The sequence below is a fragment of the Alosa alosa genome, chromosome 2 (assembly GCF_017589495.1).
Source record: "Alosa alosa isolate M-15738 ecotype Scorff River chromosome 2, AALO_Geno_1.1, whole genome shotgun sequence".
Classification (NCBI taxonomy): Eukaryota; Metazoa; Chordata; class Actinopteri; order Clupeiformes; family Clupeidae; genus Alosa; species Alosa alosa.
Window position 1 is genome coordinate 22,982,318 of NC_063190.1, and position 71,547 is coordinate 23,053,864.

The 71,547-nt window shown below is 42.1% G+C and overlaps 2 protein-coding genes across 3 annotated transcripts in view; one reads left to right on the plus strand and one right to left on the minus strand.

The window, feature by feature from the left end:
* Positions 1-30,077: 30,077 nt before the first annotated feature.
* Positions 30,078-57,285, plus strand: ar (androgen receptor). 2 transcript variants are annotated; one of them, XM_048237514.1, is made up of 8 exons: positions 30,079-32,008; positions 42,825-42,976; positions 44,017-44,133; positions 50,964-51,248; positions 51,935-52,079; positions 53,563-53,693; positions 54,416-54,567; positions 56,546-57,285. In XM_048237514.1, the coding sequence occupies exons 1-8, from the start codon at positions 30,615-30,617 to the stop codon at positions 56,744-56,746; spliced, it is 2,577 nt and encodes an 858-aa protein (XP_048093471.1). In that variant the 5' UTR covers positions 30,079-30,614; the 3' UTR covers positions 56,747-57,285. The 2 variants fall into 2 exon arrangements, with proteins under 2 accessions (XP_048093472.1, XP_048093471.1); XM_048237515.1 differs by lacking the exon at positions 54,416-54,567 and having other exon boundaries at positions 30,078-32,008; positions 56,546-56,682.
* Positions 57,286-66,011: 8,726 nt separating this feature from the next.
* ophn1 (oligophrenin 1) overlaps positions 66,012-71,547 on the minus strand; it is a 27,591-nt gene continuing 22,055 nt past the window's right edge. The window contains exons 17-21 of the mRNA XM_048237516.1: positions 71,442-71,547; positions 70,553-70,712; positions 70,103-70,226; positions 66,668-67,032; positions 66,012-66,147 (exon numbers count right to left, since the gene is read on the minus strand). Of these exons, the coding sequence (XP_048093473.1) occupies positions 66,737-67,032; positions 70,103-70,226; positions 70,553-70,712; positions 71,442-71,547 (686 nt within the window). The 3' untranslated portion in view covers positions 66,012-66,147; positions 66,668-66,736. The remainder of the gene's footprint in view (positions 66,148-66,667; positions 67,033-70,102; positions 70,227-70,552; positions 70,713-71,441) is intronic.

The window sequence follows — 71,547 nt, forward strand, 5'->3', positions numbered from 1 at the left end:
AAGTGTAGGATCATTATGACACCCTCTGAATGCATGCCAAGTTTCGTGGAATTCTGTTCATGGGGGACCATACAATAAATGAATATATGTGTACATTGCACACACACACACGCACGCACATATGCACGCACACACACAATAAACGCAAACACACACATAAAGATACATGTACACACATGCAGACACACACAGACACACACACACTCGCACACATGCACACACACACATAAACACACAGGCATGCACACCCACACCATTACCCCTCACACACACTCACAAGTGAAAACTCACACATAGAGAAGCACGTATACACAAAAGCAAACGCACACATTACACACTCATTTACATACACAAAGTTGCAAGAGTAGGGGACGGATTAGGAGACGAAGACAAATTGACAAGCTTGATTTATTTTTGCGCAGAGAATGTGCAGGACTGAGCGGCGGTCATATTGTGTACCGCTTTGCGGTGTTTCCAGTTTAGTAAATAATAGATTGCGCCTGACTCCATGCAATCTGCCAGAGACAGCTGGGAGGAGGTTGAAAAGACGACTGGACACACCAGCTGACGTGACTCACGGGAGATGTCTCGGAATTTTGTTTAGGTTTAACTTTCCTTCTGTTCATTAAAATAAGCATGATGACTGATGAAATAAATGACTGTAATGTTGTTTTAATAAACCATTGTTGGCATACATTTAAGCATGCCAGCATTATAGCCCATCAATTCAGTATTAAGTGTTTTCTGTAGGCTATGTGTGTCATCGGTCTACCCTACAGCATAAAACAACAGAATAGGGATGTAACGGTATAATGGTAAACCGCGATAAAAATGTTGACAATTGAATAACAATTACCGTTTTCATTTCAATTATCATAATTATCACGGTTGATTACTACGGTGTGGAAACCGTGTGTTTAATCCTTCCCAGCTTCATCCGGGCCTGCTTTTGACAGTAGGCCTGATACAATGAAACAAAACTGGTACCCTACTGATTCTATTGTGTAATTGATAGATTTAACACTTACCTTGGTCTCACTCATTGGATCCAAATAACAGAAATAGCAAACTCCAAGCCATGTAGGGTAAGTTAAGCTATAAGCACATGGCCAATTAAATCTAACCAAGGAAAAAGTGAACAGGACACTTTTTGAAACTTTTTCGGCTTGTGTAGGTGCTTTCTGAACATATTGAAGACACTTTTAAAAATACCGCGATAATACCGAAAACCGTGATGATTTTGATCATTATAACTGTTAGGTTAAATTTTCATACCATTACATCCCTACAACAGAATATCAAAAAGTTTTCAGTACCACTTATGTTTTGATTTGTTAAAAATTTGAAGGTGCATGCGAAAAATTAACTCACCATTTTTTTAACAATACCATCAAGCTTTATCGTTGTTATGAATGAATCTATTTATTTATTAATTTATCTGAGGTGCCAGAACATAGTTCTGTTCCGGCCCACTTTAACCCATGGGTATAGTTATCAACTGACTCAAATTTCAAATTCTGACTCAAATTTACTTGCTCTGTCACCAAATGACTATGGTCATCTTGAATCTCATTGTCAGTGTATTGACCAAATCAACAACTGGATGTCCCAAAATTTTCTTCAGTTGAACACAGATGGTAAAAAGGAAAAAAGACTCTCCTTGACACAAAAGGGTTCAAAACAAAGGATACTGTTAAAAATCTCGGTCACATGAAAGCAATAACTAAATCAGAAAAGATACACACAATTTGAATGGTGTAAACTGAAAGTTTTACATTCCCTAGCCTATAAAGCTTTAAATCATCTGAACCTAAGCTGGACATTTTTTTTGCATTTAAATTCTAGCATTATGCTATTTCAATGATGATGGTGGGACACTAGGCTATTATATGGTTTAGCAATTTGCAAAGTAGTCTAATGTACTGATAAACATTTTATACATTTTCATATTTATTCATTATGTATCAAGAAGAATGGGTGTAAATAGCAGACAGAGCTGTAACACATTTTCCTAATTTCTCTCCTTGGTTTTGAAAATTCAATAGGAGTGCATGTACTGTAGGGCTACTGTAGCCAGGGCACAGACAGATAGGTCTTTTCAGTTTTCATTAGGCTATTGTCTACACAGAGATCATAGGCTATAAGGCTACATCTTATTGATTAAATTCAAAGCTAATTTTAATAGCCTAGAAATCTAGACGCACCCTAGCGGCAGCAAATATGTTATTGCCTAGTCTGGCTTGTCAGGCTATAATTTTAATGTTTATCACAGTGAACTACCACCATTAGCAAGCTGGTGTCTTGCAGATTCACGTGCTGTGCGTGTGGCCACTGAGTGAAATGACGCGTAATGTAGCCTACTGTTAGCCTGGCTAGCGCCACCACTTCTCAATGAGACGTGGTCTGGGAACCAAACGTTCATTTTCTCGTATAGAGTGGTGATCTTTAAAAAAATTATGAACGGGAGTTAATGGAGAGATATTTATTTCAATTATAAATATTGAACAATTTAGAACAATTATTTTTTGGTCCAGTTTGAATTGTGCCACAAATTTCACATATGATGTGTGTGAATTTAAAAGATAATTTTTCACGTCAAGAAAGTACGATAGACTTCAAAAGTTATGTTGGTTTTGTGCGAATCCACTCAGTGGACTACATCTCTCGTCTCGAACGATGTACGTCACCAACGTAATGAAACGATAAGAGCTGTTATCAGAGAGGGTTAAAGGAGAATTCCGGTGTGATTTTGACCTAAAGTGTTTTGAAACATGACGCCGAGTGTGAACCTATGTCTCATAGCCCATCTCGGCTTGTCCCCTGCACTCCGAAATCTGGCGCTAGTTAGCCGATGCTACCAACAAGGCGGCTAATGCTGGTGCCTCGGGCATCGGTCAAGCCATGCAAATAAATCACTGTTTTACACCATTTACGAGGCTCAACGTATCTCCACACTTCATTGGTATACTTCCCAGGGCCCTGACATTTAAAACGAGACATTGAGAACTTTGAAAAAGCACTGGTAGTTTACTTACAAGACGATTTATACAGACAGTGTCTTCACAAAGTTTAGCGTTTGCAGCCATCTTGAATTTAGTCAATGATAAGTCGAGTGACGAGCAGGAGCCAAACTACAGCTGATAAGTCACGTGAATACTTCGCTTTAGTTGTGGACTGGAGTTAGTGCAAACAGTTGGCAACTAGGCTATTGCAAGGATGTCGGATGATGAAGCTACAGAGTTTTATGAAGACGAGGAGGAAACATTTGAGTTTGATGGGCGTCCTTATTTATTTGAGCCTGAATATACGGAGGAAAGAGCTGCGCGAGCGCCGTGGAAAGGAGAGAGATTGAGAGACAGCGTGCAGAGCAAGCAGCTGCAAGCACAGCCACAACACAGCCTCGTATCACGGGAAATGGTGGTGTTCCTGCCGGTGCTGTGAGATAATGCCTACCGATATGGAGTGTTTTTGTTGCAAAGAGTGGGACCTTTTGCACCATCGCACTCAAGACGCACGCTGCGTGACATTAGCGCAAGGCTTTTCTTCCCTTCTGGACTTGTGGGTATTGGAAGCCTTTTTCCATGTCCCAAAATTAAACTGGACACGAAGACCCACGCCGGAGGGGCAAGATGGACATTTATCTACTGAGTAAGTACTCTGCACACTTGGGTTTTATTGCTTTTGATCAATCCAATAGTTGTCCAAAATGTGCACTACATACACGGTAATCCTTCTGTTTTAGTATATGGATAGGTGTCTCGACATCGACTTGCAAAACAACAAGCCACTGCTTCCAAGTTGACTCGTGTAGAGGTAGCCTGTGAAAACTTTCTGGAACATAGCTTCTCATCTCCTTGCCGCAACCTGGAAAAGCACAAGCGCGAACCATTCTGTCTTCTCTTCCTTTTCTCTTATCCTTCGTAATGCCATCTGAAGCTGCAGTCAGTAGGCTATGTAGTATGTATGCACACATGGCCACTCCTTCTTCACGTGTAGCCTACAGCACGTCTTCCGTCAACAACATTAGGCTATGCAAGATTCACGTCACTGAGTAGTAAAACATTTATGCCATTTGTTGTAAGGTGCTCTTCGTTGTCATGTACATCGTCAATACATATGTTAAGCAGCAACTGGAATCCATGCATTTCCACGGGATTATTTTTGCAATCTGATCCCTTATCCTGTTCATTCGTGCTCGTCGCTCGACTTATCGTGACTAAATTCAAGATGGCTGCAAACGCTAAACTTCGCGGAAGACACTGTCTGTATAAATCGTTTTGTAAGTAAACTACCAGTGCTTTTTTCAAAGTTCTCAATGTCTCGTTTTAAATGTCAGGGCCCTGGGAAGTATACCAATGAAGTGTGGAGATACGTTGAGCCTCGTAAATGGTGTAAAACAGTGATTTATTTGCATGGCTAGACCGATGCCCGAGGCACCAGCATTAGCCGCCTTGTTGGTAGCATCGGCTAACTAGCGCCAGATTTCGGAGTGCAGGGGACAAGCCGAGATGGGCTATGAGACATAGGTTCACACTCGGCGTCATGTTTCAAAACACTTTAGGTCAAAATCACACCGGAATTCTCCTTTAAAGCGGTACACAATATGACTGCTGTTATGCTAGTTAACGGTTGCATCTTGCTGCCTGCTATGTCACTTAACAGTATGTAATGTACAGTCTATGGACGAATACAACTTACCTGATGTGTTTAATCCTCTGACTCATGGTATTTTCTTCGTCAAGGAAAGCCCAATTAAGACCTGTTGCTGGTATGCTTGTACAATAGGGAGGGAAAGTGAAAACCAGCGCCCCAAGTGGTTGCGTTCCTATCGAAGAGCAGCTCCAATGTTAGTCTAAGTCCCATTGACCTATTTTTTTAAAAAATACTGTGAAGCCAAATCAGCGATCTTATCCACCAAAAATATTTTTCAGTGTCTATACAGTAATAATCTTCTAACTGTGAAAATGTCAGACCATATTTTGCCTTATTTAAAAAAAATCGAAATTGCTCCTTTTGTTTTATAAACGAACTACAAAAAAGCCATACTTTACCCTTCGACGTTACTCACGGTAGCATGGTTTGTTTATTAGCCTGGTTAGCATTGCCACTTAACACTTACTGCCAGCTCTTCATGTGAGTAGAAGCACAACACCAGTTATCCAGACATAAAGGTTATCACCACGCGGTTTACATCACCTTCCGTTATTACAAAAATATGTAAGCCAGTTAAGCAAATTGCTGTATTGATCAGTTAGAGATTAAGCGCCCAAACCTGTGACGTCACATGCAACTGTAGTTTGTTATCACCATGTTACGACAAAAACTCAAAACAATTCAACTGATCCTAAAAATAAGGTATGACCACTTGAAGCAATAGAGGTGACCCCAGTGCCTAACATATGGAAGGCATTCAATTAAGATCCCAATGTGCACCGAGATATATTTTTCCTAAAAAAAAATCCCATCCCCTCCGCTAAACTCTAGGAACGCAACCACTAGATGGCGATGAGATTACTTTCCCTCCCTATCTAGAGTGGCTGTGAATGAGCTAACGTCACTAGCGCGACTGATGGGTTTGTAGTCGTTGATATTACGATCTTTCACAATGTTGTAATTCAATAGTTACGAAACAAACTGCAAATGTCTTTACATGAAAAATTGTCTTTAAAATTGACAAACATCAAATGGGTAATTCAAGGCTCAAGTCAACCGGGACCAGAAAATAATTTCTTTTTCGCCATAGACTGCCGTTCAAATTTTTTTTAAAGATAGGTCCTATGGAGGCAAACGGAAGGGGCGGGACTTCACCACTCTATTTGAAAAAAAAAAATGCCCAGATCCGTTTATTGGGTGCCACGGATGTCTATCAAATGCGTCTGTGCATAGCTCATCATCGTCTTGTTCATAGACATAATATACATAGACGCCGCATTGGCTGCTGGAAACAAGAAATGCGGCCGCCATCTTGGACCGGTCATACTCCTCGTTGCGTTGCAGCAGAAGACACAAGATGACAGCACTGTACAGCACTGTGCAGCATGTTCCTTCTCAAATCGGCGGACCATACTCGGGGATTTACTTTTCACAAGTAAGATTTAACATAACCGTACTATTGGTTGTATTTTGTGAATAGAATATTACCAGAGAGCTGAGAAGGAGCAATCTTTGATATTACTGTATGAAAATTGTAGCCATCTAGCTAGGCTCTGTTTACTCGGTGTTCACCCGGCTATGAACTGAGACTTGATAAGACATATTCCATAACACTGACTTAGATTACAACTGACACAAGAAGGCTATTGTTGAAATAAATCATACTAGATTTGGCCGGCGAATTTTACACCTATTGGGCAATCGCTAGCTGCTACTTGTAGCATAAGTGTGTTGGTGGTAGCCTCACTATTTCCTGAATAAAGTAACTTTTCAATAGCTCAACTTCTTTATTTATCAAGTAGCTTAGCCAGACAAGCTACACTTTTCTTGTCATGTGAAATTAGCACAATTTAAAGTAGCTTCCTATGTAGTGAACTAGCCTACTGCTGTGTTTGTGTTAGGCTACTAATACATTTGACTGGGTGGTAGTTTTGTGTAGTGTTTTTATTCATGGCAGAGTAACTGATAGTTTAGCTCACTAAAATTTCGAAGTAGCTTGCCCAACACTGTATTATTCACATGTCATTTACCCTAACAAGAATAAGATGCCTCTCAAATTCCTTTTCATTCATTTATTTATTATTTTGTATCTCTCCAGAACAACTGCCTTGTTCAAGAAGACTGTGAATGAACTGAACGGTCTCCTCACACCCCTGGAACTGAGGAAGGTGCAGCTCTTCATTGCAGTACTGCAGGGCATCTGCTACACTGTGACTGAATGTTTGATTTATGAGCTCCACCTTCATTCGCCACTCTGTGTCCCATTTTCCCATCGTCTGGTTGATTCAGTCCTCTTTTATGGAGTACCCAGTTTACTATGCCATCTTATTTGCCCACCTGCTGTCTGAAGCACTTTTGTTCTCAGCCAAAGTGTACCCAAGCAATTTTAGCAAGGTGGGAACATACAAAATGACATGTACCAGTTGTCGAAATCATAGAACCAACTGCATGACGGTAACTCTGTCTCACTGAGCCTGTGAAGACACTCCCTGATTCTTTACTGATTGCAATGAACGGGTTGATCTTAGCAGTTTCTAAAATGTTTCTTAATTCCTTTTTATTTAATCTCTTCATTGGGGCTGGAACCTTTCTGTGAACTGTAAATAACAGATGCTGTTGATGAACCCATTGACACTGTTCAAGTGACAAGTCACCTTTTTGTCTTGAATTGATGAACTGTTACACTTACTATGCCAAACCAATGTCTGTTTTTAAGGATCAGAAACAAACCTACAAACTTGCACTTTACAATATTTATGGAACTTGTCTAACAAATGCTGTTGATTTTGAACCCAGTTACTCCATTTCCTTTATGCCACACCAATGTCTGTTCATCACTTTATTTTTGATGGCACTGAACTGAAAATGTTAATGGATTTTTTTCTGTAAATTTAACTCATTAAAACTTGTATCAAACCAGTTTTTTTCTATGCTGTCAAACGTGGATTAGTTATGTTCCCAGTTTTTATATTGGATGTCATCACTTTATAATATATCATATATCAGAATATTCTATTACTGTTAAGCCCACTATGAATATTAAAATATACACAACCATGTTTCCTGTATCATACAGCTTTTCTACTGGGAGGTTTACAACTTATTCTGAGTCAATTTACCCAAGTTTGTCACTAAACCACATAGGCCTACTTGGAATACCCCTCAGATGTCTGAATGGCACTGATCTCACTTAAATGTTTATGGAACCTTTCTGTGGACTGTGAATAATGCTGTTGATGGAACTTTTCTGTCAACTGTGAACTATTTAACTCATTAAACTTGTATCAAACTAGTTTTGTCTATGCTGTCAAACATGGATTATGTTCCCAGTTTTGATATCGGACGTCAGGTCACTTTATATCATATATCAGAATATTCTATTACTGTTAAACCCACTATGCATATTAAAATACGCTAAATCATGTGTCCTGTATCATAGCTACATGTATGACCTTTGCAGCAAAAAAAACCGCGTGAGAATCTGTTCGGTATTCAGTGAGATATGATTAATTAAGTGTGCTGACAGCTCATCTCACCGGCCAAACAGATTACACTGAGTGGAGTGGATGACCGGTCCAAGATGGCGGCTCCAAATCTCGTCAGCGCTAGTAAGGAGTAGCGGTCGATGCGGCGTCTATGTATATTATGTCTATGGTCTTGCTTTCCCCCCTGTTCTGTGATTGGTTCCCTACCTCAGGCGAAAATTTGCTCCATGGTCTCCAGGCTGCCTTAGCAGCGTGAATCAAATCGCGCGCAAGGCAGCATGGGAACACCCAGGCTAGCCTACTGTAAACAGAGAACGACGTGTGGAGTTGGGTTAGTTAAACAACTACAGTAGCCTATGTCGTCGGCTTATGACGATTTAGAAAAGGTTTGCCTACTCTGTTTTATGAACTAAGTCTACTAACCTAAGCTACTATAACATAGTAACCTAAACAGAATATGTTATGAACGTTCAGCCTTAGATTTTCGAAGCTGCCAGGTTATTGAAATGGATGGACCATGACATGGTTAAAACGGGTTTGATAGCCTACTTCATTAAACATGAAACAACTTTAAACATTTTATTCTCTATCTCTAAGCTGAATACTATTGCATGTTCAGATAGGCTAACTGCCAAGTGATCTTACCGTGCTCCCAGACGTCTCCTGCAGCACTGTGCCTGCGTGCACCTTCTGAGAGTTCACTGAATGTATGACGTCACGGATTGGTGGCCGCAAGGCATTTCAATTAACACAGAACATTTTTATTTTTGTACATTTCTAATTTCACAAACTATTAATGTGACATTTTAGCGAATATTCACGTTGGAACTAGCGGAAGTATTACAATTTTTAAAAAGTAAAAAACGGGTCTTGTCAAAAGGGCACTTGGACATCAAAGGGGTAAAAGGGCAGGTGCTAGAGCCCCTGTAGCCCCCCTTCTTTGCACGTGCCTGTTGATTACTTCAATGGGCTTTTCACAGGCCTTCCTTAAAATACTATCAAACAACTTCAGGTGATACAAAACACAGCAGCTAGGGTTCAACTTTTCACTAAAACTAAAAGAACTGACCACATTACTCCAATTCTTAAGTCCCTGCACTGGCTTCCAGTAAGACACATAATTGACTTTGAATCACTACTGCTTGTTTATAGATCAATAAATGGAGCAGGACCTGAATACCTGTCAGACATGCTTCAGCAGTGCACACCTTCTCAACTTCACAGGTCTGAAGGTTCAGCTCTGGAACCAACTTTCGGATGACATCAAAAAGGCCCCAACTGTAGCCAGTTTTAAATCTAGAGACCAAACTGTTCTCAGATGCCTTCTGGTAACTGCACTGAGTTACACATTTTGAATCTGTCTTTTAATTATTCTACCTTGTGTCTTTTATGTTGTCTTTTTTTTATTTTTATTATGATCTTTACTTTTGATCTATTACTATTCTTTGACTATTGCCCTTCTATGCTTTTATTTGCTATTACTGTTTGCTTTTGTTTATGTAAAGCACATTGAATGACCTCTGTGTATGAAATGCACTATATAACTAAACCTGACTTGACTTGACTCTCCCTCTCTCTCTTGCTCTCTCTCTCTCTCTCTCTTTCTCTCTCTTGTATGTGTGTGTTGGTGGTGGGGGAGGGGCACAATAACTGTGATTGTTATTGTGGAGAATGAGACACAATAACATCCACTCCATTTCATGTCTGAATTCAGATAGGCTGCAGGCATGATGTTGTAAGCTATTAATATCCTATTTTATTTAAACGGCAACTGCAGAAAGCACCTGGAAAAGTCTTTTGTAACCTATAATGTTATTGTTGTCTGTAATACAGTGACCAAAAACTGAATATTTATCAGACACAGGAAACAACTAGTTTAGAATTGTCATGTTAATACTGTCCTGGCTGAAGTTCTATTGTAATGCCAGGGCAGACCATTGTGTGTCAGTATCCTCTTAGAAGAGATTACAGATAGACACATGTCTGAGGACAGGTGCAGGGATGATAAAAAGAGATGTTTAAGACTTGATAGTAGAGGTCCAGTGTTAATTTGGTTTGGTGTAGCTATTTTTAGTGGCAGCATACATTGCACTAACAAATATTTACGGGGAAGCCTGGCTGATTCCTCAGGGAGACCCCTCACTGCTCCCCGAGCGCCGCCGTTGAAGCAGGCAGCTCACTGCGCCGGGATTAGTGTGTGCTTCACCTCACTGTGTGTTCACTGTGTGCTGTTTGTGTTTCACTAATTCACCGATTGGGTTAAATGCAGAGACCAAATTTCCCTCACGGGATCAAAAAAGTATATATACTTATACTAACACAAACAACGCTGCCAAACACACACACACACACACTTCCTATGGAGTTTTTACGTTTAGGCATTTCACAGTGTTGTCAGCCTATAAGTAGTCATTGTGTAAGACCAGAGTAATGGCATGAAAAGTTTGCCTTGATCAGGCCTGGAGACATGTTTTGTGATGACTGTGACTGATGACTGTGCAATGACTGATGTTGATTCACCATAAACTGCTAACCTTCACGCTGTCGATGCAATGCCTTTACTTTTCACATATCGGTAAACATAAATTGTGCATTCAATCAACACTAAATAAGTATCTATTTTGTCTTTTTCAACAAGAACACTGAAAGGATTGAAAACACATATCAATTTATATATCTTTATGGTATTTGGCAGTCGCTTTTGGTTGATGGATCACAGATTTGGTTGAGCAGTGGTAGCGTTGACCATTGGTTGATCAGTGATTTCATAGTTGTGTATATATATATATATATATATATATATATATATATATATATCTATGGGTGATTTTAAAAAACTTTAAACATGAAAAAAAAATTGTCTTTGATTCAAGATCAACTGGACTTGACACTTGCACTGGACATTTCACACCATTTGCCATCTTGACTACTACTATCACAAACCTCTTTTTCAACATTTGTTAGAGATACTGTTTGTTGATTTTGCAATCATCATTTTTTTTAAGAGCACAACTGTAATATTCAATTAGAGACAACACTCAGCTACTGAAATTCCCATACAATAACCGTGAGTACATTGTGCAGTACCTGCATAATGCGTGCTAATTTCAGTTGGAAAATTGCCATGAGATGGAAAATGGTAGTGTATCTCTTTTCAGTAGAATGAGTGCTTTCATTAAGGGTATGTCAATGGCGGGCAATCTCTGCCTGGAGCAGATGGGATCTAGTTACCTGGCAACAGGTTCAGTATGTGTGCTTCTTGAGTCCTAGCTGTAATCTCCCTTTAATCAGGATATTGTGCTGTCTTAAAAAGTGATCTGGTCAACAAACTCCCACATCTGCCTGGCACAACATGATTTCCTATTTGACAAGGATGGACGAACCAAGCAATTTCTAACTGCATTGAAAGCATGGGGTGGTGATAGTGTTGTGGTTAAGGAGCTGGGCTAGCATGCAGTAGCCTGAAAGTTGTGGGTTCAATTTCTGAGCAAGGCACTTCTCCCCAAGTTGCTCTGGGGACAATGTAATCCCTAGTAATATAGTTGACTTAAGTCACTTTGCACAACAGTGTCTGCTAAATGAGGCAGCCGTGGCCTACTACACTTAACACTTCGGACTTGTAACCGGAGGGTTGCTGGTTCGAACCCCGACCAGTAGGCACGGCTGAAGTGCCCTTGAGCAAGGCACCTAAGCCCTCACTGCTCCCCGAGCACCGCTGTTGTTGCAGGCAGCTCACTGTGCCGGGATTAGTGTGTGCTTCACCTCACTGTGTGTTCACTGTGTGCTGATTGTGTTTCACTAATTCACAGATTGGGATAAATGCAGAGACCAAATTTCCCTCACGGTATCAAAAGAGTATATATACTTATACTTACATGAATAAGTTTAAAGGTAAATGCATTCCACCGTCAAAAGCAGAGCTGCTCACTTACTCCATGTCAGGGGAACACAACAGGACTTAGGTCTCCATAAACGCCTTATAAATGTCAGGAGAAGTCCCCCATACCCCTCTGGGATATGTTGTGTTTGTAACTCTGGCTTCACAGAAAGAAATCTCCCCAGGCACTTGCGGCGACCAAAGTTTCAAGCTTAAGTCTCCAGTCCAGGGCAGAAGATTTAAGTCCAGGGCAGATCAGATTTAAAAGTCAGTGGGGGCTGAGGGAAGGTTTTTTGCCTGATGTTGGGTATCCAAATGATAACATGCACGTAGAATTATCAAGAACCACATTGGCAAATATTCAAATATTCAATTGAAGACACCTGGTCCCCATTTTTGACATTTCTAAATTCCACAAAAACATAACTACAGCCGTGTATGTAACGGAGTAAAAAGAGTTGCTAGTTAAATTATATTAAAATTGATGCAATTACGCCATCTAGAGGCAGGTTGATTTAGTGTGACAGTGGGATTCGCGTTGCATTTACCCAGACTGGAGATTACGAGATACTGGGTAAGTCACGCAATTTGGGAGGTCTGGGATAAACAATGTTTTCTTGTAATTCTAAGTACATATGTCTCGTATTTTGTCATGTAATGTACTTATAATGATTTCAGTTAACTATTTTGAGTTCAGTTGATGATTTATGTGTCTTGTAAAGTCATGTTTAAGAGACTTGCAACAAAGCATATTTTCATGTGAATTAGCGTGCTAATTGTCACTTGCTTTACATGTTATTTAGATTGTTGTCCCGAGATCTATTTGCTGAACCCACAATTCCACACTGTCATACTTTGTTCCAGGTAACTATTCTTATGTTGTGTAAATGGTTTCATCGTCATGTTATTCTCATTGTGCAAGCTGCCTTATACATTAGCTTTATATGGATAAGCAGCTTGGCGCTTAGCTTAGCTATATTGTAGACCAGCGTGGTAGTTTGGAGATTAGCCACATGTGCTCGAAAGTGCTGCGTTTGCAATGATAAACATGTTCCTTATTTTGTTATTTCAATATAATGTAAAATGGATCAAGTAGTTTCACTATTGTAATGTTGAAATGTACTGTATGTATGTTGGGTAATTCAAGGCTTATATCAGATATTCTAAAACTTAGCCACTATACGATCACACACAGTTTTATTTTGTTTCATAGATATATCATTTACATTTGCAACTAGCACAAATATATTCAGGTATTTGTAGGCTATAGTATTTACCCAGACTGGAGATTACGAGATACTGGATTGTTGTCCCGAGATCTATTTGCTGAACCCACAATTCCACACTGTCATACTTTGTTCCAGCAATAAAGAAACCTGATCCAAGTGGTTGTCCGTGGTGATGTGTAGAAGCAACAGTAGAATGGAGTGACCGTCCACATTGGTGCCGTGACTCATCGATTTGAAGTTGGATCTTCACCTCGACCCGGGACCATTCTACTGGACGGCTTCGTCACACTGTCAGGTGGACAGCGTATCGCTTCACACATTAGTGTAGGCCTCAATTGTTTTTATTTACTTTTCTTTGCTAGCCCTTTTCTGACTATATTTCATGCAGTTGTTACTGATTGACTGATACTGTGTTACTGATTGTTTGATATTGCATGATACTCCAATATGAGCTACAGGCGAGGGTATATCAGTACGCCTTTTGGTGAAAGCATTGGTAGAGGGAGGGGGATTCCAATAGTTTTGGATTTTGATAGTCCTGTTCAGGGAGGTGACGTTCATGTGGTGGGGGATAGTCAGATTGCCGCAGCGGCCCCTATAGCTAGTGGGGTCGGGTTTTCTTCCCAGAATCACCACACTGAGCATGCACCAAACACACAGGTTGTTGATACGTCCACCCCAATCACTACTCCCCTGTTACCTGACATAGTGAGTCAAATGAGTGACATAATTAGGAATGTTGGTCAGCAGCTGGCGGATAAGCGTTATTAGCGGCCTCAGCCCAACACAAGCAGTGCCCACGCCTAGCACAGCACACATGCTCAGCACACCCACTAACACATCCACACAGAGTCTGGACCTGTCTCAAGTTCAACTGGTGCCTCACAGGAAGGTGAAGGAGCCTCCAACCTTCAGAGGGGATAGCACAGACACGGTGAATGTTCGTGAGTGGGAAGACTTAATGAGGAGTTACGTAAAGAAAACAAATATCAAAGCAGAGCAACAAGCAGAAGAAATACTCACGATCTCAGAGGCAAAGCAAAAAGATGTTGTAAAGTTTGGGATTCGAACAGTGGCATTAAAGTAATTGAGAACCCGGAAGCCATCTATGGTCTTCTCGTAAACATTTTGCTGCCGTCCCCTGTTCACCCCTCCCCTAGCAGACTTTTTTACACTACACTGCCAAAGAGTGATGAGGGTGCATATGACTACTGGCTGAGGCTCCATCAGGCTGCAGATGTTGCCACTGTCCGGGCTTAAAGAACAAGGTAAAACACTAGACTGCCCCGCTCTTGAAGTGACGCCATGTTTATCAAGAATTGTCCATCTAGAGAGCTTGCCATGACGTTCAGGTCAAAGACAATAGATAAGTGGTCTGTTGAAGAGGTCCAAGATGTGCTAGATGAATATCACAATGAGATTCGCTCTAAGGGTACTGTATCTGTGAATAGGAAACTCAATGAGAATGTGCACGTGAACAAGGTTGAAATGCAGTGCGCTGGTGCGTCTTTACCTGACAGACAGGACCTTCATGCAGCCAAGTCGACTGAGTCCCCTGCTCTTAACCGTGTCATCACGATGTTAGAAAAAATTCTACTTCAGAGAGCTACTCCTGCTCAGGCCATGTCAAACAGGGCGTCTACGCCTAGACTTCCCAGGATTGAGGGTCTGAATAGCATGCCATGTGCTGTATGTAGTGATGCTAAACACTCTGCCTTGACTCACTGTCGTGACAAGAAACTCTGCTTTCTGTGCCATTCACCTGACCACTCCAGACGAGCTGCCCGGCACAAGAGAAATCCGCTCAGTCGGAAACTGATGGGTCTGCATCAAGAGGAGGACAGTGCAGACCCTGTTTGTGAGCCTCCCACTGATCGGTACAGAGGATTTTGAGTCACTATACAAGTCATTCAGTTCCAAAGTACCCTCAAACAAAACCGTTGTATTTCAAGGCCTACATAAAATACAGAAGTCTGATAGTTTGTTCTATACCACTATCTCGGGCGGCAAACATTACTCTGAAAGCAATGATAGATAGTGGTTCCATGGCATGCACACTGAGCGAAGCAGCAGAAGCACGCCTCTTGCAGCATAACTCAGGCCTGAGAAAATATTCTGCTGATGGGGTCATCATTGTTGGTTGTGGCGGTCATCAAGTCACACCTAAGGCTATATATGATGTGGATGTGGTGGTGTATGATTGCAAGATGGTCATTCCAATGCTTGTGGTGCCTGGCCAGACTGATGAAGTGATATTGGGTAGCAATGCTATTAAGAAGATTCTTCATTTCATGAGAAAGACTGACAGCTATTGGCGGTTGATGTCCGAACCCAGTGGTGGCAGTGATGAGGATTGTCATCACTTCTTCTCTGTTCTTTCAAATATGGAGAAGTGGAGAGGGTGAGACAGTGCCTGTCAAGGTTGGTACGCTGAAGTTGCAGCAGTGTGTGACTCTACAACCAGAGAGTGAGCATCTTGTGTGGGGCAAACTGCCTGCATCTGCGCCTATATCAGCAGGGCAGCACAGTGGTTGTAGAACCAACTCAATCAAGATGCAGGCCAAGGAAAGTTTTGGTCGGCAGGATTGTTGCACCGATGTGGGGCTTACAGATGGCTGCCAGTAAAGATCATAAACCCCACCACTGAGCCGGTAGTGTTAAAGAGAAACACAAAATTAGCAGATGTGTCTCCCCTGCATCATGCGAAGACTTATCTCAGCCTGACAGCATTCAAGCTTTCTCCCAGACTGTGACTGGTGCTTCTCACGACAAGGTCCAGAGGAGATATCAAGAGAGCATTGGATGAGCTTGGTCTACATGACCTGGATCTGGATGCCTGTGAAGTCTCTGACCTGTGGACAGACAGGCTTTTGCAGATCATTGAGAGATATGAGACGATCTTTTTTCATGACACAAGTTGGACTGTGGAGAGGCATCTGACTTTGTGCACAAGATACATTTGGTGGATGAAAAGCCGTTCCGCCTGCCTTACCGCAGAGTGCCACCAAACCACTATGAAAAACTAAGAACAGCTCTCAATGATATGGAAGAAAGAAGCATTATTCGTAAATCCAGCAGTGAGTATGCATCGCCACTTGTTCTTGTATGGAAGAAAAATGGAGATTCTGCGATCTGTAACGGACTTCAGATGGCTTAATGCAAGAACGGTTAAGGGCGACACCCACTGCCTCATCAGGCCGATGCTCTCGCTGCACTTGGTGGAAATGTCTACTTTTCCACCATGGACCTGACCTCTGGGTTCTATAATGTACCTTTACATGAAGACCATAAGAAGTACACTGCTTTCTCTTCCCCCTTTGGTCTGCATGAGTACAACAGGATGCCTCAAGGTCTGTCTAACAGCCCAGCTACATTCATCACGAATGATGCTTTCCATTTTTTGGAGATGAGAACTTCACCAGTCTCCCTATGTTACCTGGATGACCTCATGGTATTTGCTCCGACTGAACAGCTAGCTCTTGAGCGTCTGGAGATGGTTTTCTCTCGCTTGAAGAACAACAACCTCAAGTTGGCTCCGAAAAAAGTGCTACTTTCTGGAGAACAGTTAGGTTTCTTGGCCATGTCATCACTGAGTCGGGGAGTGCAGACAGACCCTGGAAAGGTTGAAGCCATTGGCCAAGTACAGATGTCTGATCTGATGGACAGTGACGGTGTCTCTCCTTCACAGAAGAAATTTGGGTCCTTTCTAGGCATGGTGCTATACTATCAACATTTCATTTCAGGGTGTTCAGCTAAGGCCAGACCCCTTTCAAGCTTCTTTCAGAACAAAACAATGGGGAAAAGCTCAGAGAGAAGGAAGCCAAAGAAAAAAGTCTTGCAGTCCTGTGAAGCTCAAGCCAGAAGACTGGACCCCCGAGTGTCAGGATTCCTTCGACACTTTGAAGCACGATCTATTACACACTGTGACGTTAGCCCACCCTGACTTCGGGAAGCCGTTCATCCTGGCAGTAGACGCTTCGTTTGATGGGATTGGCGCTGTCATCTCCCCAGCTCCAGCCTGGAGAAAGGTTGCAAGGCCAGTGGCCTTTGCTAGCAAAACACTGTCCGCGTGCCCAATTGAACTACCCAGTCGCATCGCTTAGAGTTCCTTGCTTTGAAGTGGGCTGTATGTGATAAGTTCTCCCACTGGCTGAAAGGGGCACTTCACTGCATGGTCTGACAACAACCCCCTTGACCTACATCCTAAATCTGAAACCCAGGTTGGATGCATGTGAACAAAGATGGGTGGCGAAACTAGCGGCATATGACTTCGATCTGAAGTATGTCCCAGGACCGAAGAATACCGTCGCTGATGCCCTAAGCCGTGAACCTTTTGTCCAGTCCTGTGTAAGCCATCGCCTGATGAAACAGCCTTACTTGTCTTTGTTGGATGAAGTCAATGGAGTTGTCACCGCACAGTGCAAGATGCTTTTCAATGACCACCAACTGTCAAGCCGCTCAGACCACCGATGACCATGGTGATGAAGCCCCTGAGTCCCAAACCAGATCCCCATTTGTCTTTTGGAGGTGCTATCAGTGCTGAGGAGGTGTCAGCAGTCATGGATGCCCATCGCACTGGAGGGGTCTCTAGGTTGTCTTGCACAAGCCCAGAGTCACTGCAGCTGCCTGGGAAGATCCATCCATTGCTATTCCACTCAGCCAATTGCACAATCTACAACAGCAAGATGCTGTAGTGAACAGAGTACTGTTTTATGTGCAGCGCATAGGAGGCCAAGCTGGCGAGAGAGCAGCCGAGTCGAGCCCTGTGCTCAGGCTGTTGAAACACTGGAAGAAGTTGAGGGTGCGTGAATGGACTCCTCTACAGAGTGAGGAGGGACCGCCACATGGACAGGAAGATCTTTTTCAGTTTGTCACCCCAGAAGCTCTGAAACAGCAAGTCCTTCATGGAGTTCATGATATAGCTGGTCACCAGGGCAGCCTCAAGAACACTCTCTCTGGCCAGTGAACGATTTTTTGGACAGGCATGCAGAGAGATATCGTGAGTTATTTGAAGCACTGTCAGAGATGTATCTTAGGGAAGACTCCTGAACCAGATGCCCGAGCTCCTCTCGAAATATTCGCACCTCAGCTCCCATGGAACTAGTTTGCATCGATTTTTTTGGACAGCGGAATTGGGTGACAAGAAGACCACTGATGTTCTTGTTGTCACAGACCATTTCTCAGAAGCTAGCTCTCGCTTTCCCCTGTGGAACCAGTCTGCAAAGCAAGTTGCCCGATGTCTTTGGGATAAATTTTTCTGCATCTATGGGTTCCCAAAAAGAATCCATTCGATCAAGGAGCTAACTTTGAGAGCCGGGCTTCTAAAGATCTACTGGAGATGGCAGGTGTGCATAAATCCCATAATGCTCTGTATCATCCCATGGGCAATGGCATTACAGAAAGGTTCAACAGAACTCTTGAGGCATGATAAGAGCTCTTCCTCCGCGTGCAAGTCCAGGTGGCCACAGATGCTCCAAGTGCTGACCTTCTGTTATAATTGCACGGTGCATGAGACAACAGGCTTTGCACCATTTTTCCTGATGTTCGGGCCGGATCCCACGCTTGCCTGTCGATATCATGTTTCACCATGTTCTGGGAGGACACCAACGCCGCCAGTCATCATGAGTTTGTGCACCACCTAAAGAGGGACCTATCAGAAGCAGCGGCTTGCCCAAAACAATGCAACGAGGAGAACAAGACCGCCATGCCAAAGTCTACAACCGAAAGGTCCGAGGAATGCCATTGTCTGTGGGTGACCGCTGTTGCTGGCTAATCGGGTGAGAGAGGAAAGAGAAAAGTCGACAGGTGGGACTCAACTCCTTTCGATGTGGTGTCTGTGAGGTCTGCAGTTAATGTGCACCGAATCAGAGACGCTGTCACAGGAAGGAAAAAGTCGTACACAGAAACATGCTGCTCCCTGTTGACTTCCTAACATTCCCTGGACAGGATGGGAATCTGGCATCTCTTGAGGAGTCACAGTCTAATAATTTGTGTGCTCAGAGTTCTATTGCAGCGTTGATAAGGAGGACTCTCAGACGCCAAAGACCATGAACTGGCTCATGCAGTCACGGTCCAGGCGGAAGTGGAGAGTGAGAGTGTTCCTGAGGAAGACGGCGTTGAGAAGGCCTTATCTGTAGATGCCTCCGGAGATTACCAGTCAGATGAACTGCAGGACAGTGTTCTTGATGTCTCTGTAACTGACCAAATCACTCATGCACACACTGACAAGTCACCAGATCCAGTACACGACATCACACACTTACCTGTTGATGGATCTGTTGCCCTTAGTGACACTCCACATCTAGATGACGTTAGACCAGAACAAGTTGTTTGTTAAGCATCCTCCTAACACACAAGCCCCTTCAGTTGTCACAAGATGTGGGAGAAGTGTGAGGAATCCTAATAGGCTTATTTGTGAGATGTCAAGCCAAAAAGTGTAACGGAGTAAAAAGAGTTGCTAGTTAAATTATATTAAAATTGATGCAATTACGCCATCTAGAGGCAGGTTGATTTAGTGTGACAGTGGGATTCGCGTTGCATTTACCCAGACTGGAGATTCACGAGATACTGGGTAAGTCACATAATTTGGGAGGTCTGGGATAAACAATGTTTTCTTGTAATTCTAAGTACATATGTCTCGTATTTTGTCATGTAATGTACTTATAATGATTTCAGTTAACTATTTTGAGTTCAGTTGATGATTTATGTGTCTTGTAAAGTCATGTTTAAGAGACTTGCAACAAAGCATATTTTCATGTGAACTAGCGTGCTAATTGTCACTTGCTTTACATGTTATTTAGATTGTTGTCCCGAGATCTATTTTGCTGAACCCACAATTCCACACTGTCATACTTTTGTTCCAGGTAACTATTCTTATGTTGTGTAAATGGTTTCATCGTCATGTTATTCTCATTGTGCAAGCTGCCTTATACATTAGCTTTATATGGATAAGCAGCTTGCGCTTAGCTTAGCTATATTGTAGACCAGCGTGGTAGTTTGGAGATTAGCCACATGTGCTCGAGTGCTGCGTTTGCAATGATAAACATGTTCCTTATTTTGTTATTTCAATATAATGTAAAATGGATCAAGTAGTTTCACTATTGTAATGTTGAAATGTACTGTATGTATGTTGGGTAATTCAAGGCTTATATCAGATATTCTAAAACTTAGCCACTATCTCACACACACAGTTTTATTTTGTTTCATAGATATATCATTTACATTTGCAACTAGCACAAATATATTCAGGTATTTGTAGGCTATAGTATTTACCCAGACTGGAGATTACGAGATACTGGATTGTTGTCCCGAGATCTATTTGCTGAACCCACAATTCCACACTGTCATACTTTGTTCCAGCAATAAAGAAACCTGATCCAAGTGGTTGTCCGTGGTGATGTGTAGAAGCAACAGTAGAATGGAGTGACCCGTCACATTGGTGCCGTGACTCATCGATTTGAAGTTGGATCTTCACCTCGACCCGGGACCATTCTACTGGGCGGCTTCGTCACACTGTCAGGTGGACAGCGTGACGCTTCACACAATTAGTGTAGGCCTCAATTGTTTTTATTTACTTTTCTTTGCTAGCCCTTTTCTGACTATATTTCATGCAGTTGTTACTGATTGACTGATACTGTGTTACTGATTGTTTGATATTGCATGATACTCCAATATGAGCTACAGGCGAGGGTATATCAGTACGCCTTTTGGTGAAAGCATTGGTAGAGGGAGGGGGATTCCAATAGTTTTGGATTTTGATAGTCCTGTTCAGGGAGGTGGCGCGTTCATGTGGTGGGGGATAGTCAGATTGCCGCAGCGGCCCCTATAGCTAGTGGGGTCGGGTTTTCTTCCCAGAATCACCACACTGAGCATGCACCAAACACACAGGTTGTTGATACGTCCACCCCAATCACTACTCCCCTGTTACCTGACATAGTGAGTCAAATGAGTGACATAATTAGGAATGTTGGTCAGCAGCTGGCGGATAGCGTTATTGCGCGCCTCAGCCCAACACAAGCAGTGCCCACGCCTAGCACAGCACACATGCTCAGCACACCCACTAACACATCCACACAGAGTCTGGACCTGTCTCAAGTTCAACTGGTGCCTCACAGGAAGGTGAAGGAGCCTCCAACCTTCAGAGGGGATAGCACAGACACGGTGAATGTTCGTGAGTGGGAAGACTTAATGAGGAGTTACGTAAAGAAAACAAATATCAAAGCAGAGCAACAAGCAGAAGAAATACTCACGCATCTCAGAGGCAAAGCAAAAGATGTTGTAAAGTTTGGGATTCGGAACAGTGGCATTAAAGTAATTGAGAACCCGGAAGCCATCTATGGTCTTCTACGTAAACATTTTGCTGCCGTCCCCTGTTCACCCCTCCCCCTAGCAGACTTTTACACTACACTGCCAAAGAGTGATGAGGGTGCATATGACTACTGGCTGAGGCTCCATCAGGCTGCAGATGTTGCCACTGTCCGGCTTAAAGAACAAGGTAAAACACTAGACTGCCCCGCTCTTGAAGTGACGCGTATGTTTATCAAGAATTGTCCATCTAGAGAGCTTGCCATGACGTTCAGGTCAAAGACAATAGATAAGTGGTCTGTTGAAGAGGTCCAAGATGTGCTAGATGAATATCACAATGAGATTCGCTCTAAGGGTACTGTATCTGTGAATAGGAAACTCAATGAGAATGTGCACGTGAACAAGGTTGAAATGCAGTGCGCTGGTGCGTCTTTACCTGACAGACAGGACCTTCATGCAGCCAAGTCGACTGAGTCCCCTGCTCTTAACCGTGTCATCACGATGTTAGAAAAAATTCTACTTCAGAGAGCTACTCCTGCTCAGGCCATGTCAAACAGGGCGTCTACGCCTAGACTTCCCAGGATTGAGGGTCTGAATAGCATGCCATGTGCTGTATGTAGTGATGCTAAACACTCTGCCTTGACTCACTGTCGTGACAAGAAACTCTGCTTTCTGTGCCATTCACCTGACCACTCCAGACGCAGCTGCCCGGCACAAGAGAAATCCGCTCAGTCGGGAAACTGATGGGTCTGCATCAAGAGGAGGACAGTGCAGACCCTGTTTGTGAGCCTCCCACTGACGACACAGAGGATTTTGAGTCACTATACAAGTCATTCAGTTCCAAAGTACCCTCAAACAAAACCGTTGTATTTCAAGGCCTACATAAAATACAGAAGTCTGATAGTTTGTTCTATACCACTATCTCGGCGGCAAACATTACTCTGAAAGCAATGATAGATAGTGGTTCCATGGCATGCACACTGAGCGAAGCAGCAGAAGCACGCCTCTTGCAGCATAACTCAGGCCTGAGAAAATATTCTGCTGATGGGGTCATCATTGTTGGTTGTGGCGGTCATCAAGTCACACCTAAGGCTATATATGATGTGGATGTGGTGGTGTATGATTGCAAGATGGTCATTCCAATGCTTGTGGTGCCTGGCCAGACTGATGAAGTGATATTGGGTAGCAATGCTATTAAGAAGATTCTTCATTTCATGAGAAAGACTGACAGCTATTGGCGGTTGATGTCCGAACCCAGTGGTGGCAGTGATGAGGATTGTCATCACTTCTTCTCTGTTCTTTCAAATATGGAGAAGTGGAGAGGTGAGACAGTGCCTGTCAAGGTTGGTACGCTGAAGTTGCAGCAGTGTGTGACTCTACAACCAGAGAGTGAGCATCTTGTGTGGGGCAAACTGCCTGCATCTGCGCCTATATCAGCAGGCAGCACAGTGGTTGTAGAACCAACTCAATCAAGATGCAGGCCAAGGAAAGTTTTGGTCGGCAGGATTGTTGCACCGATGTGGGGCGACAGATGGCTGCCAGTAAAGATCATAAACCCCACCACTGAGCCGGTAGTGTTAAAGAGAAACACAAAATTAGCAGATGTGTCTCCCTGCATCGCTGCCGAAGACTTATCTCAGCCTGACAGCATTCAAGCTTTCTCCCAGACTGTGACTGGTGCTTCTACGACAAGGTCCAGAGGAGATATCAAGAGAGCATTGGATGAGCTTGGTCTACATGACCTGGATCTGGATGCCTGTGAAGTCTCTGACCTGTGGACAGACAGGCTTTTGCAGATCATTGAGAGATATGAGACGATCTTTTCGCGACACAAGTTGGACTGTGGAGAGGCATCTGACTTTGTGCACAAGATACATTTGGTGGATGAAAAGCCGTTCCGCCTGCCTTACCGCAGAGTGCCACCAAACCACTATGAAAAACTAAGAACAGCTCTCAATGATATGGAAGAAAGAAGCATTATTCGTAAATCCAGCAGTGAGTATGCATCGCCACTTGTTCTTGTATGGAAGAAAAATGGAGATCTGCGCATCTGTACGGACTTCAGATGGCTTAATGCAAGAACGGTTAAGGACGCACACCCACTGCCTCATCAGGCCGATGCTCTCGCTGCACTTGGTGGAAATGTCTACTTTTCCACCATGGACCTGACCTCTGGGTTCTATAATGTACCTTTACATGAAGACCATAAGAAGTACACTGCTTTCTCTTCCCCCTTTGGTCTGCATGAGTACAACAGGATGCCTCAAGGTCTGTCTAACAGCCCAGCTACATTCATGCGAATGATGCTTTCCATTTTTGGAGATGAGAACTTCACCAGTCTCCTATGTTACCTGGATGACCTCATGGTATTTGCTCCGACTGAACAGCTAGCTCTTGAGCGTCTGGAGATGGTTTTCTCTCGCTTGAAGAACAACAACCTCAAGTTGGCTCCGAAAAAAAGTGCTACTTTCTGCGGAGAACAGTTAGGTTTCTTGGCCATGTCATCACTGAGTCGGGAGTGCAGACAGACCCTGGAAAGGTTGAAGCCATTGGCCAAGTACAGATGTCTGATCTGATGGACAGTGACGGTGTCTCTCCTTCACAGAAGAAAATTCGGTCCTTTCTAGGCATGGTGCTATACTATCAACATTTCATTTCAGGGTGTTCAGCTAAGGCCAGACCCCTTTTCAAGCTTCTTTCAGAACAAAACAATGGGGGAAAAGCTCAGAGAGGAAGGAAGCCAAAGAAAAAGTCTTGCAGTCCTGTGAAGCTCAAGCCAGAAGACTGGACCCCCGAGTGTCAGGATTCCTTCGACACTTTGAAGCACGATCTATTACACACTGTGACGTTAGCCCACCCTGACTTCGGGAAGCCGTTCATCCTGGCAGTAGACGCTTCGTTTGATGGGATTGGCGCTGTCATCTCCCAGCTCCAGCCTGGAGAAGAGGTTGCAAGGCCAGTGGCCTTTGCTAGCAAAACACTGTCACGTGCCCAATTGAACTACCCAGCGCATCGTTTAGAGTTCCTTGCTTTGAAGTGGGCTGTATGTGATAAGTTCTCCCACTGGCTGAAAGGGGTGCACTTCACTGCATGGTCTGACAACAACCCCTTGACCTACATCCTAACGAAACCCAGGTTGGATGCATGTGAACAAAGATGGGTGGCGAAACTAGCGGCATATGACTTCGATCTGAAGTATGTCCCAGGACCGAAGAATACCGTCGCTGATGCCCTAAGCCGTGAACCTTTTGTCCAGTCCTGTGTAAGCCATCGCCTGATGAAACAGCCTTACTTGTCTTTGTTGGATGAAGTCAATGGAGTTGTCACCGGCACAGTGCAAGATGCTTTTCGAATGACCACCAACTGTCAAGCCGTTCAGACCACCGATGACCATGGTGATGAAGCCCTGAGTCCCAACCAGATCCCCATTTGTCTTTTGAGGTGCTATCAGTGCTGAGGAGGTGTCAGCAGTCATGGATGCCCATCGCACTGGAGGGGTCTCTAGGTTGTCTTGCACAAGCCCAGAGTCACTGCAGCTGCCTGGGGAAGATCCATCCATTGCTATTCCACTCAGCCAATTGCACAATCTACAACAGCAAGATGCTGTAGTGAACAGAGTACTGTTTTATGTGCAGCGGCATAGGAGGCCAAGCGCTGGCGAGAGAGCAGCCGAGTCGAGCCCTGTGCTCAGGCTGTTGAAACACTGGAAGAAGTTGAGGGTGCGTAATGGACTCCTCTACAGAGTGAGGAGGGACCGCCACATGGACAGGAAGATCTTTCAGTTTGTCACCCCAGAAGCTCTGAAACAGCAAGTCCTTCATGGAGTTCATGATATAGCTGGTCACCAGGGCGCTCAAGAACACTCTCTGGCCAGTGAACGATTTTTTTGGACAGGCATGCAGAGAGATATCGTGAGTTATTTGAAGCACTGTCAGAGATGTATCTTAGGGAAGACTCCTGAACCAGATGCCCGAGCTCCTCTCGAGAATATTCGCACCTCAGCTCCCATGGAACTAGTTTGCATCGATTTTTGGACAGCGGAATTGGGTGACAAGAAGACCACTGATGTTCTTGTTGTCACAGACCATTTCTCGAAGCTAGCTCTCGCTTTCCCCTGTCGGAACCAGTCTGCAAAGCAAGTTGCCCGATGTCTTTGGGATAAATTTTTCTGCATCTATGGGTTCCCAAAAAGAATCCATTCGGATCAAGGAGCTAACTTTGAGAGCCGGCTTCTTAAAGATCTACTGGAGATGGCAGGTGTGCATAAATCCCATACGACTCCGTATCATCCCATGGGCAATGGCATTACAGAAAGGTTCAACAGAACTCTTGGAGGCATGATAAGAGCTCTTCCTCCGAAGTGCAAGTCCAGGTGGCCACAGATGCTCCAAATGCTGACCTTCTGTTATAATTGCACGGTGCATGAGACAACAGGCTTTGCACCATTTTTCCTGATGTTCGGGCGGATCCCACGCTTGCCTGTCGATATCATGTTTCACCATGTTCTGGAGGACACCAACGTCGTCAGTCATCATGAGTTTGTGCACCACCTAAAGAGGGACCTATCAGAAGCAGCGCGGCTTGCCCAAAACAATGCAACCGAGAACAAGACCGTCATGCCAAAGTCTACAACCCGAAGGTCCGAGGAATGCCATTGTCTGTGGGTGACCGCGTGTTGCTGGCTAATCGTGGTGAGAGAGGAAAGAGAAAAGTCGCGGACAGGTGGGACTCAACTCCTTTCGATGTGGTGTCTGTGAGGTCTGCAGTTAATGTGTACCGAATCAGAGACGCTGTCACAGGGAAGGAAAAAGTCGTACACAGAAACATGCTGCTCCCTGTTGACTTCCTAACATTCCCTGGACAGGATGGGAATCTGGCATCTCTTGAGGAGTCACAGTCTAATAATTTGTGTGCTCAGAGTTCTATTGCAGCGGCTGATAAGGAGGACTCTCAGACGCGCACCATGAACTGGCTCATGCAGTCGCCGGTCCAGGCGGAAGTGGAGAGTGAGAGTGTTCCTGAGGAAGACGGCGTTGAGAAGGCCTTATCTGTAGATGCCTCCGGAGATTACCAGTCAGATGAACTGCAGGACAGTGTTCTTGATGTCTCTGTAACTGACCAAATCACTCATGCACACACTGACAAGTCACCAGATCCAGTACACGACATCACACACTTACCTGTTGATGGATCTGTTGCCCTTAGTGACACTCCACATCTAGATGACGTTAGACCAGAACAAGTTGTTTGTGCGCATCCTCCTAACACACAAGCCCCTTCAGTTGTCACAAGATGTGGGAGAAGTGTGAGGAATCCTAATAGGCTTATTTGTGAGATGTCAAGCCAAAGATTGTTGGGGAATGCTGAACCTATCATAGGGTCTGCATTTAGTTTCATTGCAGTGTCTATGGGAGTTTAGTATGTTCAATTAAACTGTTTTTGTTTTTTTTCTCATTGCCAACCTGATCTGTGATCTATTTCAGAACATTCTCTATACTATAAGGGCAAAGTTATGTACAACACTGTGAGATGTAGAGGGCATCTCTGTTTCTCTGTGATAAGTATGGGTTTTGGTACCACCCTGTATTTACGCACTTCTTATAGAAGACTTTATGATATTGAGATTTTGGTACATCAGTGCTCGAGATACACTTTTTTTTTTTTTTTTTTTTCTTTTTCTTTCTGTCTGTCAGATTTTCATGCACTTTGCCTCATTTTAGCATAATTTAAGGGGGGTGTATGTAACGGAGTAAAAAGAGTTGCTAGTTAAATTATATTAAAATTGATGCAATTACGCCATCTAGAGGCAGGTTGATTTAGTGTGACAGTGGGATTCGCGTTGCATTTACCCAGACTGGAGATTACGAGATACTGGGTAAGTCACGCAATTTGGGAGGTCTGGGATAAACAATGTTTTCTTGTAATTCTAAGTACATATGTCTCGTATTTTGTCATGTAATGTACTTATAATGATTTCAGTTAACTATTTTGAGTTCAGTTGATGATTTATGTGTCTTGTAAAGTCATGTTTAAGAGACTTGCAACAAAGCATATTTTCATGTGAATTAGCGTGCTAATTGTCACTTGCTTTACATGTTATTTAGATTGTTGTCCCGAGATCTATTTGCTGAACCCACAATTCCACACTGTCATACTTTGTTCCAGGTAACTATTCTTATGTTGTGTAAATGGTTTCATCGTCATGTTATTCTCATTGTGCAAGCTGCCTTATACATTAGCTTTATATGGATAAGCAGCTTGCGCTAGCTTAGCTATATTGTAGACCAGCGTGGTAGTTTGGAGATTAGCCACATGTGCTCGAGTGCTGCGTTTGCAATGATAAACATGTTCCTTATTTTGTTATTTCAATATAATGTAAAATGGATCAAGTAGTTTCACTATTGTAATGTTGAAATGTACTGTATGTATGTTGGGTAATTCAAGGCTTATATCAGATATTCTAAAACTTAGCCACTATACGATCACACACAGTTTTATTTTGTTTCATAGATATATCATTTACATTTGCAACTAGCACAAATATATTCAGGTATTTGTAGGCTATAGTATTTACCCAGACTGGAGATTACGAGATACTGGATTGTTGTCCCGAGATCTATTTGCTGAACCCACAATTCCACACTGTCATACTTTGTTCCAGCAATAAAGAAACCTGATCCAAGTGGTTGTCCGTGGTGATGTGTAGAAGCAACAGTAGAATGGAGTGACCCGTCACATGTACATTACCAAACACATAGCTCCCTCTTCCGTTATGTAGCCGTGTACATTACCAGACACATAGCTCCCTCTTCCGTTATGTGTACATTACCAGACACATAGCTCCCTCTTCCGTTATGTGTACATTACCAGACACATAGCTCCCTCTTCCGTTATGTAGCCGTGTACATTACCAGACACATAGCTCCCTCTTCCGTTATGTAGCCGTGTACATTACCAGACACATAGCTCCCTCTTCCGTTATGTAGCCGTGTACATTACCAGACACATAGCTCCCTCTTCCGTTATGTAGCCGTGTACATTACCAGACACATAGCTCCCTCTTCCGTTATGTAAAGTTTATTTATTTTCTTTTTCTTTTCCCTTTTGCTTCTGCCACTGCAGCTATCACTTTACACACACATAGGCACACACTATCCACACTCATGCATAACATGTTTCCAAACCCCTCTCCCCTCAAACACCCTAACTGTGACCAACTAATGTGAATCTCAGATCATTCTACTCAATCGCTAATAATATGTCCTTGTGTTTGTCTACTGCCTTGTCCCTCTGCTGTCTGTCTGTCACTCCTTGTCGTGTCTTATATGTTATGTGTTACACTCACTGATTATAGCACACTGTACGTGGTGCTATAATCTCCCCTTCCCTTATGTACCCAGGGCCTCACTAAACTGGGTGAACGGTTACGGTAGGACAAAGTAATGCACTGTATATAAATCTAAGTCTGTATTGTAACATATTGTGTATGCTATAAAATACACATGTTGATTTATTAAAAATAAAGTTGTCTTCTGAAGAGGTTGGGGTGGTGGCGGGCCAAAAAAACAACAACAAAAAACACATTGGCAGTAAGAACACAGATGTGATAAAAGTGCTGAGATAGTGCTACACTGTGTATTTTCCAAGATTATGCACAGAATACCGATGATATGGCTATTATGACAATAAGTCAATAGGGTCAACCTAGGTCATACAAATGTAAAGGAACAGGATATGTGGATTCACATGCATGCATACAAATGAACATTTGCCCATAAAATAGAAAAGGAACAACATGTGACAAAAATATTAATGGACTGACATAAAACTAAAAGAAGAATGGGAAATCAAACCATATATTTGCTCGGTGTAGCACAGCCCTGTGGCAGATGTCATCAAAGTTACTCAGCAGTGTGTGATTTAGGGTCTGTGTGAGAGAGGGGAGAAAAAGGAAATGCAATCAAGAAGACTGCTAAACCTCCGAAAAGATGCCAAGTAATTCTGTTTAGTCACTGATATTGTATGAACCATGATTTTCTAGTAGGACAATAGGTCTCTCTCTCTCTCACTATATACAAGGCCTACATGTGTGTGACCACCGCGCTAGTTAAGTTTATGTCCAATTTGGCTATAGGCCTATTAACATCTGTAATATCCAATTACAATGAATGATTATACTTTTCAAAATGGTTTCAAGATTTATTAAAATGTCAAGTGCTTCGACAGCCTGTCCATAATTGTTCACATTTTACCAGCTGTATGAAGATATGCCTTAGAGATTCTATGAATAAGACATTTTAAGAATGACGTAAAATCATGTTGATTTCATATTTACAAGGTGGTCCCCATTGGCGTCTTCAGAAAATATATTTTAGTTATTTAGATCGACTTACGGGCGTAAATCCAAATAATGTAATATTTAGTTAAAGGGGCAGAACGCCAAGCTCTTGGTTTGACGGTGACAACGCTCAAGGACACCAGATTGAGACTGAACTTTTATCGCACTAACCAGTTGTAGCCTACACTGAACCAGATCTGTACACTGAACAGTAAATGCGGAGACTGAAACACCACGGAAGTTGTTTAATTATTGAAAACGATAGGATCATGGATCAAGTTGTGTGGAGACTTGTTGTGACGATTCTGCAATAACAATAACACTGAAAGGGAATCGGGATAGCCTGCACACTTCAGTCCGGGGGCAGGGAAGGTAAACACTTCAGTCCGCTCCTGATGGGAAGGAGCAACAAGCGGCATCGAACAGAGCAAACCGGTGGCCTGCATGTATTGTAGCCAAAGAGTTCAATTCTGACGGTGAAAATAGACCTATGTTGAACATGAAATACTAACTTTGTTCACGTTTTCACTAGAGGAAAATATTTGACCGACTTATGTGGTTCATTGTTTGTTTATCTAACACAATGTTAGCCAATCTTTGAGTCAACATTGATTCGCGTTTGGCTAAGCTGACACATGGAAATCTTGCCGACTGCTAATGAGTGACGTTACTCTGGGACCTTTCAGAAATATGGCCTATATCTAAGCCAGCGAACGCTGCTTTGGACTATGGAGATACCAGTTGGATTAGGAGAAGTTTGTAACTCCCCTAACACAATTTTTCGCGAATCCTATCCAAATCTTTTTCACAGCGTGCGAGTTGCGCGAACTAACACTGTCGTCTCCGAAACATTGGATTTATCAAGTTCAAAGTGCAGTTTCTTGCACCAAATACAGTCGCGAGAAATGCGCCAAACTAGCAGGCAGTCTCCCTGGGAAGACGCATGCTCAGGGACTGCATATCTTTCTAAATATGAAGTTACTGCGAACCTGCGAAATGCACAAACAACTGTCGACGTTGGGGTAAGTCGTGTTGATGTTGCTAAAAACTCCACAAACACGGAACAGAAGTTGTCGGTTACCGCTGATGAAACCGAGCGCGCCAGTGACAGGGAGTTTTCTGCCGGTCACTCGAATTCGCATTCACTTAGCACAGACCTCAACTGCTGTAGACCAGCCTCGGTTCGTCACACACCCAAGTTAAGTCCTAACGGTGACGCATGTGTGGGAAACAGTTCTCCTGGTTCTACCAACACGACCATCTCAGAAACGGCAAGGGAGCTGTGCAACGCTGTCTCTGTCTCATTGGGGCTGGCCATGGATTCGAGCGAGGTGAGTGATCTGGAAAACTATGCACCGCCACTCGCGTCTGAACAAAGTGAAGGAAACTCACTCGAGGTGTCATTACTGGACAGTAGGACTAGAGGTGGACCCGTAGCTGGCGCGCCAACGACAGAGTACAGCAATTCTTCGAGAGACGATTCAATTATCAGTATGTTCAAAACTAGGCCTACAAATGTGAACTATTTGAGAGGGGGAGTGGAAACCTTGCAGGACCTCACACCCTCACGCGCGGGCCGGTCAGAGGATGAGTTTGGACTGAGCGCCTGCGCTGACTTTGCTAAAGATGCAACCGTGATCATGGATCATTGTAGGTATCAGTTTGACCAGATGTTGCCGAGCAACTTGACAAACTTTAGTTCCGCTGAACCAATGCCCGCGCGATCGACCATCAGCCCGCCCTATATGATCTACAAGTCTTCGGTCCACAGCACTGATGTTGCAGAGACAGCGGAAGAAAAACATCACTCAAATCATTGCAACAAGAAGATCAAGACCGAAACGATGACCTCAGAAGTTTGGGGGTACCCGTACCGATATGCCGAGAACCGTAATGCGCCGTATGGACACTATCGACAGACCATGCACCCATATTGTTCTGGCTCACAGCCCGCATTCATATCTAAGTCATATGACTATGGTGGACTGATGGCTCGAGAGAGGGCGACTTCAGAACAGTGGTACGCCAGTGGGATGCTGTCCCGTATGTCTTATCCAACATCTGGATGCGTAAAAAATGATGTTGGGCAGTGGCTGGACATGTCAACGTATTCTGACGGCAGGTAACATAGCTTTTACCACTTTCTCATTTTGAATGAAGATGAGGACCTTACATATTTTATTGCTTGTTAACAAAAGTTTAATTCAGTGAAATGGGATGTAGACAGACTCCATTGAGTGACCCTTCAATCAAAGAGAAAGCTCAGGGGTGCAGTTAGTAGCACACAGCACGGTAATGGATAATCAGTCAAGCTTGGTCTGACAGTTTGTATGTCAGTCACACAGTAGACCACCTGTTTAAGCTCTTAAATTGTAACTCAACCGTATTAAATAAATACCAGAGTTTTTGAAAATAAAAAGCATTTAGAGCTTTTAACAGTTATTGAGTTTAGTGGCTCCAGGGCTGAAATATGTAAATAAATGCATGATGGATATCTGAAATAAAGTCACAAGATACCAGAGGTGTACAGCAACACTGGAAAACACTTTTAGCATGACATCATTATGGTAGGCACAAAATATATATTTATATGTTTTATTTCTGACAACAAAATCCAGTTGTTGCATAGTTAATGATGACATGTGAAAATGCTGAAGAGAAGTTCAGCATAATAGACATTTCCCCCCAAAACAGTTTAATCAGAATCCGATTTTGCAAATGCTCAGAGTAAACACTGAAGTTACAAGCAAAACAAAGTTGATTTCATATTGATCTCACATTTAACCAGTTAGGATAATTTTTTGAAGTGAATGTTTTCTATTCAAATATATTATTGATTCATGGGCAGTCTTTGGAGATTGTTGCATCAGTGTTCCATTTTTGCCAGATTCATTGAAACTTCACAAGTACTTTTGTTTTACCCTATATTGTTTTTACTTTTAAAGCAGTTGCACCAATACACAGGTGGACAGAAGTATCATTTTAAATGGAATTTTTAAATGCATTTTTTCAAACTTCTTTGTTCCTGAACACAGCACATAGCACAACGTGGTTGGACTGTTATGACCTGTGATCTTTTGACTGCGTTTTGAGCAAGGATGAAATTTTATGCAACATGTGTTTTAATTTTGGACGTTGGAACTTTTTGGTTGAAAAGAAAGGGTAGCTAAAATGGTGAATTGATACCAGATATTTTGATCATTCATAGGGTCAGAGATGTTGCAGATCATTATCCAGCATATTAATATGAATTGACACTGTGTGCTTATTTCATTCTTTTGAAATGAATGAATCTCCTGGTGACTAAATCGATGTTGATCATTGTAGTTGTAGGAATAGTGTACCACATAGGCTAGATTACAGGAAAGCTGTGTTAGTGGGACATCAAGTTTTGTACATTTGCACATTTGTTTCTACGATGATGCAACTCCCATTGTTAGCTTACACTACAGACCTATTGGCTGGTCCTTCTATTGTGCTGTACTGTGGTCATGAATAGGGTCACAGCAGGAGAGTCCTGTCGCTGTTGGGAGGCTGCTTCCCTGGTGACCCTCCCATTCTCTTTTACTCCTCATTGTTGTTCTCATTACAGTATAACAGAGCTGTGGGATGTGTGTGTGCATGCACATGTATTCACGACTGAGTAAGGAAGAGGGAGAGACATTGTGGACGCTTCAGCCATCTCCAGTTGAAACAGTGATGTAGGGATTACAAACCCTAAATAGTTTACACTCCTTTTTGTTACCTGCAGTAGAAGGGGGAGTGTAAATCTTTGCTTTACTGTTGATATTTTACCAGAGCATTTTACACATGCACTTTGTTACAGTTGAATATTGTGTGCTTAAGTGTGTGCATGGGCATGCATCTTGGGCATGTGCTTGTGGAAGATGGATAGGTGAATAATGACAGTGGATCTGTCATCAAACCATTTTTGGTCTGGAGATATCCTCCTGCCTAGACAGTTTTTAAAAATTGTTTCTGATAGTTGTCGTTTGGCTAGGCTTGGCCTGATTTGAGAATTCTACCCTATGAAATGGCTGTATATCCTACATACTATGCATCACTGTTATTCCACTACTCCAAACCCACAGCAGACATTTACACACACGCACACACACACACACACACACACACACACACACACACACACATATGTGGATATCGGATCTGGATAAGCATCAGGTTATTTTCACCTTATTTATTCATTCCAATGTCAGGAAACTGGCCAGGTCATGGTAACCTTCTTAGGTTCTGCGTACGGTTCAAACAGCAGTGTCTACAATTAGTCAGGAACTGGCAGAAGAGCAGCCAGAGAGTGGAAGGAGGTGATGCAGCGTCCTTCTCCTGTTCTCCTGTATTGTACTGACTATTTGCTACGAATGTGTGGTCAACACAGCATGGCCCCTCTTTAAGCATTAAAGGATTTGCAAGTTGACATTGCCCAAGAGTGTTTTTACTGCTTTAATTATTTTTCGTTCAAAGATCCCAAGCTTGTTGCCAGTATCTTGTTTCCTCTATAATGCCGCCAGTTGGGCAAACAGAAGTGCTACATTTTTATAAAGTCAGAGCTGTTCCTCTGCTCAAACTTTTCTTTCAATGCTTCCAGCTTTCTAGGCTTATATTATATTGAGTGGTGAGAGACAGAACATTGGAAGGAGGGAGATTCACACACAAACCTGCCCAGGAAATAGAAACATCAGTTTGAATTACAAAAAGTTACCTTAGATTTAGTCAGTTTCCACTCTCTGGACATAGGATACCGGATATATCAAATTTTGTCTCAGTCAGGGGTGAATCTAAAGTATTGTTAATGTCCTTGATGTTACACCAGATGGGCCATGGCAGGGCAGTTTTATCAGACTGGCTGGATGGATAAGGGTCACTGCTCAAAGGCCCAACCCCCCCATTGCTGTTTTTTTTTTAATCGGAAGACATGTAACTTAACCACACTATTACCCCACCACCATGCATAGACACTCGCATTGTGCTTGACAAGGAAAAATGTTTTGAATGAATATGTTTTTAATTGGTTATTACTTGTTTTTTTGTGGGTCTTAATGTTCTAGCGGGTCCTCACTAATGGTCAGTTAGCGAGACTTGGTAGTAAGGGAACATTCTTTACTCATTAAAATGACCTCCACTGCAAATTATGTCCTAAATACCTAAGGGATTGTCAGGGACTAAGTGGGATTCAAATTGAGCTGTCAACTCATCTTGTCACCTCTCTCTCTCTCTCTCTCTGTCTCTCTCTCTCACTCTCATACACACATGCACACACGCACACGCACACACACACACACACACACACACACACATACACACATGCAAAGTTTATATTTAATGTTAATGATCTGGATAAGCATCAGGTTAAGCACACACACACACACACATGCAAAGTTTGTATTTAATGTTAACCCTACAGTAAATGTATAAGTGGCATTTCAAATAAAAAATAAGTCGGCATTTAAAAAGCCCAACTTTGCTCCCACTCATTCCAAATATCTTTCCCTCTCAAGTTCAGTTAAAGAAGCACTCCAGCAGTTATTACAGTATTACAGCCCTGAATCTTTCTGTTCCGTTTTTTGTATGGAAAAAATCCCCTCATGGCCTTATAATGGTTTAAAGCAGTGTTTCTCAAACTTTTTCAGATGAAGGACCACTTAACCAATAAAAAAGTAACGCACGGACCACCTAGTTAAAAAAAAAAAAAGATTAGACCTACTTCAACAGTAGGCTATATTAGCCTATACACAATAGGGCTACTCACTGAACCACCTTGCTTATTGTCTTTGCACTTTGCTTATTGTGTCAGAGGATTCATATGATTTAAACTGGCATAGGCCTATCTTACATAGACAGTGTTGCAGAACTGTTTGGATTTAGCCTACAGTACATACAAGTTGGTTCAATATTGCAAACAACTCATCTATTCTATATTATATTTTACCATGTCTGCTCACGGACCACTTAGGATAGCTTGCGGACCACCAGTGGTCCCCGGACCACCCTTTGAGAAACACTGGTTTAAAGGAACACACCAACATTTTGAGTTCCAACCATGAACTGTGCTAGGCCAATGGGGGGTGCATCAGACTGACTTACTACACGCATGGCTAGGCTAGGCTAATGGGGGGGTGCATCAGACTGACTACACGCACGGCTAGGCTAATGGGGGGTGCATCATACTGACTTACTACATGCACGGCTAGGCTAGGCTAATGGGGGGTGCATCAGACTGACTTACTACACGCACAGAGACAAGAAGGGTATGTACAGTGTTGTATAAAGTACTAGAAAGCAATACTTGAGTAAAAGTACAAGTATCGTACTAGAAAAAGACTTTGGTAGAAGTGAAAGTTACCTTTTAGAATATTACTTAAGTAAAAGTCTTAAAGTATCTGATATATACTGTACTTAAGTATTTATCAAAAGTAATTTTCTGATATTTAATGTACTTACCGGTAAGTATTTGAAGTAAAAGTAAAAAGCAATCGGTTTTATTTTTAACTTTTATTGTGAACTTTATTTTGGCTTTCTTATAGTAAAGCATAAAGCATATTTATATATATTCCCATATCTTCTTAATCTCACTCATCAAACCAAAATCACATTCTTTTCTAGGACTTTTCAGGCACAATTCTCTTAAGTTCAAAGAACAAGCAGCATATTTTTAGAGCTGACATCAAAGAAAAAAACAAACAGAAATTTCACTTTTGTATGAACTTCAGGTAAAAATGAAAAATAAATAACTAATTTCTTTAAAAAAAAAACTGACCAGCTGGTAGGGAGACCATTTTGGCCATGTGGTATGAGCATTTCTAGGGCTTACTCCCCAGGTCACCATCTCACTCTCACACACACACACACACAGGCCACCTATGTCCAGCAGCTACTAATATAGCTACTAATATGCCAGTCATTAGTTGAAACTGAAAAGTTGTCTGGTCATCTTCAAAAGAAGCTGGTTTTCAAAGTTGCCAGAATTCAGTGCCCGGGAGTCTTCCGGTGTGATAAAGGAGAATTCCGGTGTGATATTGACCTAAAGTGTATTGAAACATGATATACGGTGTGAACGTATGTCTCATAGCCCATCTCGGCTTGTCCCCTGCACTCCAAAATCTGGCGCTAGTTAGCCGATGCTACCAACAGCTTTTCCAATAGTGGTGCTTCGGCATCGGGCTAGCCATGCAAATAAATATACTGTTTTACACCCATTTACGAGTAAGAATGAACAGGTATGATAAGGGATCAGATTCCAAAAATAATTCAGTGGAAATGCATGGATTCCAGTTTCTTCCAGTAGCAGCAACTGGAATCCATGCATTTCCACTGAATTATTTTTGGAATCTGATCCCTTATCATACCTGTTCATTCTTACTAGTTGCTCGAATTTATCGTGACTAAATTCAAGATGGCTGCAAACGCTAAACTTCGTGGAAGATACTGTCTGTATAAATCGTCTTGTAAGTAAACTACCAGTGCTTTTTCAAAGTTCTCAATGTCTCGTTTTAAATGTCAGGGCCCCTCGAAGTCTACCAATGAAGTGTGGAGATACATTGAGCCTCGTAAATGGGTGTAAAACAGTGATTTATTTGCATGGCTAGCCCGATGCCGGCTACCACTATTGAAAAAAAGCTGTTGGTAGCATCGGCTAACTAGCGCCAGATTTTGGAGTGCAGGGGACAAGCCGAGATGGGCTATGAGACATACGTTCACACTCGGTATCATGTTTCAATACACTTTAGGTCAATATCACACCGGAATTCTCCTTTAAGTCCTGCGATGCTAAATAGCCTTTCACAGGCCACTGAGGCAGGTAGCGGGGTGTTCAGCTTCACAGAAGCTGCCAATGTACAGCAACATTTCTTGCAAATACGGCCACTGGTGTATGACGTTATCTTCACCACTACCCTGTTCACCACTATCATCGGGGTGGTCGTCTATGATAATGGAAGGTCCTCCAGTAGATGCTCGTGCTCATGGCGGTTTCAGTTGTGCGTCCTCCTCCTTTAGCAACAAACACGCGCGGAAATAGAGTGCGGAGCTTGCGTATAATGCAATCTAGGAGCAGATTCGCCAAACCTCCCTTTTTGCAGTCACACACATTTCTTCTAATTTTATGTTTTAGTAACGAGTAACGAAGATGCTTAGTGGAAATATAACGGAGTAAATGTATACATTTTATCTAGGAAATGTAGTGGAGTAAAAGTGAAAGTTGCCATTTAAATTGAAATAGCGAAGTAAAGTACACATAAGTGAAATTTCTACTTAAGTACAGTAACAAAGTATTTGTACTCCATTACATTACAACACTGGGTATGTATCATATTATCTAACTCTGGGAGAGATGGTGAATGAGCTAATTTTCCAAAATGTTGATGTGTTCTTTAAACGTAACTCCTCCTTCCTCCTCATTTTGGAAATTGGGATCTACCTGGCCCCACCCCACCTGCTATTTGCTGCTGCAGCTGATATATTAGCTAGCTTACGTACATCTTTATGAAGAATTGTCCCACCATCGGGTAGGCTACTCAGGGTTGATTCTGTGATTGACTCTACTCTCATGACGCACATGACAGATGCCTGGATTATCTCTGTCTTATATGGACAGGTAAACATTTTAAAAAGTGATTTGCACTGGAGGGCGTCTTTAAACTTTGATCACTCGAAAAAATACACATAATTATATTGATAAAGTATTGATGGTAATACACAGGACTGAGCAAGACAAAATTAAACTGCTACTGCATGGTATGGTCATCATCATCTTACTTATTATTCCTCCCTCGCTCCCTACCTCCACTGTCAGTGTGCTACCATGTACAGCAGGCTCCATGTGTGAGAAAGAGAGAAGGCTGTTTGTATTCTGTGGTTTGATGCTGAAGCAGTCAGAAGTTAATTTTCGTCCTGACACATCATGCTTATCATACAGTATCTCCAACATTCATGTTCATTAAATTAGATTAGGTTTTTGATATCTACTGAGACTGCCTTTTTTTTTAATAAACAACATTGGTGAGAGAAAGACCTCTTCCTGAGAGGCGCTTAATAAATCCGGTCCAAAGTGATTAGGCTACTCCCCAGACTTCATTATTATCTAATTGGAGAAAGTGCATCTAATCAGAGCAGAGAACAGCAACAAACAACGTATACCCCAACTAAATAAATAAAGTGTTAATGAGTTAATGAACTGAGTCCATGGCACAGGAAGATGAGTGTGTGTGTGTGTGTGTGTAAGAGAGAGAGAGAGAGAGGAACAGACATGTTTACCATTTCTTTATTATACCACTATCTAACCTTGTTACATGATTACACCAATATATCGTAACACCCCCAATTATCACCACTTTTGTTCAGAAATTCTAAAACAACGATGTTTTTTAACACTTCAAAATAACATTTACTAAATGAACCTTACATTTTTCAGTAGCCATAGTTGTGTAGATTTGAACAAAATCTGGTTTGGTTCTTAACGGAGGATTTACTGCCTGAAATATCCGATTTTGTTTACCACGCCGGAGTTATAGTGCTGGCCTGATGGGTCGCCCTATTTACACCGCTTCAATGGCACATGGGCGTTAGACCGAGAATTTCGTCGTGAAATTAAAATTCCACTGGAGCTCCAAGCGGTTGTGTACACGCAGCTTACAACACTGTTTACAGCTCCTCGAGTCACAGTAAAATGTCATTTTGGTACATAGCTAATTTAGATACACCTATGTTGTGGGTGGTTGCGTTTCTATAAGAGTCCGCTGTCTTGGTTTGTATAGAAATGGATATTAAGTGACACATACACGCAAGACGGTGGAAATACGGGACCGGTGGAAATAGGGGGAGTTCCGATAACACCTCCATTAACAATATGAATCAACAAAGGTTACACAATCACATTCAAAGAAAAAATCATGTCACACCATTAAAATTTAAGAATGATTTTATACATCATCTCCAACATCACACACTTACCCACCCTTCAGTCAAGTTATGATACCCATATTCATTTTTAATGCAACTCCCAAACATCCCCTTGAGTTCTATAAGGATAAGGATCTATCGAGCCAGCCCCCACCTTTCTTCTCCTGTGGGTCTGCCATATGGGAGAGAGGGAGAAAGAGAGAGAGAGAGATTATCTATGTTTGTCAGGACCTTTGTCTACATCCGTGACACTTGACCAGTATCTGAAAAGCTCTCGGATGAGAATAAAGAAAATATACTGATGGCTGGGCAGTGACCGCTTCTCTGCCCATGCAAGTGACAGATGAAGTAGGTGAGACAGAGAGATACACTGAAGTCTTAACCCAGACAGATGACGCTGAAGGAAAATTCTGGAATTGTCAGTGAGGTAAAGAAATGGTAAGAGTTTGTTATGCTTTGTAAAGTTTAGACCTTATCTTTTCTGTATCCTTGAGTTTTAAAGTTGCACGTCCTTGATTAATAGTTATGTCTGCACAAAGTGTCTCTCCCTTCGCTGCATCTCACACACACACACACACACACACACACACTTTTTCTCTGACCTTGATTTCTCACTGGCACAAACACACGTTGATGGTCTTACCCCAATAAACCCTTGCTCATGTCTGCTGATGTTTCATTTTCTTGTTCCTCAGCTTTCTTTCCGAATCTGTCCATGTGTAATAAGAAGCAGTTGTATAGGCCCTCCAATTCATACAAATGTTATATTCTGTGTGAAACCTCAAACAGGAAGTTAATTAACCACTAAGGACTGATTTTGATGTTCAATGTTGACCATCCCAAAATTAATACCAAAACCAATCCCAAATATAATATAATTTGTCCATGCGGTGTGTGTGTGTGCGCGCCTGTTTCTGTTAGAGTGTGAGTGTTGCTGTATGTGGCAGCCGTGGCCTACTGGTTAGCGATTCGGACTTGTAACCGGAGGGTTGCCGGTTTGAACCCCAACCAGTAGGAACGGCTGAAGTGCCCTTGAGCAAGGCACCTAACCTCTCACTTCTCCCCGAGCGGCAGCTCACTGCGTGGGGATTCACCTCACTGTGTATTCACTGTGTGCTTTCACTAGTTCACGGATTGGGATAAATGCAGAAACCAAATTTCCCTCACGGGATCAAAAGAGTATACTTATACTATACTTATGTATGTAGCCTACATCTGTGTTTGTAAGAGTGTGAGTGTTACTGTGTGTGTGTGTTTGTGTGTGTGTGTGTGTGCGCGCGCGTGCGTGCGTCTGTTGGTGTGTTTGTTTGCTTGTTTGTTTGTATAGGGTGGTCATCAGTCTGTAGCTCAGTTTCACAGAGTGTATTTTTAGGAGAGGAACATTTCCAAGAGATATACAGTACCTTACATAATGTGTGGATGTACTCCAGTACTGTCAAATAGGACTGTGAAATAGTGAGAAAGAGCTGAGACGTGACATTCTGATTATTAGATAATTATTATCTAGATTAGAAGATTTTCAATTTACTTATAAACTTCCAACATACCCCAATCTTTAATTCTCACATACTGAAAAACACAAATCTTCCCTCCCTTACAAGGTTTCATTTGAAATGAAAGAACAATGGACAGATGCATGAATGATGAAACCATTTAAGGCTCTGTTGTTTTAGAAGAGGCTGAAGGTGTCAGACATGAAGATCTATGCTGCCTTCACAGTCACTAAGATTTGTCTTATCTTCAATCAGATAATGTACTAATCCCATTCAGCTCCCAATGAGCATCTCTTTGATTTCCAAGAACCCTTGACCCATAGCTATCATAGTCATATTTACCAGAATATGACACAATGGATTAGGAGGGACTAAATGGCATCTTATACACACATGCAGTAGCAAATTCACACAGCAACAAACAGACTCATCAGCACAGACTTGCACAAATATTTTGGGATAGATGTGTTTGTATTAGCTTGAACTATGAACATACTGAATTGAGAAACTGTAATGAGATCGTCTCTTATCAGAAGCAATGTTGATTTAAGAGGTTACAGTGACATTAGTTGGATATGCAGTCCAAGAACATTAGACTACTACAAAGTACATTTATTGCATCACACAAACCAGTGGCATAACATAGCTGTGCTGGGCCCTGGTACGAGCATTTTCATTGGGGCCCCCCCTCCAACACCACCCCCCACCCCGCGACACAAACACACACACGCCCTCACCCAAAATTGTGTTTGTGATGGAGATTCTCCAACATGTGATCAGACAGAGCCATGGAAAGTGGCTGCCTGACTAATCATTGCTACCACCTCTGGATTCCCCCAACTTCCGAAACCAAAACGCAGATAACATATAGCCATAGAACAATTCAATAGCCATCAAAAAAAGCATCAAGGAAAACACTCAACAACTCATACGCAGTGGCGCCTAGGCCTACACAATATATGACCACACAACTGCTTAATTTAGCCTATAACAGTGTGGCGCAGCGGTCAGAAAGCCTTCCACAAACAGGTCACAGAAAGTGCACCTCACATATGCCTACTCCATTAAAAAAAGCAACCTGTAACTCACCCATTAGAAGTTCACTCTGCGGGCCTTCTGTTCATCAAAGTCATTGATGAATATCGTTGAAACCCAACTGCCTGGCTCTGCTGTTCTCTATGGAGAGTATGGCCAATCCACTCAATCGTTCTTGTCCCATGCTAGCCTTAGCCTACTCCTTAGGTAGGACTTAGGCTGCACCGGCAGTAGTTACGCTACTGACACAAACTAAGCTTCATAACATAACAATTTCTGCTGTATTAAGTCGTTTGTTTTCTTTCTAGTAACCGGATATCATTGGATTATCTTCATCTTTGCTACTCGTGTGTGTGTGTTTGAGTGTCTGTGTGTTTCTCTCTCTCTTTCTCTCTCTCTCTGACTTTGTGTGTGTGTGTTTGAGTGTCTGTGTGTTTCTCTCTCTCTTTCTCTCTCTCTCTGACTTTGTGTGTGTGTGTGTGTGTGTGTGTGTAGGTTTGATGGAGGGCGTGAGCACATGTTTCCCATGGAGTTTTTTTTCCCGCCTCACCGCACCTGCCTCATCTGCTCAGACGAGGCGTCAGGCTGCCATTATGGAGCTCTCACCTGTGGCAGCTGCAAGGTGTTCTTCAAGAGGGCAGCAGAAGGTAAAACTCACACACACCTCTCTCTCTCTCACACACACACACTGGTAGATTAAACATTGCATTTGCAGTGACGTAGTAGATGACAAAGTAACAGCTGACCTGTGATCTCTTGGGTTTACGTGCCTGTCATAGTCAGTATCTGATTCACGCAAAGGGACTTTAATCCCCCATAAATGTGAGCTGATCAAAACAAACACTGGAGGTAAACTCATCAAGTAGTTCCTATTGTTCTGGAAGCAGTTACGCTACCAGGGGTGATGCTTTGTCATCTTGTTAACCTCCAAAGTGAAATAAAGCCTAAATCAACATGAGTGGAACTAACCGGAGTCTCAGAGTAACAGACTAATATATATATTTATTTATTTTGTCGTGACTTCCTAAAGTTGCTATGGTGACATGTTTCTGTGAGTTCAGCTAGGTGGAGAAAAGGAAAAGTGCTGTGGAAGAGAGGAGCATGGCAAGGTGGAATAGGAAACTGAGACCTCAGACTAACCTTAGCGCAGTCTTTCATTATTGTGCAAACTGTGTTATTCCTGACAATGATTAGATCCTGCTGATGCTAAGTCAAAGATTAGAGCAACATTATGTAATCATTTGCCTCTTTCCGAGGAATGTGTTATAACAGCAACATATGAGTTATGTTTTTTTTTTTTTTTTTGATTTTGTGTTCTAATTCATTTGGATGGTTTCTATCTAAAATTTGCTCTGGTCGGAGCACATAAAGCACTGTAAATTGCTACATGATTCTAATGGAATTCTATCCCACAATACGACACTTCACACGCATACCTTGTGTGAATTGGCCTTAAGAGTCAGTCATCGGAGGTTGAAATAAGTCCTGCTAATGAGACAATATGTGTGTTTGTGGGTGCCATTGAGAGGATGCCTTTGTGTGCCTTTATATTAAACACACATAACTGTTCAAATATCTACTGTCTATTTTTATAGCTCAACTGAAAGCTGAACTAAAATCTCTTTATCCCTGTCCTCCTCCTCCTCTCTCCCACAAACCTCTCTACCTGTCTGTCTATCACTGTCAGGTAAACAGAAGTATCTTTGTGCAAGTAGAAATGACTGTACTATCGACAAACTGCGGAGGAAGAACTGTCCATCCTGTCGGCTAAAGAAATGCTTCGAGGCAGGCATGAGCCTGGGAGGTAAAGCATTGTTTAGAATCTCAAGTTTATCCCCGCAAAGGTATACAATGGGTCAGTGTCCATCACTGGCCATCTTAATGTAGTTTTCCTTGAGCTATTAGAGAGATTCGTTGTATCTCCTTTCTACACAGTGCTGAGTTCTTCATACTGAGATAGAACCAAAATCACCAGCAGTGGTTCTAAAGGAGTGATATTTTCAGAGCTTGTGCAAAGCAATCATGGAGCTGCAGGTTTTAGCGTACTTTCATTTAGCTTGACCATCAGGATCACAATATTACAGCTCTGCTGTTTTGATGGAGTCAAGAGAGAGAAACTTTGATGCTAGAATTCATGTCAGGAAAAAAAAACAGGTTCTTGTCAGAAAAAAAGCTCCTGCGATTTAGCTCTCTGTTTTCTGTTTTCACTCACTTTCACACGATCACACAGGCTCTATCTTTCTCTCTATCTCTCTCTCTCTCACACACACACACACACACACACACACACACACACACACACACACACACACACAAACACACAAACACCACCTCTTTTACTCTTCAAATCTTGATCTGTAAATCAGTTGTATGGGTGTAAGACCATATTATTTATGTAGTACTTCACTAGTTCACTAGTGGTCTCTGATGTCCTTCTCATTAGCTGCTTTCAGACCTCATGTCCCCCGCAGTATATGCGGCGCTTTGTCAAACGGAGGTCTGACCCTTTGGGTGATTCAGATATGATGCTAAAATGCGGACATTATGCGGTCACGTGTGAATGACACCAATGCACATTAACAGAATCTCCGTGTGGTTGAACAGGTTGAACGTGGTTGAACACGCACATGAACAGAATCTCCGCATGTTCTTTGTTTTGTTCAGACACGAGCTCATTTACATAATGTCTGTCGGAAATACTTCCGCTTGACATCCGCAGAGTATGCGGACTTACACATAGGTCTGAAAGCAGCTATTAATTCATTCCTTTACTCATAGCCCCCACACAGCCTGCCAGTAATTCACCCCCCCCCCCACACACACACACACACACACACACACTCACACAGTGCCCGCCATCCTCTATTCAATTTTCACCCTCGTCGGTGTGCTGCGAATGGTGTGTTGGTGGGGTGCGGTGGGGATGTCACTGGCAAAAACGACTTCTGCACTAGAAGAGGATAACAGTCCCTGAATGGGGGGTAATTTGGCCACCAGCCACTGGAAGAGGGTGGGGGTAGAGGGTGGTGTACGCGCGTGTGTGGTGGTGGTGGTGGTGGTGGTTGGGGGAAATGCGACGTAATGCTGTAATGTGCTGATTGCCTCTGAAGATCCCCCTGAAAACCCTCCTCTGCCTGGTTCTCCTTTAACTCTCCATAAAAGAGCTCCTTTTCTCTCCCCTCTGCTCCTTTCACTGGGCATCATAAAAGGCCCAGCTAGCTAAAAATGGCGTAGCGTGCCATCTTCCCTCGCTCTCATTCCCGCTCTTTCCCCCCCCTTCTTTTCGGTTCCCCGGCTCCTCCGTCTTTTGCTCCCTAGTGTCTTTATCGCACCTTGTCATGACTGGTGATCTTGTTCCCACTTTTCACTTCTCCTTTCTGCCTTTTCACTGCTCTTGCTCTGGTGCCAGCAAGGCTCTTACTCAGAAATCTGTCAGCAATTTGGTGGAAATCATATTATTTTACCACTATATCGGTGCCATAATTACTGTAAACCCATGCAGACCATCATTCACATAAGGTAGATAATGATGCTTATCACCCGGGAAAAAGAAATATACTTTTCTGATGGGGTGGCTGGTGGGGTGGCTATTAATTCTGAATAACAGGACACCTATGAAGTAGATCTGCTAAAAAAAGTTTAATCACCGTTCCATATCAATGCTTATGAATGGTAACTATAACAACCATAGTAGGACGACGGTGGAGCCTGGAAGAAGGCTTCGCAACTATGGAATCAACTGTAAACAAGCTACAGTAACTGTCCATGCTATCGCTGTTATAGGGCCAAAAAAAGTTGCACAACAAACTGAAAAAGTAGCTTTCTTTTAAAACGAAACCATGTGTTTCCATTGTGTTCTATAAAGGCATAACTATTGCCTCTATTGGCAACCGGGTGATAAGCAGGATAACGGCCTTCAAGGTGTCCTGTTATAGCAGGACACCTCGGCGGCCATTATCCCTTACTTAGCACTGAAGCATTATAATGACTGCTGCTAGTGTGTGCATTAAATCAGTTTGGGAGCAGCATCTAGTGTGCAGACTTTTTACACGCACACATACACACACACACACAGACATGCACACACTATTTGGGAGTCACCAAGGTATATTTTCTTTGTTGTTTCAGACTTGTCTTGTGCACAAATTTGTACACACACACACACACATACACACACACACACACAGGTGCATAGAAACAAAAATGTATAGACACACACACACACACACACACACAACATTGCAATCACCTTTTCTATAGAAATGAGATGTGAAGCATGCCATCTTCATATTGTATTTAATTACTGAGATAAGACACAAAAGGCAACACAATCCTGCTAACTCCTGCTGTGCTTTAATGAGTGAAGATGGCACAGGGCAGTGAACAGAATTATGTATATATACTCTTTTGATCCCATGAGGGAAATTAGCTCTGTTCAAATGCCACATAGCAACCTGTTGGCCCATACTTGCCAGCGGCTTGGCGAGTTGGTGTCCAAGACGATACTAATGGGCATCAACCCAAGAAACATTCCTAATCAAGCACTCATGTCGCATTCTGTATCGGTATGGTCTGCACAATAGAACTCGCTTTTTGGGTCTATGTGACTTGATTTGTGTCTCTGTCTCTCTGCTCATATCTGTCTGGCTATCTCAGTCTCTGCCCACATGAGCATTGTCTTTTTTGTTTTTTCTTGGTAAGCTACACTATACAGTATTCGCTCATCAAGCCAGCACTGGACAAGGATTTCAGAGTAAACATCTGTAGTGCATATCCCTTTTGAGCAATGCTCAACGCCTGACTTTGAGCTTCTCGGAGTTTCTGATGGCTTAAATGATGAGATTGACGAAAAGATTTCAGATGGTAAGTGGTCAGTAATTTGTCAGTAATTCCATGCAGGCTGGTCATGGTTAGGCATAAGCTTCATGTGGAATGCATATGTGCCCATTACGGAGTTATTGAGGCATTTTGGTGTTGATTTGTGAGTATTAGAATTTGAAATGATAACACCATTATGCAATGAATGTGTGTGCTGTTGCATTATTTTTAATTTTTATGTTGGTCAAGTTTTGGTCTGTAGTAGCAAAAATGCTTTCTGTGTGAATGTGGATGGAAAAAAACTTTGATTGTGTGTGTGTGCGTGTGTGTGCGTGTGCGTGCATGTGCGTGCCAGTGAGTGTGTAGTAGCAGATACTACAAGGTCAGAGTGGAGTGGGTAAATGATTGCAGAGATTCCTGTGGGTCACTCTGACATTAGCCGTAAAGAAACCAGTTCACACGGGCAGCCACGCCCTCATAAGGTAGCCAGCATTTGTGTGTGAAGAGAAGAGAGTAGCCAGCATTTGTGTGTGAAGAGAAATTGAATGTAGGAGAGAGACGGAGAGAAAGAGAGAGGGGGAGATCTCTGGTAATAGCTCATGATCCCAAGGCCATTTGATTGCCATGTGTACACTGACAGTCAACGTAGGCGGCAGGCGTGCATAAAAAAGGTCAGCGCAACCTGACTTCACTGCTGACTAGCTCCCCGCAATCCACCTGTGCAGCAACACTGCCAAAACTTTCTAATCATCTCTCCCTCAGAGCTGATAAAATTGACTGTTTCATTAATTACGGGATATAAATATTATCCGTAGGTAAATCAGACACCCGTGCTGTTTCAACAGTCTTGGTTTGCTAAGCTTCCTCTGATAATTGCTGGATTATGACTTTTGGAGTTTATGATATTATTCTGTTTGAAATGACTGAGAAAGCACCTCTTCTCAGAAGAGCTCCTTTTCTTAGAAGTCTTATTAAAAGGCTCTTACGTTACGATTATTACGTTATTGATTAAGCTTCAGTTTTGATGCTGTTAAGATAAACACCCCCCCCTCTCTCTCTCTCTCTCACACACACACACTGAAGATTTGTCAATATGACCCCATATTGTCATATTGTCACACATTTGCCTCACTTAGTGACTTCATCTGAGTGTTACCATAACAACGTCCTTACCCCGTCCACGGGTAAGGTTTTTATCTGCATGGGGCTATTTCCTGCTGCTCTTTGTCCCAGCCCCAGTTGGAGCTCTTCTGAGTTTGAAAATTGTGCCCCATTGTTATTAACAGGTCAAAAATAACATTTACATACGAGAGGATTAGAAAAGAGAGCCACAGGTGGGGAGATTGTGTAAATGTGTGAATGTGTGACTGTACTGAAGGTGTGAGAATGAGGTCAGGGGACAGTTTACTCTCATTTCATATTGTATAAAGTCTCATGGCAGACCATTGCCAGCTAATTGGAATCTCTTGGTCATCCCCCCTCCCTCTCTACTCACATTCAACTGGATATAATAATGATAGCCCTCTGACCTTGTATCCCTGTAATCAGATGATGCAAGAGAGAGGGTGAGGGAGAGAGATGGAGAGAGAGAGAGAGAGAGAGAGAGAGAGAGAGAGAGAGAGAGATCTGTTTGCACTATGTGTGCAGTCAGATGTGTGTATGTGTGTGAGTGTGTTTGTTAAATGAGACTGTACACTCAGATTGCATTTACCCAGGGAGTGTAGTGGAAAGCTGATGGATGAGACCTTATTAATCTCTATTGGAGTTACTATACCATTGTCAGCCTTAGCAGGGGCTTTTAAATCTTGTGTGTGTGTGTGCGCATGCATGTGTGTGTGTGGGTGGGTGTGGATGTTTGTTTGTGTGTGTGTGTGTGCGTGTTTGTGCGTGTCTGTGAGTAGAAAGTTATTGAACACGTGCACATTAGGTGACTGGTAGAAGTGGGTGTTATGGCTCACCCATCTGTACAGGCAGGACCACCCACAACAGCCTGTATGTCACCACGAGACCTAGTTAAGTTGTCGTGTTGGTGGGAAAGCTTTACATCTTCACATTTAAGGCATCTGGCACAGCCCATTGGCGTACTGACATCCATTCAGCTGACACCTCTTAAAACAGGTCTGCATTTGCAAATTTGCTCCCATTACTTTAAAGTGAGTGGTAGACACCACTATGAATAGATAATGTAATGTTGTCAACTGTGATCAACAGAGAGAGAGAGAGGGAGAGTGTGAGTGTGAGAGAGAGTGTGTGTGTGAGAGAAAGAGGGAGAGTGTGAGTGTGAGAGTGTGTGTGTGAGAGAGAGAGAGAGAGAGAGAGAGAGAGAAAGAGAGAGAGATAGCAACATCAGCCTCAGAATTAACCATGAAATCAGGAAGCTGGAACTCCATAGCACCCAACTGGAACAAGGAACTTGCTTACTGATACCCCCACTGAATGAAGAATAGGTTAAAGGCAAAGAGGTAAATTAAAGTTGCTGTTAAGCAAACAGACCAATTAAACATGCTGAAAGGGATCTTAGTACAGTGTCTCAGAGTCCCTCCTTATTCCCAGCTTGTACAGATCTGGGACTGTCTCAATGCTATAGGAACTCTATAGGTACAAATACATTCTTAAGTATTAGGTATTTACAGATACATTTTGCATCTAATATTCACTACATAGGTGGGCTATCTGTAGAATACACTAAAACCTTAAACTCATTCAAGTAGCTTGTGTGAGTCTCTGGTCGAAGCCTTGGCAGTGTGATGGTACTATCATATCATCACAGTATCAAGTATTTGCAAAACTCCCAGAACTGCTTTAGACTTGTGAAGAGCAACAAGTTATTTATACATAAGCCCACTTCACTAATATGATCCTCCATGCATTGATCCAGGTTCTGCATTTTATTACTGCATTGCTGCAATTCCTCTGTTCCTCCCAGCTGAAAGCAGCAGTTGTGCAGCCATTGAACATCTTGGAAGGGAGTAGGAACTATGTGGCCGTACGCCCGGTCAGGAAATGGCTTGTCTCCCTCGCCCTCCTCTCATTCGTCCTTCTTCTCCGGGCTTTAGAGTCTTCCATCATGCAAACTGTAGATCAGGCATCACATTCAAGCCAATAACCATTTTTGGGCAGTGCTATGGCCAATAGTGCGCCCCTAATCCCGTCACCCCACCCCAAAACTGATTTTTTTTTTTTTTTTTGAATGTGTTGAATGGGAGGGGGGATGTTTTGTGCATCTGTTATCAAATGGTGGGATTAGTCCACATTAGTTTGCTGGCACAGTGTATAGCACTGTAATTGTTTGGGCTTAATTTACTGTGCAAGCCTCTGTAACCATACCACACACACACACACACACACACACACACACACACACACACACACACACACACACACACACACCACACACCACACACTCACACACAACACATGTGTTCAGGCTCAGTGCCATGACAAAGTAAAAGGGAATTGTAGGAATTGTGTTTTGTGCCAGTCTAAAGCACTAGTGCTGTTTTTGTCTAAGCGGGCTGACCTCCAACCTAACCATAAAATAGCTGTGTGTGTGAGTGTGTGTGTGTGTGTCTGTGTGTGTGTGTGTGTGAGTGTCTGTGTGTGAGTGTCTGTGTGTGTGTGTGTGTGTGTGTTTGTGTGTGTGTGTGTGTTTGTGTGTGTGTGTGTGCGTGTGTGTGTGTGTGTGCTTGCAAATGTCTGTAAATAAAAGTGAGGGAAAGAGAGGAAATTTAGATTCATATTAACATTTCACTGAAACGTGAAACGGCTGACAAATCAAACAAAACTGCCGCTTTCTCTGTCCTTCCATCCTAAAAGCCCGCAAGTTGAAGAAGATCGGCCAGCTGAAGGGAGCCGAGGAAGAGGAGGGCGTGGTGGCCCAGGGCCCCGCCGAGGCCCCCCAGGTGGTCTCCCCCAAGCCCGCGCTCTCCTTCCACTCCCAGGCTGTCTTCCTGAACATCCTGCAGACCATCGAGCCCGAAGTGGTCAACGCCGGCCACGACCACAGTCAGCCCGACTCGGCCGCCGCTCTGCTCACCAGCCTTAACGAGCTCGGCGAAAGGCAGCTCGTCAAGGTGGTCAAGTGGGCCAAAGGACTGCCAGGTAAATAGTGCACTCTGACACACACACACACACACACACACACACACACACACACACACACACAATGCTCACACACAACGGCCTTAGCTTAGCACATAAATAGACACACAGAGGAAGGAGAGAGAATGTACACAAACATAGACTTTCTTATATCTCTACCGTATATTTTCGGTTAAATACATATTTACTGTAAGCCTCACTTTCCTTTTCCAATTTTTTCTGGGATGGTCCATCCTGAAACAAAAAACAAAAAAAAGCTCCTTTGTGTTTTGTCACTGGATGCGGCACATATCTGTTTTCAGTGTTCCATATTCAAACTTGTCATGCAATATGAAGCAAGTAAGAGGATCGTCTGAGAAGAGATGCCATGCCCTGCACCTCACCTTTTGCCTCACCAAACAAAAATGACACAACGCAGAAGCACGCCGTAGAAAATGAACATGAGGAGCACAAGCAAACATGTCTATTGCTCTTGTGGAATAGGCTTAATACAGAGAAAGCACACATTCTGCCCATGTGTATCGCTGTACAGCCAGCCCCTGTGTATAAAAGCCTTATTTTAAGACACATATAAGAAATATAATGGCATGTATGTAAGAAATAAAGAAATAAAATGGCATGTATGTTTATGGCAGAAATCAATTGTACAATTCAAGTTTTACCCAGTCATATGTTTTGTGTGTCAGGGTTTCTTAATCTCCACGTGGATGACCAGATGACCATGATCCAGCATGCCTGGATGGGAGTGATGGTCTTTGCCATGGGCTGGAGGTCCTACAAGAACGCCGATGCCCAGATGCTCTTCTTTGCTCCTGACCTCATCTTCAATGAGTGAGTGCAGCTCCCGCTCCCCTCGTCCGTGTCTCAGGCATACGGTGAAATGATGTGTCTGCTCTTAAGTTCTAACTGTGGCCTAGTCTCTGGTGCTCTCTCTCTCTCTCTCTCTCTCTCTCTCTCTCTCTCTCTCTCTCTCTCTCTCTTGCTCGCTCTCTATCTCTCTCTCTCTGATGTTTTCTCTTTTTCTATGTCTTGTTCTCACTTCTTCTCACTCACACACACACACACACACACTCAAGCACACACATGGACACACAGACAGATGTCCTATGTCTCCTGTAAATAAGTTGCCATGCTCCAGCTGCAGCTGTTGGGCCACTGATTCATAATACATGCAGTCTGATGAGGGTGAGTCTCCATCTTTGTGCTTCTTTGTCACTGGCACCGCCTGAGAAGATTGGATTCATTTCTTAGCAGTGCCCTCCCTGGCCTCTACCTCTGAGGGTCCCAAAAGTGACAATCACATTTCTTCATATTATGCTGGAGAGTAAGGCTTTCTAAAAGAGTATACCACAATATTCTCCTTAAAACCTCACCTTTCTGTCTGTCATAGTTATTTCATTTCAAGAAAAGGACTTCAAGGTTTGTATTATGGTGTGCATTTTTGTTAAGGTTCATTTTGTTATTTTCTAGTGGAAATTCACACTGTTGTATGCATTGTTTGAGTTGTGTCAGTAACTCTGGCAAAGTATTCATTAATCACATCTAATGGATTTAGCTTTGTCTGTTTCATTGATCATAATTGCCTCATTAACTCTAACTATCTGTTCAGAAGCAGAGTTAAAGCACAGCACATCTAGATAAGATCACACACATCCACACAAACATACAAATTTGAAAATGTGTTTGTAAACAAATTTCTCCTGTAAAAAAATAATTCTGATGTGGGTGTGGAAAAAGGTTTGGTTCATTAGCATCAATGATTAGCATACATATTGTATGCGGCCAGGTGTGGTATTTAGTAGCTAGATATGGTTTTTAAAATGATTGCCAAAAGCTTAACAGGTTTACTGCTCTGTTGAATCGACTGGTATCTTGGCATCTTGACCTTGGAAAGCTTTGTTAGCTGTAATGGCAGGTCTCCTTGTTTTTGTATCATCAGATATCCTTTAGCAAGTTGATTTACAGTATGTACTAAAAAGGACTCCACAATACAATCAGCTGTTGGCACAAAATAGCAATGTGCTAACTGTGTGAATGGGACATATATTATGCCCACTCTGATACAGTGAAGAGGACAGTCATTAGCACAGTTGGCTGTGCTAGCAAAGTTTACATGTCTGTTTCACATTTACCTGTCATGCTACTAGAAACAAGCTACTAGAAACATGCTACTAGAAACAAGCAACACCTGACCTTGTTGTCGTAACCCTCACTTTATTTATACCATTCCTCATTCTTCTGTATCCTTTCCTCCCATCACCACTCCTCTCTCTCTCTCTCTCTCTCTCCATCCCTCTGTCTCTCTCTGTTGCAGTCGGAGAATGCACATCTCCAGTATGTACGAGCAGTGTGTGCAGATGAAGCACTTCTCCCAGGAGTTTGTGCTCCTGCAGGTGACAGAGGAGGAGTTCCTCTGCATGAAAGCCCTCATACTCTTCAGCATCAGTGAGTCTCTCTCTCAAGCCTGAGCTATAACACTGGAACACACATAAAGTCATGAATGGGAAGCCTGTGTGTAACCATGTTGGTATATCAACCCAGAAGTTCTCCTCTAGCCAAAATAAGTGCATTCAGGTATAAGGACTGTAACTAATGACTAATGACTTCAGTGTTTAATCTGTTAATAGTTCATCATTAAATGTCAGAAAATGCTTAGAAATGTAAATCAGTATTTCCAAAATCCAAAATAATTTCCTCAAATGTCTTGTACTGCCCACATCACAAAGATATTCTGTTTACTATCATTATTAGTGGACAACTAAGATATTAATGAGTTACTTGGTGCAGCTTTATTTTGAGGCAAAATATCCAATTCCAAGGCCATCTAACCTCCCATTTTAATAGCCTCTTCCATATGACATAATCCTCAAGCCTGTATAATTTGGTCTGGTTAGACCTAAATATCTATAGATTCTTAGAGATCAGCTATGGCATTTTGCCCTTGTACAGGAACAAACAGCACAATTGCTGCTGAGACTGCACAAGAGACAAGAAAGCTCAGACATATGCTCCTCTCACCTAAACAGGGGAGTCATTTCCAAAAGTCTCATACGGCAATTTAACCACTGCTGCCTGCTCCCGTAATGTGTGGAAATGATACAATTTCTCTGTCACTCTTGTGCTGTCTCTTGTTCTCACTCGCTATCCACCTGTCTTTTGGGTTGCAGTTCCAACGGAGGGTCTAAAGACTCAGAGGTATTTTGACGAATTGCGTTTGACCTACATCAATGAGCTGAATCGCTTGATAAGTGACACCAGGACAACTAACTGTGCCCAACGCTTCAGCCAGCTCGCCCAACTTATGGACTCCCTGCAACCGGCATGTCACCTTTTTGACATACTTGACATACATTTTGTTTTGTCTAACCAAACTGCATTGAGTTTTCATCTAACCTGTGCTTAGTAGTGTGTCACTATCCGTACATAACAGCTTGGAAAAGGGAATTTCCTTCCTATTATGCTTATGCATTTTATATACTGTTTTTAGATGTCTTGAGGGCTGACTGTCAAGTGAGTGGTGCACTAAAACAGATGGTGACCACCATTATCTAAAGTGAGGACCATATTCCGGCATTGTTACATGCATTATCTAGCGGGCTGGATGGCTTCAATTAGTAAAGCACCCAATCAGCAATTAATTAGATTATGATAGCCTCATCCAAATGTTGTTCTCTTTTGAAATCTATTGGATTATTTAGATGGTAAGGTGGATGTACAAGTTGATTAACATAAAGATTAGCCTACTTCAAATAAGTCTTCAAATACACTTAAGTGGCACTTATGTTGCACTTATGCTGCACTTATGTTGCACTTACGTATGCTATGGCTCTTAAAGGTGCTCTAAGAGATGCTGGGTAACGTCACTTCTGTTGACGTTCAAACAAAACAGAGAGCTAGCTCGCTACTTCCTTCCCCTCCCTCCCGTGCTGCTCCCGTGCAATTGAAACTCTCCTAAACGCGCATCTTTACTGTGATTTGCTGGAACAGTTTGTTATGTTTTTATGGGCTAGGTTTGCCCAGATTGTTTTTGTTGCGTTTTTTGGAGCCTGGGCTGTCCACAGAGATCGCATTTTTTTTTACAGTGTATTCAGGACACAGACAGCTAGCGGTTGGTTAGGTGATGTTTGCAGTAAGTGACATAAAATGTTTTAGCATAAAAAACAAATGGCATCGCTTAGAGCACCTTTAAAGGAGAAATCTGGCGAGTTTTCTCAGATCTCTGTTTCTCTAGGTCACCGAGTACTGTCGGTCCATGTACAGTACATGCCCCCAGAGTGTAGCGCTGTAGCTGCCTGGCTGCGTTAGTTGCTGGCTGTAGCCACTCAAGCTAGGTAAAACCGATTGTTTTCTTTTTTCCCGTACAGGCAGTACACAGTGACCTTAAAGGAAAATTCCTGTTTTTAGCACTTTAAGGCCCTTTTCTGGTTTGTTTTGGATGAACTAGAATGGTGGACACTGAAATTTTGACGATTGGTCCTGTCTCAACTTTTCTGACTCTTTTTGAATCGCCTTTGACTTCTCAGGGTGGCTGGCAATGGGCATACTGTAGTAGGCTACTCAAACATGTCCTAAAACAACCCTTGACAGGACCGGACCAATCGTCAAAATTTCGGTGTCCACCACTCTAGTTCATCCAAAACAAACCAGAAAAGGGCCTTAAAGTGCTAAAAACTGGAATTTTTCTTTAAGGAACGGAGATCTATGTGAAAACTCGCTGGATTTCTCCTTTAATGGATCCTTTTTGTTTATGCTCTACGCTATGACCTCTCTGTGACCTGCCGTTACTTTGAATGTAATCTAGCTTGCCTGTAAATGACTTGTAAATGAAAAGAATAATTGCCTGGGCAATGTAAGCAATCCCAGAACCCTTGAAAGTACAGGACTTGATAGGAGCACAGGTCAACTTGGTTGGAGTGTGCTAATGGAAATTGGCCAGCAAAGATAAACAGGTCGACAGTGAACATGGCTGTAAATGCCCAAGCATTGGGCAAACAATGTTGCATTGTGCAACACTGTGTTCTGATGTGACACAGCGTGTTTGGATGTGCCTCCTGAGTAAATATTGCTCAAATTACATGAAAGTAAACGTGTGCCTAGCTGATTGTGCCAATATTACTTATGTATGACAGTAATGCAGTTTTACAAGTGACCTAGTATTTAGTGAGTTACCGATATCCACATTACAAACCATGCAAAGCCATATAAATACCACCTCACAGTCACTAATAATATAGACGTCATGCTTAAGATATACTCTTTGCTTTCTGTTTCTGTTTCTCTTTCTGTCGCTCTTGCAGATTGTCAGGAAGCTTCACCAGTTCACCTTTGACCTATTTGTCAGGGCACAGTCTCTGAACACCAAGGTCAACTTTCCTGAGATGATGGCCGAGATCGTGTCAGTGCAGGTGCCAAAGATCCTGGCCGGCCTGGCCAAGCCGATTCTCTTCCACAAGCCACAGGCGTGTGAGGTCAGCATGTGCTTTTCAGACTCCCGTTGAGTTCTGCTGCCCAGAGAGAGGCATAGGAGCCCAGTGACAGATACTCTCACACACACAGACATATACACACACACACACACACACACAGGCTCAGTTTTCTTTGCTCCCTTTCTTTCTATTCAGACTTTCTCATCTTCATTGTCCACTATAGCCCCTTTTTCTGGGAAGTGAATATCCTTGGAGAGAAGAAAAAAACTACCCAACAAAATACCCAAGCCCAATTTGATCATTGCAGTAGATGGTCTCCTTAAAAATGATGGAGGACATTTTCTTACAAGACAAGATAGGTCAGGACAGAACAGTTAGTTTTAAAGGGAAATGAAACCATCAGCAGGACATTAATGTGTGTGTGTGTTTATCTGATGGAGTTTTAGTAGGGGTGTAAAACTACACATATTCTTAATGAACCGTTTAGGTAAAGGACGAGGTTCAATACAGATGTGTAATGAATGTGACAAATTTTGTCTTTAACAGTAATCAACAGTATAGGAACGTCACCTATTACCAACCGTCCCGTATTTCCGTCCTCTTATGTGTATGTAATATTCATTTCTATACAAACCAAGACAGCGGATTCCTAAAGAAACGCAAGCACCCACACCATAAGTGTATCTAAATTAGCTATGTACCAAATACAATACATTTTACCGTGACTCGAAGAGCTGTAAACAGTGTTGTAAGGCTGCGTGTACATATCCGCTTGGAGCTCCCGTGGAATTTTGATTTGCGACAAGAATTCTCGGTCTAACCGTTGATGTGCCGTGAGAAAGGTTGAAAATAGGCACCCACCAGCCCAGCACTAAACTCCAAGCGTGGTAAACAAAATTGGATATTTCAGGCAGTAAAAGCCCCGATAAGAACCAAACTAGATTTTGTTCAAATCTACACACCTATGGCAATTTAGGAAATCCCCACAGAGCTGTGGGGAGATATTTTACACTATACTATAAGTCCAGGATACTTCTCACTCACTTTTACATGCATGTCATTTTGTAGATACTGACTGATGTAAAGTATGTTTTACCACTTCCAACACACTCTCAATCATGGTACAACAAATTTTTACCTGTAACTGCATGATGACTTTTGGTGAGTTTTTGTCTGTCTTAAACAGATTTATATGTCACATATGAGGAATTTTCAATGTCACTGAAACAAACGAGAAACACAAACAAGTAATTGTTTCATGTCTTGTTATGGAGGGATGTTAAATTATGCATTTGTATACACCTTTTAAACATGTTTAAACCAGTGGGTGGTTCATGTGCACTATATTGTGTTTCATTTGGTGTTAATAATGATTATGTGTGGTGTTATTATTTGTGTGTGTGTTTCTACCACCTTTTTTTTTTAAACGCTTATGTAAATACTTTTCATGACATTTTTAAGTAGTAGCTGTAGTAGTAGCTTTTTTCTTCTTGCTGTCCTTCATCATCACCGTTTATTTTTGTTCACATACTGTATTATCAGATTGGTTTTGGTCATCTTTGCACTAGCAATAACTATTGCACGATAGACACACATTTCTTTTTTAAATAACCTGATACTATTGAAAATCTCAACAGACTGGATATAGTAAGTTTTGTATAAAGAATATACAGGCAACTAAAAATGATGCTGTTAATCATACATTTAAGTACTAATTGATAATTAATTGTATTCCGTTAGATTGAAATCTTCTTTTAAGTCAGCCTGTTATCTCCTCTTTTACTGTAATGTTCCAATTAGTGCATCAATCTCCAGTCTTTTTGACTCCGAGTTGCTCTCCCTGTCATTCGCATTATTAACAGTCCTCTCCCAAGATGTGCAGAAAGCTACTTTAGTCCTTTGAAGTGTGCATCACACAGGAGGGTTCTTGGTAGGGCAAGATCGGCAGAGCTATAGGTATAGAATGGGTTTGTGTGTGTGTGTGTGTGTGTGTGTGTGTGTGTGAGAGAGAGAGAGGGTGACGAGAGATGACAACTTACACAGAGGAGAGAAGTGAAACGCAGGGCTGGGAGTTTGTGGTGGCTATGAATACTCCTAACAGTATACAGTGGCACCCAGTTGTGTATACACACTACAGCCATTCTCTGCCTGTCATGATGCTATTGCTTCAAGTCACAGGGATCACCTTAAATCCCAGTAATCATTACTTAAGAGGAACTCACCGCCTCAGATGAATACCATTTATGGTGGAAGAAGGCTTCTAAAATATGGGTTGATAGACCAAACACACATACATGCCTATACATTTGTAGACATGCACTGTTATGTACTGTTTAATGCCATCCTTTCTTTAATCAGCAATTCAATGAGGCCAAACTAAACACTCAAAATCATAGTTGTGGCCAGAATTGAAATGTAGTCACTTAGTTATGTGAAATGTGGTTTGTTTATTTTTTTTTGTAAAGATTGCACATACACTATAATTCACAAGTGCACTCTGTACTATTTAACAAACATTTATAATTTAGCAAAAAATATGATTGTTAAAATCAACACGTGCAGCTTGAAAAATGTGAAAAGATGTTGTATATACATTGTCAAGTGACTAGTTAGTCTTCGGCACAACACACTGACACTTGTCTGAGAAATCGAACAAAAAGTTTGCGCAGTAATTTGTAAGTTGCCTGTAACTGTAACTGTCAGGGTTCCCACCGGTCATGGAATTTCTGGAATATCATGGAATTTTGGAAAGTCTATTCTAGACATGGAAAGTCAGGGAATTTTATAATTTTGGGGGCAAAGTCATGGAATATCATAGAATTATTAGCTTTACTGCTTGCTTGAGCAGTTGTGGTTAGTCCAACTTTGTTTATTCGATGTCCATTTATTCATCTCCCGCTCTAAAAAAAGTAAAAGATTATTGAAAGCTACACAACTATTCTGAAATCTTTGGTCAGTATATTGTACCCTTCATTGTAGGTTATGGAAAATCAGTTTTAGTTTTGTCAGGGAAAAGTAATGGAATTTTACATTTCTCTAGTGGGAACCCTGAACTGTGCTTCAAGCTTTAGTTCTGTATAATTGTAAGCAGACAGTCATTTTGCAGTAGGTTCATAACCAAAGTGGACAAACATACACATAGCACCAGAAAGAGAAGGTCAACCTAAATGTCTATAGCAAGCTAACAAGACACGATACATTGTACACTTTAAGCCACGGTTAAAGTAACAAAAAAAGTTAGGATATTTTCTAGCTACAAGCAATAAGATAATTTTATGTCAAAAATGTTCTCATAAAATGCCTCAGTGCCTCTCTGATAAATGTTCAGTCATGGGAGGCAGTAGGATCAGGTGATTTTCAGTTTTTTGAAGAACATATAATTGCAGACAAAAAATGCTCTAGTAAATATAATTGCGGACAAAACATGCTCTAGTAAATGTCAGATTGTAGATTGGTATTTATTCTCTATAGGCAGTATATATCTACATTGATTTATTGTATACATAAAAACTAGAAATGGTTCATATTCAAATATATATAACGACAACAAAAAGAATGCACTGTAATTCTATACAATTTGGAACATTTGAACCTGAAAGTAGTTATCAGTAAGGCTTGGTGAGATTTTGTAAAAACTGATGTGGGTTTGCCATTTGTACAGATTAATTTTATTTGGTTTTGTCATAAAAAGCAACAACAACAACAACAAAACAATGACTAACGATTAAGAGTTTAACATTTTCTGTTGTTACTTAAATGATATATGAAACTGATTAGTATTGCATTTTTACAATGTGACTTCCACACTTTGTATAATTGATGTTTTTGTGTGTTTTTGTGTTCTCCTGTGTTTGCAGTTCTAACATGTTTTGTCCATTGAAACTACATGGAAGGAAATTCTTGCTATACAAATGACATTTCTTATCCAACCTTTGTATGTTTATAGTCTCTCTGTGTATGTATGTATTGATTCCACATAGATGTAGTTAAGTTGCATAAAACTGCCAGGTCCCTTAATCTGTTCATTTGTACCACTGTACCAGCAGTTGAGGTGATCCATGTTTGCTGTGTAGACTTGTCTTAAATCAAGATTTTTAATGTCTTTATTGTTGTTGTTTGCATTTAAATAATAAAAAAAATGGTATGGTTTTGTAATGTGTCACTAAGTTCATACTGACAATGATATGGTGAAGCAAGCACAGAGAGATGTTACGGTGTGCGTGTCAGGTAGGGCGGTAGGGGCGGTCAAGCAGGTGCATGGCTACTCTAACCTGCCCTAGAGAGATAGGGATGTACTTTAGCTCACACAATGAGTGGGTTTTAAGATAGAGGATTTTCTCCCATTTTCTTTGCCAAGCTGGCAGGCCCACAGCCTGACTGCTGCAAACTCAAAATACTCTCAGCGGGTGACTGGCACAGCCAACAACAGGTAATTGAATCATCATCTCGCTGATACATTAATATGACATTTCATCATGTGTTCTGTTTATCGCACAAATCCTCAGGGTAACCGCCACCTTCTGATTACAACACCAGATTAGTGCCAACGCTGATGACCCTTCACAACCCGTGGGGTATTTGGGTCAATGTGCTGCAGTGTTATCTGCAGCAGGGAAAAGAGGATTCCCTGCGGATATGAGCTAGTGAATGGTGGGGCAAAATGATGGTGCTTGAGGATGTCGAGGAAAGATGTCAGCTAATAAGATGGGCTCATGAGGGTCAGAGGGGCATGCCGCGTCATAGGAAATGATTGGCTAACCGTGGATGAGCCTGCACTAGCAACACTCTGTGGGACAACAGGGAAGCCTAACTGCCTTTGCGCTACAAGGCTTACAGGAAGGTACTTTGCATGGAATTAATAGTGGATGATGACTACAGGATGGCATTATTAGAGTGGGTTGGTGGTCACAGCGGAAGACCATTGACCAACTCCTCATTTTGTCATAGCTTGCCTATTTTGCTTGTTAATATATTACTAAATGAAGGTTACATAATAGCTTATATGTCACTTCAGCGCAGAGTTACAAGCACAGCCTGCTTAAGCTTCATTAAAAAAAAAAAAAAAAACAGAACTGGTTTATTACTCAAATGAAATCCCATAATTCCACAAAAAAACAACTTGAACCATTTTATTTGGTATAAAAATGTTGTTTTTTTTCTTCTGATTTTCTTGCAGTACATTCAAGACAATCGTACGTACATGTAACATGAGTGTTGCATTGTAGTGGTGAGAAGAGCCAGTTTAGTTCACAACAAAAGAAATGCTTTTTTTTACTATTTCTGTAAACAACAAGCAGACAAAAGTGACCTAGAGTCAGACACACAACCAGGAAAACGGTTGTGGAGGAAAAAGGAATGTTTCCGTAAATTAAACTAAAGGAGAAAAACGAAGCTGTGAGACCAACAAGAGGGAATTCTTTTTTTCACCATAAAAGACAAATAAATAAAGTATTCCCAAAATGCCTGATGATCAAGAATCCCACCTCTTGGTCCTTCTATCACCTCTGTCGTGTCTTCACATTTAAAATTCACAAATGAGACATTCAATAAGTACATTTGTGAGAGCTTATGCAAGAAAGTTCTACACAGGTTAGATCACTCTGACCAAGGTCATTGGGTCAGATGAAATTACACACAATCCCGAAGGAGAACACTTGTCTGAAGTGCAAAGCAAATGTCAATATGAAAACAAACCAAAATGTTAGTCTGACCACACACACTTGTTCTCTCTCTCTCTCACACACACACATACGCACACACACACAAACACAGGTACACAGGTGTGTAGGTCAAAATTTAAATCAACTCATTCTATAGTCTGTTTCCTCTTTAAGATGTGATTCAGAGAGAATACTAAGTGAATGTCACACCACACTCTCTTTCCTCCTCTTTCTCCCATTTCTCTCATTGTTAAATGCAGCATAAGATGGCAACAACTCCATCGCATTTACAGTACTGACAACGTTACATGACACTCTCTGCTCACTGAAAGGTAAGGCCGGGAAGGCGAGTCTCTCTCTTTAGATAGCTATTACTAGTGTGCGGGCCACAGTGAACTGTTTCTATTTCCCTTTATGCGCTGTTGGAGAGCAGTCATGCGGTGCTCCCGTTCCAATAAACACGACACAGGGCACAAGAGAACGGCAAAGGTGCTGGAAAAGCAGTGGTGTGTGCGTCAAGAGGGAGCTTATTCTTCTTCAGAAGCAGGTGGATTTAGAAGGAGTTAGTCGTCTTATTTGGAATTCTGTAAAAAAATAAGGGATAACCATGAACATGTGCTGTTATATCTGAGACAGGTTAGCCATGCTGATATTTTGTAGTGTGTCCCTTCACTATCTGAGGTAAGAGCGTGACTGAGTGTAGCAGCCAATAATGTATAATTGGCCTATAACATAATATAATATATAACCTAACAATTACAGTATTTTGCGTTATTAATAACATCAGAATTGTGTCCATTTTGAATGGAATGGATAGGACACCTCTGTAGGAGTATGTGGAAGAGACGTGGCAAGATTATTTATGGAGGATGGCACAACATGGCACAGGCTATGACCACCTAACTCTTTAAAGAGCATCCCAGATATTCAACATTCATTTCCTGTATCAACTCTTGATTTTTATGCAACCTCTGTGTTATCTCTTAACCAGCCAATAGCGTAGTAACTCGTTACATTATTAGCCAAAAGTCTTTACATTTTTGGTCCAGAAATTGTATTAGTATTTTGTATTTGTATTAGGTCCAGAAATTGTATTTGTATTTTGTATTTGTATTAGGTCCAGAAATTGTATTTGTATTGTGTATTTGTATTAGGTCCAGAAATTGTATTTCCCTCTTACCTCAGATGCTGGGGACGTGGCAGCTGGCCTGCCAAAGAGAAAGCCAGGTACACATCACCATATGATTCAAACTTAATGTATGATACAAGCTTACTAAGCATGCATTTCCCACACATCTCTATTCATACACATAAACACATGTCCTCCAGAGAAAAAGGTGACTGACTATTCTTAAGGGAAAATTATCAGTAGTGTATTTTAATGTTTAATGACATTGATCTAGCTATGCGATAAAGGTCAGGGGATTTTTTCAATTCATTCCTTCAGCATAAAGGATCTTCATTGCTATCAGCCGTCACCATCATACCCACTGCCGAGTTCACAAGTCTACAAAAATATTAATACTCAAGTAAAGTACAGATGCTCAAAAAACATACTTAAGTACAGTAGTCAAGTATATTTACTTACTATGCACCCATGATGGCTTCAATTGTAAAACTTTCATTACATTAATTGGTTTGTCTCAAACTGAGGTTTTACCATAATTTCCTTACATTGGTTTATATACTGATTTAGCTAAATGTATTCATGTTTGAGGTTTATTTCTTCTTTTGGATTAAAGCACAAACTGATTCTGATTCAGTGGGCTATCGGGCACCTTGTGGGCACTCAACCCACGAATGGTTTCAGAAGCAAAGGGCTGTTCTAACATGTCAGTACTGAAAGTCCCTCCCTATCCTATCATGCACATAATGTCAAGATTTTCTGTTTCTCTCTCTCTCTCTCTTTCTCACAAACACAAACACACACACACACACTTACCCTCCCATCTGTCGCGATGCATTCTCAAAAAACTTTGTCTTGGAGGCAACACTGCAATACAAAGACAGTTACCATGGCAGTTACCTTTAAGAGCTGTGAATGACAAAAGATCCATGACTCCAGATGTGTAACTCTTTCACTATTTGTCTTTCATTGGGCACACTTGGGTTTGCTGGCAGTGAAACCACCAGCGGAAGGCAATCAGTGAGGTTCATACAGTATGAAACACATTCATCCTGCAGCCACTAAGGGTCTCTAAAACAGAGAGTTTCAAGGCTTCCTAGCTAATAACTACCCTTAATAAACAACAGAGCTGAACGATATAGCATAAGTGTTAGCATTTCTTTCTAACCTCACAGCAAAAGGAATCCACCCCTTCTATGCGTGGTGACTGGGCAGTTGTGCAAACCAATTTTTTTGAACATCTCTGCTGAAAAAAAGATGTCTGTCAAGCTTTACATTGTTGGTGTAAGATGGTTATGCTGGTTTGCTAGAATGACCAAGATGAGCTAGCATGGCCAGTTAAACCAGCAATGTAAGGCCAGCAACACTAGCTAAAATGACCAGCTTGAGGTGGTACGGTAAACTGAGTAAACCAGCTGAAGGTATGTTTTTGCAATAGTTCTGATGGTCTAGCTGGTCAACCATCATAGGGTAGTCAAACAAGCTGGTCAACAAGCTGGACAACCAGCAAACCACCTGAAGCTGGTCAGACTGTTTTTTTTCAGCAGGGATGAAAGTCCATGGACCTTTTTTTTTACAATTAAGGCATCTGTCTTTTCATTGTCTGGGCTAGCTATAGCCTAGTTAGGGTTTGCAATGGCAGTTTGATGACTGTTAGCTAGTTAGCTATAAAATCTAATGTAGTGTAGTATATCTCTTAAGATGCAGTAAATGATCATTTGTTCTACCTCCAATAAATCACTAGCATGCACGTCACTTTGTTCATTTTCTGAACATGTTTAACATTTGTGTTGCTGATTGCAGAATCCAGTAAAGTTCCAGGAACCATTCTTTACTCTCAAAGCATCTATTTACAAGATAGCAATCAGAATGGGACGTCAGCTCTCAGCTCTCTTAAGTGTGGGCCTACCAAGACAGTGATGCCTTGCATCTGTTCGATCCATAAAATGCTGCTCCATTTTCACACAGAGAGGATTTCATGGTGATCATTTCCAAAGAGAATAAATGTCACCACTCAGGATGCTTACAAGATAGTTGGAACAAAGAGGCAGAGGAGGCATCGCATCCACTAGGAAAGGTGAGTGTCAGGTCAGTGATATCAGGGGTGAAACTAGGGATGTTTGATTAGGGGTAGGCTGACCCAGGCTAAGATGTAACAGCGACTTTTTGATTAAGAGTTTAAAGGAACACAATGGCGGAATTGATATCTATGCTCCTTGGCATCAATATTCAACAACATTTAGAGCTAGGACGGTACCCTGTTAGTCAAAAAACGACTAAAAGGGTAATTATCCTATCCAATCAACAACATTACATAGTGCAAGATCAAGTGTTTTGGTCATGCTTTGGCAATGTCAGAGACTTCCTTCTCCGTACTAGTCAGTGTAGGATCAGAACGAGTTTGAAGCAGTTACTTTAAGGTAAAAGAATTGAACTATGTTGTCTTTATTTGGAGCTGACTGGGACACTGGTCCTTACAAAAATACAGGTTCATGTACGTGTATTTCTCTCTCTCTCTCTCTCTGTGTGCGTAGGGAGTACTCACTAAGATGCGGAGTCTTCGCTGGTGGGAGAGGGCAGGGGTTTGGTGGGTGTGCGATTGGGTGGATCGGGGGGTCTGGTCGGGGGCCTGCAGATGGAGTGCTTCTCGGAAAACGACCGTCCTTTCATGAGGCCCTCACCTTCTCCTGTTTTACGAGAGAAAGAAAGAGAGAGAGACAGAACACACAAACACACAGATGAGCCATGAGATAACCAGATATATCTCAGGAAGCAGAGAAGCCACACACGGCACAGTATCACACCAAACACGTGACCACACATAGTGAGCATGTGAGAGCGATAGATTAGACTAAAGTTATTATGAGTATTAAATCTGCCTTTAATGCTCCTTTAATGCTGAGGTTAATATTGTTTTAATGTAGTTATTGTCTGAATGAAGAGATAAAGGCAGTCTGTGGAAGTAAGTATGTAACTTGCACGGTAGAGAATCAGGGTTTTCATGGTGGCTGTGTAGGAAGTAAAGTGTGTTATTGTATACGTGAATGCTGCCCAAGAGATGAATGCAGACGCTTTAGGATAGAGCAGTTTTGTACAGTTCTATAATCTGTACAATCTGTACAACAGATTAGAGTAATGATGACTTTTGATATTAGTGCCTGTCGTTGTTCTGTTTCTCTGCACTGTGGAGGGCAGAGGAGTAAACACCTTCTCTGTTGGCCAGGACCCCACGTGGCGGAGGCTTCTTGCCCTGGAAGGACTGCGCCCGGCCGACCGTCACCCCTGCCTCCCCGTTGGACGCCGTCCCGGCGTCAGGCCGTGACCCTCCATCTTGTAGCCTGGCAACCATCTTGGCGACGTCGCTGTCGGAATGCCGATCTTGCCGGGGGGGGGGGTGGGTTTGGGCGGGAGTGGCAAACGGGCGCCAGAGGACGCAAGGAAAGAGGAAGGTACAGAGGGAGGAGAGCAGGACGGAGGGCCCATCTTGGGCCTCTGAGGCGGGACGGGGCTAGTGGGGTGCGGGTCCCCCTCGGAGTCCACACCGTTGTGGGCACTGCCGTTCAGCTCCCGCACTGCGTGACAACAAGAGAACAAGGCAGAAGATATGAGACAGAGACAGACAGACAGAAAGAGAGAAAGAAAGTTAGAGAGAACGACAGAGAGAAAGAGAGTAAGTGAGTGTAACAGAGAGAAAGTGAGAGAGCGAGAATGAGAAAGAAAGACATATATAGAGAGACAGAGAAAAAGGCAGACAAAGGAGCAGTATAAAATTAAGCTAACGGGTGTCAAATACATTATGTGCAGGCCAGGGGGGAAAAGTTCAGGATGAAAGAAAGTCAGCAAAAGTAAGACACACAGAAGCCAACATAAAAAAAACAAGGAATCAAGAGCAAAGAATGAAAGAAAGGAAGGTGACAAAGTATTTTTACACCTTTTCATGTATGATTTTATAACATACTATTGTCATTTTAAAAAAACACATACAGTGGGTTGCATACATTTACACCCCCATGCTAAAGTTGACTAAAAAGAGGAATACAAAATCATCTTCTGGAAATTGATCTTAGTGCCTTAATTGGCATGGGTACTTTCCATAAGATCATCTCTCAATGCAAATCAAACCAGCTATTAGGCTAACTGAAATAAAACCATGCCAATATCTAGGTATGGTGAAGGGTATGTGATGACGTGGGGCTATTTTAATTCCAAAGGCCAAGGGAACTTTATCAGGATGCATAGTATCCTGGATCCATGAAATAACTGGCCTTTAAAAATAAAAATCTGCCTGCCTCTATGGGAATTTAACATAGGGGGGTGTATACATATATACATATACATACATCTATATATATATATATATATATATTTTTTTTTTTTAATGAAAAACATTTCCTTATTTACAATACATTATTCATTCACAAAAAAAAATTGTGTCCTTAAAAGTTGGATTTTCCCCATTTTTTAAATTAAGGCATTAAGATCAATTTCCAAAAGATGATTTTTTTATTCCTTTTTAGTCAACTTCAAATGACACCAGAGAAATATCCCAATGTGAATAGATGCAACATTAACACATCATTTATGATATAGCTACTTATATTTACTTGTGCTTTTGTTTGGAACCCCTGTAATGTGTGTGTCTGCACGTGTATGTGGGAGCAGTTACAGGCGTTTAGTCTAACCACACAGACGCAGTCGTGTGACACTGTAGGGTCCTTGCTTCACATGGCATGTTGGCCTTGAACGCTTTGTCATGCTTTTGCCTGTGGCAGTGCGAGCCTAAACCATGGAGATGTAAGGCTGGGCACACATCAAGCCTGCGACCTCACTAATGTGAGAAGGACAGCCATAGGGTTGCAGTGCTGTTAAATTATATTCTACAGTGGGTTGCACAAGTTTACAAGAACTTGTGAGACTGTTGTCCGTGAGTGCAATTCACAGCGACCTCTTTTCAGAACTTTACTTCCAGAGTTCCAGTCAACTTGTGGGTCCCCAATGAAAGGTTATCATCTCAAACTTCATGCACACTCTGCCTTACGCTGTTATGTCTAGCAGAGTTCTTCTTCAAGCTTGTGTGTGTGTGTGTGTGTGTGTGTGAGAGAGAGAGAGAGTCTGTGTGTTTGTGAGAGAGAGAGAGAGAGAGAGAGAGTCTGTGTGTTTGTGAGAGAGAGAGAGAGTCTGTGTGTTTGTGAGAGAGAGAGAGAGAGAGTCTGTGTGTTTGTGAGAGAGAGAGAGAGAGAGAGAGAGAGAGTATGTGTGTTTGTGAGAGAGAGAGAGAGAGAGAGAGAGAGAGTTCAGAGAGAGAAAGAGAAAGAGAGAGGGAGAGAGTGTATATGGAAAACATGCCGTCAATTTAATCACATTAAAACTAGTATATAATTATTGTTGAGTGTGTGTGTGTATGTGTGTGTGTGTGTGTGTGTGTGTGTGTGTGTGAGAGAGAGATGGATTTACAAGCATCTCCCACTATGAGGAGGGTACTTTTGAGTGGAAAACTACAGGAGAGCACAAAGAGAACACTACACATTAATGACTAAAAAGAAGCATGCATTTAATGACAGCCAAAAGCAAAGTCATTAAAGAGTGAAGAGGGTGTTAATAAATTTAAGGATGCATTAAAATGTTAGGTGAAAAGGGAATAAACAAACCAAACTGTTCATAAGAACTAGGGATGACAGCACATATTAAGCATTTATGCAGATGGCTTGTTTAAAAAACACAGGTACACACACACACAGAACTAGACTCCAGCAGGCAGGTGGTACTTAGTTTTACTTAGGTGGTACTTAGTTTCCGTGCCCTAGACAGCCTGTTATTAGATTTTCAGTGACAAATAAAGTGGGAAAACTAAGATGGGTAGAATAACTGCCAGTTTCACATCTGTCATGACAAATTACATGTACACATACACACAGAGGTCTACAGCATTTAGTTCTACAGCTCTAGAGCTACTCTACAGTTCACTTGATACTACATATTATATATTAGAGTATGGTAACTTGCATGTATATCATCTATCCATACCAGTTTCCAATTAAGTTTGTTCCTACGAGAGAGTGTGTGTGTGTGTGTGTGTGTGTGTGTGTGTGTGTGTGTGTGGGCACATGCATGCAGGTATACACCAATTACTGCAAGGCTGCCATACTATGCCAAAAGTAGCAGACCCATACCAGTGAAGCAAAGTAGAAAGACAAGAGGACCCCACACCATCTCCCACCTCTAATGTGACTGGACTCAGTCCACTACACACAGACAGATAACAATAGCCAGAGCCTCCTCCTCTCAACACAGGTTCAAGGACACCTTCAACTGAGGTAGTAAAAAGTATGTGACTCTGTTTGAGCATGCAGGCTTTATATAAGTGCACAGATATATTTGAAGCGCATATACGTATAGAAATCAATATACTCTATATGGATAATAGTAAAAAGGAATAAAAAAAAAAAGGAATGTTGTTTTTTTTAATAATAACAGAGAAGCCTAATGTAATAATGTAATGGAATGATAGGAGATGGGATGGAGAGTGGGAGGTGGTATTGGAACTTAAAAACAAGGGATGTTGAAGAGAGGGCTCATGAGGATGATGAAGATGACGACTATGGGAGGGAGATGACTGAGACTCTTATTTGGCCACATAATTACTCTCTTGCAACGCGGGATAGGAGCGCAGCGGCCGCTTGGAGATGGTGATGGGCTGGCGCGTCCTGGGCATGGCTCTCGGGGGAGGTACCGGGGGAGGCAAGCTTTCTGGAGGCCCGCTGAAGATCTGCGGACACAACACAGAGGTCAGGGTGAGGCCTCGGAGGGCAAACCCATCATGTGAGGGCTACACATAACACTAGCGTTCTAATACTATCATCACAATACAATCTACATTAGTACAATGTCGTCATAAAAACTGTGCTATTGAAATAAAATTGACTTTAAAAGTGGGGAAATTCATGCTTTCTATAGACAGTTTCAGTTCCATGTACAGTCCATTCATTATTATGACTGTATGACTGTCAACTAGCATCAACAGTTTATTGTTTTATATGGCTAACAACATGGCTGACTTTTTGTCATGCATGGTAATGTAATGTAAAGTCCAACCTTCTTGAAGTCCTCAATGAGGATCTCGACGACAATGTTTTGGAACTTGATGTCCAGCATGGCAGCCACCGTCTCCTCCTCCGCCCGCATCAGTGTAGGACCAAAGATCACACCCATGTTCGATGGGGTCATCAAGTTCTCCTCTGAGCGACTACACACACTGGAGACACACATTCACAGACCGACGTATTACAGGCAAAGTGGAAATATCAACAGGTCCTGAGCAAAAGTGGACTCAAGAAGTCACAGTTCTGAAAGTAATAAATATAGCATATATATAACGTAGTAAAATAAAAAAAATATGCTTCTGTCATTTGTAATGACCTTTATGTAATCATTTTGTTTATTTTTGCCATATTTGGTAGCTCTACTGACATGGAAGAGCTTAAAAATGGGAACCCCACTAGCTTTTGAAGTCCTGGCCACTTTCTTGTTTATACCACCTCTCACATGCAAGGAGGAAAGGGATATGTTATGCTGTACAATTCTAAAAGAACTTCCCCTACACTACTGCCTTGCCTGCCTTTGCCTGCACTTTTTTACTCATTGTCTCAGCAGCAAACTAAGCCTTAGTTATTGTGTTTGTTATTGCCAAACTTAGCCTCCAGATCCCATTTCAAGTTACCGTACAGGGGCACAACTTTGTTGGTTGCAATGCAATTTCCCATTGCCAACCAACTAAGTTACTAACAGGTTAGCAACTATGGTTTTGGGAAATGCACCCTTGCCTAGCTTGTAGGACTACTATACTGACCCAATGTTAGTTTGACCGTCCCTCCTTCTCTCCCTCCCTCCATCTCTCTCTCTTTCTTTCCCTCTCTTACTCAACTTGTAAACCATTTCACCTGAGCAAATGTCTCTCTCCTACTCAACTTGCAAACCATCTCACCTGAGCAGATGTCGAATGAGGAGTTCCAGCATTTCACGATTCACCTCAGGCAGCTTGTAGACCAGAGAGTGGACCGTGCCCAACCGGAAATCCAGATTTTCCGATT

What these genes read in the sequence shown, in the direction of transcription:
- ar (XM_048237514.1), top strand. Translation starts at nt 30,615, where the DNA reads ATGGAGATACCAGTTGGATTAGGAGAAGTTTGTAACTCCCCTAACACA. An exon ending in GGCAGGCATGAGCCTGGGAG is followed by an intron (nt 44,134 to 50,963) that starts GTAAAGCATTGT and finishes CCATCCTAAAAG; the next exon opens with CCCGCAAGTTGAAGAAGATC. An exon ending in TTATGGACTCCCTGCAACCG is followed by an intron (nt 54,568 to 56,545) that starts GCATGTCACCTT and finishes TCGCTCTTGCAG; the next exon opens with ATTGTCAGGAAGCTTCACCA.